Here is a 72089-nt window from a genome sequence, read left to right on the forward strand (position 1 = left end):
CTGGAGCCTGGAGTCAGGAGCTTCTTTGGGTCTCCCATATTGGTACAGGCACATAACCACCATCCTCCCCTACTTTCCCAGGCCAGAATCAGAGAGCTTCATGGGAAGTGGAGCAGCTAGGGCATGAACCGGTGCCTGTATGTGACGTTGGCACTTGCAAGTGGAGGATTAGCTAGCTGAGCCATCATGCCAGTCCCAAGATAATTTTTCTTTAAATAAAAACCAGTTCATGTCAATAAGCATGAATGTAAGCTTCACCATTTCACAGGATGAGTTGGAAACACTTGGTAAGAGTTAAGTGTGTTCTGAAAAACACTTGCTGTTAAAATTCCTCAGGGTTATAAGGAAATGTTTGTAGTGGGTCCTGCAATTACATGCAGGCTACCAAGACAAGCGTATGGTTGAATCAATATACCCAGTGAAGACCCTAGAAGAGTCATAGTGTAGAAGTGTTAGTCCTTTGTTCAGAAAAGTTCTATGATTCCACATGTTAATTCCTGGCAAACAGTAGCCTTTCCTAGACTTGCAGATCAATAGCTCTCTACCTTAATTATCTAGTGAGCTGCTTATTGTAAGTGGAGTCTATTTTGAGCACACTGCCTGGCATTTTATGGACGCTCCACGTTGCTGATTAAATTGTATTTATATTCTCTAATGTCATTTGAATAATCTTCACTATGTTTCCAAAGCTTTGCCCCTATTAACTGGAAACAGGCATGTTTTGCTAATACATACTAATTGAAAGTAACCGTTCCTGTCAGGGGTTGGCATAGCTCTCTTATTAAGCAGTTTTATCTTCAACAGCTATATTACCATTTACTGCGTCCTTGTATCCTGATGAGTCATCAGATCTTACTGCTCTTTGAGTCTTCGTTGATTCTCCAGTAGCACAATGGCGTTTAGTTCCTTTCTGTGTTTTACAACGGTCGCGAGCACAGCAAGGTCCAGTTATCGCCTTGCTGGGTGCAGGATAGCCTTGTTTGAAACCTGCTTTGTTAGTAGGGCTTGGCCTCTGCGTGCGTTTACACAGTATCTCCTTACTGTAGCTCTTGTTTCTGGAGCTCTGGGTGGTGACCAGAAACTAAAGGAAAACAAGGACGGACAAACTCTGGGACTTTGGGCTTCTGGAACCTTAATCTGGCCAGAACCAGTTAAGCCAGAGGGGAGGATGTGTGTGATTGTCAGACAGAGCCAAGAGCCAGGCTCTAGGGCAGCTGTAGCCCGCCCTCCACCAGCGAAAACAATAAGCTTCCTTCACAAGGAAGCTCAGAGGTGTCCGGTGTGCAGACAAGTGTCCTCTCCCTTATGCATCTCAGCAAAATAAACACACGCACCTACCTCAGACAAACTGCTGGGGATAGAAGGGAGCAGGTGTGCGGATGGGGAGCAGGGAGGGGGGTTCAATCTCTCCCAGGGGAGATTGGCTTGACATCACCTGCCCCGCCTGCCTGGCGTCTTCAGCAGACTCTCTCTCCAACCTGCAAAAGCGAGCAGGGGCCACCGAGGATGCAACGCCATTGGGGCCCCACAGCCGGCTCCGGGCTGCATTATTGATGGAGGGCCGGGCGCAGCGCTAGCTGAGCCAGCTCCCGGCGCGGTGAGAACATCTCGGGGGAGGAGGGCAAGAAGCCGGGCCCCTCCCACTCCGCCTCGTCTCGCGTGTCCTGTCCCCGGGACTGGCAGCAGGCGCTGGGCCACTGGCGAGTGTGCGCCAGGATTCCAAACACCGACGGTGAACCTCTCCCGGGAGCAGCCTCGACAAGAATCGCTGCTGACCCGCCTGTGCCATGCTGACTCTCCCTGGTCTTTGGGGGCCTCTGGGGCTCCGGGGTCCCCAGGAGCCGCGGCAACCCCGGCTGCCCTTTCTCCTGTGTCTCCTTCTTGCAGCGCGCCCGAGCTCAGCAGACCCGGAACCTGCAGGTGTGACGGGAACAGGGACCGGCTGGGGAGCGCGCGTGAGGCTTGGGCCCCCACGGGCATCCCTGGCAGGGGCGATGGGGAGAGGCACGGAGATGCAGGCGGGTGCGGGTGGCGACGGTGACCTCCTATTGGCTGTGCTTGGGTTACCTCAGCTGAAAAGAGAACTGGGCGGCTCCGGCTCCTGCGCTCCTTGGGGTGACTGAATAAACTGTCCCACCAAGTCAGAGTAAGGCAGGATCTGATTTTTCCTAGGAAGAACATGATGAGTGCGTGGGTGGATGCGGGAGTCATCCAGCTACTTGGCTTCTGCTACTGTGGCTTGATTTCTGAGCCACATTCCCTAAGGCCAACTCCTTTCACTTGAATTCAGGGTAAGGCTCAAAGAATACCTCTTTTCTTCCTCCAAGCAAGGGAGTTAGTCCTGAGGCCTTGCCTTAGGGTGGAAAGGAATCAGGCAAAGCCCCTACACCTTGCGGGATGCTGTGGATACCCTGTTTTTACCCTGTGGTATTTGCTTGGGGGAAAATGCTTGCCTTTCTCACTTTCTCTTTCTTTGTTTCTTTGTCTTTGTCTGTCTGTCTTTCTTTCTTTCTTTCTTTCTTTCTTTCTTTTCTCTCTCTCTCTCTCCCCCACCCACCCTTCCTCCTTCTCCCTCCCTCCTTTCATCCTTCCTTCATTGTTTAAAATCTGAATCAACAGAGGGATGTGTGTGCAAAACCTTACCAAAGCCAACGGCAAATCTACCATTTCAGCATCACCTTTTTATGTTGACAATATTAGTAGTCATTGATGATAACACCACTCACACCACCTTTCAAAACTGGTAAAACATGAGCCACCAGTTACTAAAATCCAGATGTTATTTTATACATGGGTTTCCACTTTTTATAGGAATTATTTTTGTGAGTTAATGGCATGTAGGTGTTTGCAACATAAAGATGGAACAATAATCAAAGGATAAGATGCGCTCTTGTAATAAAGCCTTTTCCAAGGCCTGGTTAACACTTTGTCCAAAAGTTTGGCATGCTTTAGTTTCTAAAGTTTCTCACCCTGTAGCACCTTTCCATTATTCCACTTCCAAAGAATTGTCCTGAATATCTCTAAGTTTTCTATCCCTGATTCTTTGCTTCATGGTCTTACACTTTTGAGAACCAGTGCATTCTGGATTGGTCCTAGAACTGTGGTTTTCTAACGTGCCTATGTCAGAATCGCCAGAGAGCTTTAACAACTTGGGGATCCCAAGATGTTGTCCTCAGAAACATGTATTTTCCCCGGGTTTCAGCCTAGACATTAGGTAGGTCAGGAATTCCCTCCTGTCTAACTTAAGCAGATTGGAAACCACTACCTTGAAATGATAGGACAAAAGACTGCATGGTTAGGTAGATGTGTGTTCTGTTGGCATCAACGTTAAAATTCAAAATAGATTTTTTTTTTTTTGGAGAAATTAAATAGGAAACAAATGGAAGTGAAATAAACAAAGATGTAAATACCGTAAATGAAAGAGGTCAGTGTGTGTGTGTGTGTGTGTGTGTGTGTGTAAGTCCTGTCTTTGTGCCTTAGCTAGAATTATGGAATGATGTGCCATCTAAAAGGTATGAGTTAGTATTCCAATTTTAAGCCAGGGTTACAAATTGTCAGGCAAGCTGAGCTTAATTTCTTGATTCTGGACTGATTTCCATGAATTATAATTTCCTGTTTGCTGAAGGGTACTGTGAGGCTGACTCAATATTTTCTAGGTAGATGTTTTGAGCTGCTTGAAGATAAGTGTTCCATTAACTTAAGCCTTTGGAGCAAATAGCAATAAAAAAGTGGTTATGTTTTTATCATATGTAGTATGCAACAGCTATACTCCATGCACTGCATTCTTTAATTCTTAGCTCTGTGTGATTTTATTATTCCTGGCTTTCAGATGAGGAAACTGGGATTTAGCTTAAGTAATTGCCCAAGTGCACATATGTAGTTAAGTAGCAGAGCAGGAAATTCAGCAATGACTAATCTGATTCTAAAACCTGTTTTCCTAAACACAAAACATAAATGCAACACTCCATAGTCCGTGTACGGTACCTAGGTGTATCTGAAAATTAAGAACCACCGATGGTGCAATGTGTGAGTTGAAACGTTTGATTTTAGCTGAAAGACACACTGATGCTTGAATCCTGGAGTAAAGTCAGGCCCAGGCACTTATCTGCACTCTTTTAGGACCTTGCAATTAAATAAGAAATATAAAAGGTCTCTGTAAAGGAGGAATATTATGTATTTGGAAATATGTATGCGTCATCATTATTACTATCCCAGGGAACAAATTGCAGCGATGGATCATGTTTATATCTTCTAAAATGTTTGCAGTGAAGTCACGTGAAGTTTTCTCATGTTAACTTGGTTGTCTATCTCCAACCGGGTTTGCATTAGGAGGCTCTAGGGCAGACATGGGAAAATGCTTTCTAAGGTGCAGTTAGATATTTAGAACATCACAGCACTATCAATTTGAAGAAAAGCACCCTGCTTTAGATTTGTTGACTCTTTAGTCCTGCCTGAGGTTGTCTCAACAGCGCCAGAACAAATGATGATATCAACTACAGATGGCCCAAGGGCCAGACATTTCTCACCCCTTTTCTAGGACATAGACACCTAAAATATCTTGTTTGTGGAGGTACAATTCAATCTATAATGCACAATATAAAATTTTACCTGATCTGGTCCCTGCCTGAAGTCATATTTATCCATTCTCATGCCATTTTAGATATAATGATAATTATTGTTGTGGCTGCTTTCATTGTTTTCTTATTTTTTTTAATTCACTTGAGAGGCAGGCACATACACGAGAGAGAGAGAGAGAGAGAGAGAGAGAGGAGAAAAGCAAAAGAAGTGAGAAAAATTGCTCCATCCTTGGTTCACTTTCCAAGTATCCTGACTGGCCTCAATCACAGCTGGGAGCTGGGAACTCAATCCAGACACTTCCCATGTGGGTGGGGGACCCCAGATCCTGGAATCATCACCACCACCTCCAAGTATCTGCACTATCAGTAAGCTGGATTCAGGAGAGAGGTAAGTACTAAACCGAAGTTCTCCCATATGCTCTGTGGATATCTGAACCAGCATCTTAACTACTAGGCTAAATGCCTGCCCATCCATTGCTCCTTTATTTTTTCACATAAGGAAGAGCATTTCTGCCTCATTAACTTGCACATGCTGTCTTCCTTGCCAATTTATACCCTTAAAGGCATCTAAATCCTTTGAAGGCATTTAAACCCTTAAAGGTATTTAATCTTCTTTGAATATTATCTTGAAACCCACCTTAAACGGTGATGTTTCCAAAACATCAAAATTTTGATACTAGATCTATCACCACAACTAAAATAACATTATATAAACATTGGCTGAGATTTGGTTCAACTTAATTTGTTCTTCCTCTTCTTGGTCATCTGTCATTCTCTTCCGTCTCCCCGTTTTCCTCTAATCTTTCCCGAAGTGGTCTTCTAAGCTGTTAGAAGGCAAAGAAACAGGAGGTATTTTCACTTGGACGTGGGTGGTGAAGCTGAATGAACTCAGGGTGTGGGAGGCTGAGCATACAGACTTGGAGTTTGGCCCAGAGCACAGTGGTAGGGCCAAGCAATGGACCCCGTGAAGGGTTGGCCCAGCACAGGATCTCTGAACTGAGACACGTGGCTCAGGCTTCTCTGCTGTGTCCACCAGACCAGTGGTGTTTGGGTCTCAGTAAAGCATAAAGGCAGAGAATGCAGGAGGGACAGGCCAGTGCAGGACCCTCCTTCTCCGTGTGGACAAAATGCAGCAGCAACAGTTGCTAAGTTCTATGAAGGAGATTGTATGGAATCAGTAGATCTTGTAAGGATGACAGAATCCAGACTTTCCGCTACAGAAATAGTAAAATTAAAACATTGGAAAAAGCAAAATGTATCTTGTGATGCTGGAGTGCAATTGGTATTATATGTGTGAATTCGTGAGTTAATTTTTTTCTTTCCCTGTGTCTATATGTATCTATATATCACTATATGGATCGAAATGCATATATGTGTAATGCATGTGCATTTGACATGTAATGCATATTGCATGTGCATCAATGACAATTATTACGTATATGTTGCATGTGTGTGGTTATGAAGATTTATATTAGCATATTAGCTCTGTTCCATCACATGAAGCAGTGATTCCTTAATATCAATGAGAATTCTTGGCACCTATCACTGGGATTTTTCAATTTAATTTTCCCTAGCAGTAAACTGAGATTCCTGGAGAAATGGCTGATTTCATGAATGGGAAGTATCACATCAGCATGAATATCTCCTGTCAGACAGCAGTGAATTGCTTGAAGAATGATGAGTCATGTCAGAAGGATGCAATAGCCAGTGTGAAGGCATTCCCCTGGACACATCTGGGACAAATTGAATCTCAGAATTAACAATATAGTTGTACTGATGGAAAGTCTAATGCAGCTGAAACTAGTACCTAGCTTTAAAGTCACTTTTCACAAAACTGTTAATAATGCAAAGGAAAAAAAGAGCAATTTTTATGGTGGAGAAATGTGGCAGATACCGTTTTAATCAAATTATCAAAGGATGAAAAAAAGGTGTGCCATCAGATAGGATCCATTGAGAAGAGCACAGCATTGACTGTGTGATAGTCTTTCCAAAGGGGGTTGCTTCCAATCTAGTCATATTCTAATAAGACTGTTTTGGAATTTTTGTGTGAAGATCATGAAAATTAGACTGACAGAGCTGTTGCAGAGCAAGGGAGATTGGAGACATGGCAGCTAGTAACAAGGGATGGTGGGCTCGAACTTTTGCTCACATGGAGTATACGGATGATAGTTCCCATGTTAATTTCATGATTTTTAATAATAGTATTGGTATATGTATTTGTGTGATATTGGAGGAATATCCTTCATGAGAAACACATCAGAGTATTTTAAAGGGTCATACGATATGAGTTCACAAAATTTTTACTTTTCTTGAAACCTTTTTTGTTTAAGCATGTTTGAAGAGAACCACAAATAATTAGTTGAACTTTTTCTGAGAAAGCTCAAGTTAACATAGGTGTTAAGCTTCTGTTTTCCAAAGGATTATAATAGTTTACACTTAATAGTTTACATATGTTGAGGATGTTTGTCCTAGATTATAATCTTTTGAGGCTAATTTTGAATAGTTCATATTACGTGTTTAACAATATAAAATGAACCTCAAAAATAAACAATTTGGGATATGCAGCTTAAAACATTTTGCGTAAAATAAACTTTTCTAATAAAGCATTTTCACTATCCAAGCATAGAAAACTCTGAAGAAATGTTAGCATACAACTAATACATATTATCTTTAATGATGGCTCTGTTCCTCTTACTGAAAATTCTATTCTTCTGACATTTTTAAAAGTAATTGAAGTTACTAGTAATTTGTCCCTAATACCCAGATAGAATTTTTATAGGAATATTGAAAGGGAAATTTAACTGATCTTGAAGCCTGAAGTGTTTTTGTGCCTTAACCAATGATCTAGCTAACAACTCTATCTCATTTCCCAGTTTGCATTTCAGCACTGAGTCTAGCATGTAGTTTTCTTCCTAAAAAGTCCTCAAGAATGGCTCATGGCAGGAGGGGTTTGATTAGCAGGTGCTGTGGCAAGAAATACTCATGGCATAAAATATCTTCGGGTAAACTACTTAGTATGGGATCACAGGGCCGTAGAATTATTTCAAGATTATTAAAAGTCATCATGTTGAAGTGGGTGGGCTGAGAAAATGTGTGTTTGGAATCAGGATCTCTTGATCTTGGCCAAAATGACCATTTGGACTGTATAATTCTTTTCTGTATATGCTGGGAGTAGGGTTGGCGTTGTAGAATGTTTAGTAGCATCACTGGTCCTTACATAAGTCATAAATGAACTGTGTACTCTAAAAGGATAGTCTAACTCTGAAATTGCAGCATTTGTGAAAGTGACCCTTCTGGAGAGATGCTTGCCGATGTTAAAAGCTAAAATGAATTACTACTAGATTAGGATAAATTGCAAACCCTGAACTTCATGACTCTGGTCTGTATGAAGAGAGAGAGAAAGAAAGAGAGAGAGAGAGAGAGAGAGATGGACATTCAGGCATAGAAACACATCACACAGAGATAAGATGCTCACATCACGACAGTGGCAGGGACTGGAGTGATGCAGCTGTCAATCAAGCATGCCTGGGACTACTAGATGCTAGGAAGCAGCAGAGGAAGAAAGAGTCTTTCCTGGGGCTTTCAATGGGAGTATGGCCCTACCGCACTTGATTCCACACTTCTACTTTTTAGCACCATAAAATAATAAACATATGCAATTGTTTTTAGTAAATTATTCTTATTTATTTGAAAGGCAGTGTAACAGAGAGAGGAGTGATGAAAAAGAGAGGAAGGGAGAGAATGAGAGAAAGACCTTACAACTGTTGGCTTCACTCCTTAAAGACCCACAACCAGGGCTGGGCCAAATTGAACCTGGAAGCCCAGAACTCCATGTAGGTCTCCCACGTGGTGGCAGGCACCCACATACTTGAGCCGTAATTAGCTGTCTCCCAGAATGCACATGTCCAAGAAACTGGGTCAAAGGTTGAGGCTGAGCTCTAACTCAGGCACTTCAAAGTGGAAAGTGCACTTGTTAACCTCTTTACAAAATGCCTCTCCCAACAATTGTTGGTCTAAGCTGTCAAATCTGTGCCAATTTTTCCTGGCTCCTACTATGCTAAATTTTTATGAAAAGTAATACAACCTACAAAATAAAAATTGTAAGCTTAATCCATTTGTGACAACTAACATATCTCCAGACATTGTCAAATGGTCTCTGTGGGATAAAAATCACCCCCAGCTGAGAACCACCATCTAAATCTAATTCTTATCAAGCAATAGCATAACAGGAGAAACATTTTTTAAAAAAAATCTAGCCTAGGGCCCGGCGGCATGGGCTAGCGGCTGAAGTCCTCGCCTTGAAAGCCCCCCCCGGGATCCCATATGGGCGCCGGTTCTAATCCTGGCAGCTCCACTTCCCATCCAGCTCCCTGCTTGTGGCCTGGGAAAGCAGTCGAGGACGGCCCAATGCTTTGGGACCCTGCACCCGCGTGGGAGACCTGGAAGAGGTTCCTGGTTCTCGGCATCGGATTGGCGCGTACCGGCCCGTTGCGGTTCACTTGGGGAGTGAAACATCGGATGGAAGATCTTCCTCTCTGTCTCTCCTCCTCTCTGTATTTCCGGCTTTCCAATAATAATAAAATTAAAAAAAAATCTAGCCTGTATAAACAATAGGATCCCCACTTAATCTTTTGAGTTTTTACTTTTTACAAGAATTTTGTTTGGTGTTAAATTTTACTAGAAAATTCTCTTAATGACTCTCGCACAAGGGATTTTAAACATCAGAGTTTCCCCACTGTTCACAGTGATTCATTTTGTTGCAAAAACTGTATTTACTCTTACAAAAATAATGTTTATTTATTTTCATTCTGTTTAACATGTAGAGACAGAGGTCTCCTACCCGTTGGTTTACTGCTCAAAAGCTCCCAACTACCAGGGTGAAGCTGAAGCTGGAACTCAGAGTTTCTCATGCGGTGGCAGAAACCCAAGTCCTTTAGTATCAGCTGCTGCCTCACAGCGTACAGGATCACAGAAATATGCAAGAGGGAGTTAGCCAGGACTACGGCCCAGACACTCTGATGTAAGATCATCGGTGTGTGTTCACCTCATGTTATCTAAACACATTAAATCAGCTTCCCATCTAGCTTTTATCTCTCCTGAGTTATGAAAGCTAGCTTATACATGCCCACATCAGGAGAAGGTAGCATTTCTTGACAAAGTTTCTTTCCCTTTGCTTCTATTTGTAACAAACTTAGGAATATAGTATCTAGGCCTCAAAGTATACGTATCCTTATTTGTTTTCCTTCTGTTAATGCAGTTATGGATGGTGGATAGGAATATTGTATTCCTGGAATCCACATAAAAATCTTGAAATGCATTTATGTGCAGTATTTTATTTGATAGTTAGGTTTTCCCCTTTGTCCCAGGAGGAAGAAGAAATAGTAAATTTGGAAGCAATCAATTCATCCAATTTTCCCTAAGCCTCAATCCTTCAAACCCTGATCTACCATGTAATCATTATTAAAAATTAAAATTTATTTTAAAAATAGATAAAGGTATTATTTACTAATATAACAACATAAAGGATTACTATTTGTTTTGTGGGATGTCTTGGTTTTATGTCATCTTGGTTCTATTAGGAAATAGATTCTAGTTTCCAAACTTCTATTTTAAGAATAGCATATATTATCAATGATCAAGATGTAATATTTCTGTAGTCTGTTTGCATGTTGATAATGACATGTCAGAATACTAAAGTGCAGATTAAATAGTCTTAACTATGCATATCATAGCAACTGAAGCAAAAGTGAAAAATATTTAACTATGTTTGAATTAGAAACATTTTTCTAAATAAAACCCAGACACTTGAAAGAGTTTAAAATGGAGGAAAGAGATTTTGTAGGAAATAGGATGTTTGCTCTTCATCTGAGATGTCATTCAACTTTTTTTATTTAAATAAAAACCAATATTAAAAGCTAATGCCATTGCTTGTCTTTCTTACACTCTTTTCTTTCTCTGTTTATTTCAACTAAATGAAGATCAAAATTAAATATGTAAAAATGTGACCTTAATGTTTCAAGTAGAAATGATGACATATGGGCCCAGCGCGGTAGCGCAGAAGCTAAAGTCCTCAACTTGAATGTACCGGGATCCCATATGGGTGCCGGTTCTAATCCCGGCAGCTCCACTTCCCATCCAGCTCCCTGCTTGTGGCCTGGGAAAGCAGTTGAGGATGGCTGAAAGCCTAGGGACCCTGCACCCGCGTGGGAGATCTGGAGGAAGCTCCTGGTTCCTGTCTTCAGATTGGCTCAGCATCGGCCGTTGCTGCTGCTGCTTGGGGAGTGAATCATCGGATGGAAGATCTTCCTCTCTGTCTCTCCTCCTCTCTGTATATCTGGCTTTCCAATAAAAATAAATAAATCTTTAAAAAAAAGAAGAAATGATGACATATCCATTTCGTCTGAAAGTGTTTATAGCATAATGTACACATTTTGGCAATATCTGAGCAGTATCTGAGCAGAGCCTGTTCTGATGTTTTGCATGAAGTCACAGATGAAAATTCGGATGCTCTACAAATCTTTAATGCAATACTCTCATGTCCCAACTCCCCTGTAAAAGGAGGAACAAAAAAATCTTTTAATCTCTGGAATGACTATTAGATGTTACTGGTTTTTTTTGGTACGTTTGCAGCTACCGATAGAAGGATGGCAGGTGGAATACTTCCCACACTGATTAAGAAAGGAATGATTGTGACAGCTTCAGAAATGAATGCCATGGGCTTGGCACTGTCCCTTAATATATATACAGCTTTTCTGATGTTCCTTGTTTTGCCTACGAAGTTAAGTTTTATGGTAGAGTCTTATTGTCAAAGTACCGAGCGAAGTTTATCACATTTTGAAATTCTAAGTAGCAAGCCTGTGGAAGAATTTGGGCTAGGACACAAAATGTCTGTAAATTCCTGCCCTTTTGTTTTATTCTCTCTCTCTCTCTCTCTCTCTCTCTCTCTCTGTGTGTGTGTGATTCAGCCTCATTCTTGCAGGGAAGTACTCAAACCACGTCTGCCTGCTCTCTAGCCAACTTCTTTTATTTTATTTTATTTTTTTAAAGATTTATTCATTTTATTACAGACAGATATACAGAGAGGAGGAGAGACAGAGAGGAAGATCTTCCGTCCGATGATTCACTCCCCAAGTGAGCCGCAACGGGCCGATGCGCGCCGATCCGATGCTGGGAACCTGGAACCTCTTCTGGGTCTCCCACGCGGGTGCAGTGTCCCAATGCATTGGGCCGTCCTCAACTGCTTTCCCAGGCCACAAGCAGGGAGCTGGATGGGAAGTGGAGCTGCCGGGATTAGAACCGGCGCCCATATGGGATCCCGGGGAGTTCAGGGCGAGGACTTTAGCCGCTAGGCCACGGCGCCGGGCCCTAGCCAACTTCTTTTAAACACCAACATTAGTTAAATGAGCCTCCTGCCAGTTCTTCTCCTGCTAGCAACAGTAAGTTTTATATTCTCACTTTTTTGACTAAAAAAATGTCTGAACAAAGAACTAACCTCTGTTACTATTTTAATAGCGTCTATAGACTACCCTGCTTTTCCACTCTGAGCATTTGTATATCTTGTCTCTTAGCGGGACTTTCCAAAGCAGAAATCAGAAACTATTTGTCTTCTTTTTTTACCCTTGGGACTCGTTTAGATGAGATGAGAGAATGATCAGAATTCATGCTTTAAGGGTCCAGGTGCTGCTGGCTTTAAGGCTGTCTGATTGTACTTTCAATACTTCAACTGGCCACACCAGCTTGTATATTCTAGCACTGCCTCTCCACCCCTCTGATTTCTTTGATAGCATGCGGCTCATTTTCTAAGATGTTAGGGTCTGGATCCCAACATGAGAAGATAGTAGGCTATGTCAGAAAAATCTTGGAAGAGAGTGAATGGTTGGAAGTGAAACCTTATTTCATTAATGAAAATCTCAACAGAAGATAAAAGTGATAGGAAATAGAAACTCAGTTGCTAACCGACCTGAACTATAGTCATAGCTGGAAAACAAATGGAGGTGCAGTGTGCTGCCCAACCATGCTGTGTGCCCTGTCCCTGGGCGCTACCATGCTCACTGTTCTGTTTCATCTGCTGGTTCACTCCCCGCATGGCCTCAGTGGCTATAGCTGAGCCAGTGTGAAGCCAGAAGCTTCTTCAGGGTTTCTCACATAGGTGCAGGAGTTCAAGGATTTGAGTCATCCTCTGCTGCTTTCCCAGGCAGTAAGCAGGGAGCTGGATCAGAAGTAAGGCATCTAAGACTCCATCCAGCACTCAAACAGGATGTTGGCATCACTGCTGGAAGCTTAGCTTCTAACACTGTGACACCACTTCAGAAAATGGAACTTCTTCTTTAGTAAATGAAACTAACTGGTGTGAGTCATTGATTTTTTTTTTTTTTTTTGGGCTGGATAAGAAAATGAGAAATTTGGTCATGTTTGCTAGACCAGTGCATTTTTAAATATATATTTGAAAATAAAGCAGAGAGCACCCTGGAATGAGTGTTCTGTTCTGACTAACCAATGGCATTTTTTTTTTTAGCTATTTTAAACTGTCAGGTAGTTAGTTTCAGCAAGAATATGTAATCACATGTTCTCTTTCTTACAGATGCAAATTTTACCAGTCTACCTGTGCGAGAAAAAATGATGGCTAAGTACTCTAATCTTTCCTTGGAAATTCATAACATATCATTGACAGGTAAATCTGCCACATTGCAAATAATGCAATGTCAACCTAACTTGTCCTTTTTCAAACATTCAAGCCATTGCTTTTTGTCTCATAAAGTGCTGATCCCTGTTCACAATCTGGTGGTAAAAACACACGTGTACCTTCTGCAGTGCTCCTGTGGCATGATGGGTGATCACAGACAGGACAGTGTGGTCTGAGTTCAGCTGTTCCTGACCTGCATGGTCTGAGAAAGCCTGTCGGGAACCGGGGCTCCTGAGAAGCGGGAGACTTACTTAGTACTCTGTATATGTTTTCATTAGTTCTTACAGGTATATCCACTTCAGTTACTCTGCACTGAGAGGGTTTGTCCACCTACCAGCAAACCTTTAGCCAGAGAAGCTGAGGGTGCTATCAAATAAGTTCATGATAATACTATGGGAAAACACATAAAGAATTTCAAAATGAAACCTGACTGTGTGTGTGTATTGGCTTTCATAGCTTGAGATTCCAGTGTTTCAAAAGTAATTGTAGAGTTCTTTAAATTCCTGAGACTAGTTAATCTGGTGATATTAAAATGAGAATATGATTGAAACATTTTTAAGCTCCCCATTTTATTTTTAAAATGTCAATAGCTTCTTTTTGTTCTACATGCCCAGGACTTAACTGCTTGAGAGTCTTAGGAGTAAATCCCCCCATTTCTGTTTGCTGTGACTAAACCGTGTACACGTGACTATGCATTTGTACTTCCCAAGCTGAAACCAACATCATGTTTGTACTCAGCTTTTTCAGGGAACATTTTCATGATCTTGCATGGCTCTTGTCAGTTTTCAGATATATTGTCCCTACCCAATATTTCAAGTGTGTCCTGATTTGTAAAAGACAAGCATAAGACATGCTGTTTCCTGTTCTTTCAGTTTTGCTCTGTTGTAGGCTTTGGTTGCCTCTGTTTGGATGGAAGGTTTCTTTAAGAAACATTCATGTGAAATCAAAGTTTCTAGATTCCCAGTCCAGCTTGACAACAGCTGTAGCTGGGCAGACTTCAGGTGTCCAGTACAACGAGGGCCTGGAAACACCAGGCCAGTCCCCACAGCAGGACCTGAGACGGAGTTTTATTTGATTCCAGGCTACTTATTTACTTAACTGGCTTAGCAGGTGTAGCTCCTAGTTACTCCTTTATTGTAACAATGCCATTATAACTAGAGAGAGAGAAAGAAAAAGAGAGAGAGAGAAAGATGGCAGCTAGCCCTATTCCCTCACCACTGCAAGATAGATGATTTAATAATCACACTCTTAATATTTCATAATGCATCTCATCAAAACTTGGATGAGTGCACTTAGTAACAAGCAGAGGACATAGCATAAGTGGGACAGGGAGCCTGAGTCATTGTAATCCTCTCCCATCTCTCTCTCTAGCTGGCATTTAAAAATCCCTGCCTCGGAGCGTTAAATCCCAAGCCACATCTTCAATAGAACACAGAGACATGCCATATTAAAATCAATTCAACTGAAATTTACTGAGAGTCTAGTTGGAAGTAGTGAACAAACCAGTTATCTTTTTGCTCTCCTTCCTTGGAGAGACTATGGATACAAAGGTAAATAAAACAATTTTTTTAAGCCAGGTAGTGTCAAGCACAGGAAGGTAAACAAGTAAAAGTGATGTGTTGGTGGGTGAATGTGGGAGAACAAAGTTAAACAGGATGGCTGTGGGAACCCCAGCTCAGAAGTAGGCGTTTGGCCTGAGATAGCCTGTGAGTGTGCACTAAGATGCACCGGCATGCACAGTTAAATTCTCTGAAAGGAGACTTGGGTAATTACATTTCTACCGGCTTAGCCACTGATGCCAGGAGATCCAGATCTCCAAGACTGATATCAAAGTATAAGCACATATAATACGTAGAAATCTGTCATCAAAGAGATGTGTTAAGTTCTCCACTTACATTCCATGCTTGTAGGCCCTCTTTTTTTTTTCTTTATTTTTGACAATCTTTACATAGTTAATTAGGACACAAAGGTTCAAGGGCTATAGGAAAGTGGGTAAGACTATTACTTCCACATTTTTTTGTGTATCTGGGGTAAAGGAGGAGATAAAAGGAGAAGCACCACCCAGCCTCCCACCCATTCCAGGTCCCCGATGTGAGACATGCTCTGAGGGTCTTGCTCAAAGGGTTTTGATAGTTCAACAATTACGAATTGCTGCCAATCTCGCCATTCCAAGCACGATGAAACCGCTGCAGAATCCACTGATTGGCATAGTCCACCTTAGAGTCTCTGCCCAGTTTTTCACTGCCAGCATATGGCTGGCGTAGTTGATTGATTTGTTCTGTCCACAGTTGTGGTGCCAGGTATCCTCTGCAGGTTCTGATAGACTGCCATATCCTCCATGTGCACTTGGCTATGCTGTTCACTGTTCTCTCTGAGCCTCCAAGGAGGCTCGGCTCTGACACTTGCACTCCGTGGCAGACCATGGAACCTGCACTTCTCTTCATGGTTAGGGTTCTGAGTCCAGCAGTTCGACTGGGGAGGTCCCAAAAGAAACTTTGTCTGAGGTGTTCCCAGACCAGATTCTTGTATGTACTTGCAAGTATAGGGCCCGACACAGACCATCACCCCAATCAGCTGGTGGTTGCAATTGCTGGGTTGGTTCTGTTTTCAGTGCTGTTTTCCACTGGAACCAATGGGTGTTGCAGTCCAGCCTGATTCTGCCCAGCACACACTCGGCCCTCACATAAACCAGTGGAGCTGCAACCTAGTCGGAGCGATCCACAACAACCCCCACCAGACCCGCCCCCTGCCCTGGTTCCCGTGCTTGCCAATATGTACAGCATACTACACCAGTTTGTTTGTGGACCCTCTTGTTTTGTCTTGCTTTACTCTTAACTCTTGGATAAAATTCACGTATTTTTAAATACTTTGTTCTGTGCATATGCTCATGTTGAGGGAAAGAAGATGACAGAATGAAGAAATCACTCTTGAATGCTTCTATACCCTCCTTCTAAACTTCATTCATTGCAGCAACACATTTTTCAGTTTTGTATAACAAAATTATTCTAACCGTGATTTCTTCTGATTTGTTTCTAAAATAGTTCTGTCATATCTGCAATGATATAGAAAGTCATTATAATTATCCACTTCAAAATGTAAATGGTTGGTTGAACAAGATAATCTAACGAATTGACTTTTTTTTCACTTGCTTTTCCTTTATTCCATTGTGTTCAAGTGAGATGTGCAATAAAGTCCAAAACAAATAGGGATAATCTGTCCAGGCACAGAAGCTATGTAAACCGAAGGCAAATTGTGGTGACAATAGCTACTTTTGATTTGTATGTGCAAAAAAGGTAGGGCAAGCTACAAATTTGTAGTCTGTGATTCCAAAGCAATAAGGAAGTAATGGGTGTGGAATGGAATGGGAGCAGGTATTGGATTTTCTGTGACGTAGGTTCTTGTGCCGTACAGGACGATGCTCCCCAGGTAATCTTAAGCAATGCTTTCCAAAGAGACCTAACAGTTCAGAGTTTATTCTGGGGCTGAAATGGTGTATACCCTAGAACTTTTGGACCTATGAAATTATACAAATTCTATTAAAATCTTAGTTTTTATGTGGAAGAATACAATGAAGTTTTCGGCATAAATCTTGATCATTGTATATGGGCCAGTTTTATGGTCTCAAACAGAATCAATTAGTAATCCATTAAGTCAATTAATTCTTGAGTGGACTTGGCCCTGCAGAGTTGAAAACAAAGTTCTGCAAGTGTCAAAAATCTAAGGAAGACAGGAAGGAGCCCTGAGAAGAGTTGGGTTATGATATTTCTTCTGGTACATCCTCTCTATCAGACCTAAGGGCCAAATGTAGAATCATTATTAAGATTGCTGAATGAATGGATAAATGGCAGGCATATAGTAGATGTTCAGAAAGCACTGAATGAACAGATAAATGACTATGGATGCACTACCATTGCTAGACACCTGCTTGTATTATTGGGTCGTCTTAGGTCTATAACTTAGCTCTTAAAGCTCTGAGTGGGATGATATGATTACTTTCATGGAGTGAAAGAGTGTTTGGTTCTTAGGCTTCCATAGTGAATGAAGGAGCTTTGCCACTTGCACAACCTCTGTGAGGTGGAAGGGTACTCTGATTCCGGTTATCTAAAATATAACAAGCACCCATGGGCCACAGTTTGGAATTCACTTTTTTTTTATTAACAATAATAGCAACATAATTATTTGATGACTAAAGCAAGATAATCATTTGCCATTGTTTTCACAGAACTATTTTATAGAGAAGTTGTTAATGTGGTTGTTATATTATTCGTAGTGTCAAAACATTTTATTTTTGGATTATTACTCTGTGTTAAAATTAAATATTATAATGTTAAAAATTGTTAAATATTATAATGTTAAAATATAATGTTGGAATTATAATTATAAAATTAAATATTATAATGTTAAAAATTTAAAGGGAACTGCGTATTATTTTTTATTTGACTTTAAAATTCTCTTAAATCAGTCTGGGAAATAGAGTTGTAATCATTAAATATATTAATACCTTTGTGATAATTGGAACAGAGGAAACACTAACAGACAGGTCCTTTGTTGGGTAAAACTCAACCAGATCTTCTCTAGGATATTTTTTATACAGCTTCTAGAATCTTCCTAATCAGTAAAAAAAAGATCATGATTCTTTACTTCAATATGAAATTGACTTTTGGAAATAGGTTAAATTACAAGAATCAAAGACCAAGTTCTTACAGTGTTTTATAAATTCTGGCTATAAAGTTTAAGATATCCCATCTAGAAAAGTTATTTTATAAATTCCATTCAACTTCATATGAAGAAAAGTGCAGTATTAATGTTAAAAGCAAGACTGGTTCTTCTAGTGTGGCCTTCTTGTTTTGGTAAGGATTCTGGCTCCTTTATATGTATTTCAGGTGTAACAAATTTATTAACTTCTAATGTGAGGTAACAAAAAAGTCAGACTGCTGGGGCTCCATCTTTCCTATCTTGACCTTAATGAGATTTGTCCTATCTTATCAATTGCATGTATATTGCGGTGTGCACAGCTCTCTAAAGTAAAAGTTTCTGCTATATTTGCAAACACTAATTTATATTAAAAATTATAATAGAATTTCTTTATAGAAGAATATAGTTGAATTTTATTTCAAGTGATATTTAAGAAACGGGTGCCTCAGTGGGCCCAGTCAGATCTGTAAATCATTTCTCTGAAGCCTGCCGAAAGACCTACAGACTTAAAACATTAATTACCAAAACACCACAGGATTTAGACAGAGATTATGATTTTAAGAACAGTCTTTTAAAAATATGTTGGGAAACTGAAAAAGTGAGCATAGTTTTAAAAGTGCAGAGGTCATGGCTATTTTTGCAACACTCTAACAGCAACAGATTGCAATTGCATAATATTGAGGAAGTTGGAACATACATTGCATTCACCTTAGTTTGTTGACTAAGAAAAGATTTTGTTAGTGGTTGAACATTTTTCGTACTTTTGAAGCTAAAAGAAGCATTTCATTAACAATGTGGAAGTTTAAATGTGGTAGTCATACTATTCATCTATCATCACACATATATCGCTGTAATCCTACATTATAAATTCGCTTCAATTTCTGCTAGTATTTTTTTTAAATTTAATATCCTGGTTCAGCCATTGGAAAATGAAGAAGTTAATCTTATTTTCATGAAGATTTCATATTTTGAGAGTTTGCATGCACTGGTCATGAGAGTCTGGCTCAATCTCACTTAAATTGGAAATTCAGCTCACTCACGACCTTCATGTGTTATTCTGGTCAAGACAGTCTAAACTTCTATTTGTCTTGCCTCTAATGTAGGTATAGCAACCATGACATTTACGTCAGAGCCACAGAGCGTTTGTTAAAATTAAATGGTATGATAATGATGTAAGTAAATCTTAGCACCAAACATCATATCCTTTGTTATATTCTCCAAAGGGAAAATGGTGAGATGAAGTATGTGGACATTTATAGAGCATTTGATACATTTGGTAAGGTTACTTCAGGAGGTTTGTGGAAAAAATGGGATCAGAAGATCACTCATACAGATGTAAAAATTATTTGAAACGCATGAATGGTTGCTTCTTTTTAATTTATTTTTTCATGGATTTCTCAAAGATCCCTTTCATGTGTATATTTCAAACTGTTGTTCACCAAATTAAGTTTTTGCTTTAATTTTGTTTTTTTCAAAAACTCTTTGAAGTACCTTTCTATTGATAGTGCTTTCTTTATAATAGCATTTTTCGGAGACTCGTGAAATAACGTATTGTCCCATTTTATAAATAAGGAGTCTGCTATCCAGCACAAAGTTAATTCATTTGCAAATGAAAGATATCCATCCAATCAAAGTACTTAAATAATCTTAGTTTTGCTCTTAGAAGGACAGATGTGGTGTCATTTACTTCAAAATGAAAGAAGAGAAACTAGCTAATAGAAGTTTGGAAATCATTTGCCTGGTTCTGGTGAAAGATAATGAAAACTATAATAACAAGGATTGAAGAGAACAGGAAAGTTTGATGGATCTTTCAGAGGAGAATCAACTAAACATACGTGTATGAAAACCCAACACGGGAGTGTCAAATTGAGAAACAGAGACAAGAGAGCAAGATATGAGAGGCATCAAGGTTTTAGGCATGAATAGAAGACTTTGATGTGATCAGGAAAATGTTAAAAGATTTAATACTAAATCAAAGCTGTTCAACAGTATGTACTAGAAGCAAAGGAAAGGGAATTTCAAGGAATTGATGTATAACAACATCTAACATTTTTGAGGCATCAACTAAGACGTGAGCTCTGGAAAGAGAACACTGGGTTAGGTAATGAGGCTGTTTTTAACCTAAGAGTCAGCAAGTGTGGTAGTGTGAAGAGGGTGACACCCCAGAATATGTGCACTGCAGCTGGAGTTCAGGTGAGGACAGAGGATCTAGCCAGATGTTTCTTTAAGGAAACTGACCAGTGAAGTACATTTTTGTGACAGAGATTTGACTGAGACACAGGATTGAATTTTAAGTGTGCCTCAGGAACAAAGGCTCCAGTGAGGAAAAGTCACAGAAACATGAGCTTAGGACCAAATATCATTGGCCCTGAAACATTCTATCCTGCTCCTAATAACTAGGATAATATCTGGCATATAGAAAGTGTTCAACAAATATGCTGAAATGTGTAAATCCCTTGGTTTTTACATGCTCTGTTTGTCCCTAGATAACTTGACTCCTTTTAAGGTCTTTCTGTATCCAGGTTTTGTTATTGTTGTTGTTGTTGTTTCTTTTGTTGAGCATAAAATTCAGTTCAGCAAATTTGCAATTACACAAGCAGTTATTTCAAGTAGGTGCTCACGAAGCACTTCACATGAACTGTACTTCACTGTTTGCAAATAGGGCATCTGGTCATTGCTTAAGGAAGCGTTTTATAAAGTTTTAAACCTGGCTAAAGGTGGCTTAACATTTTACTAATGTTCTAGTTTTTTTTTCATTCTGTATTGTGCTCTGAATTCCATGGCATTATTGGGCATGATAAAATGTTGGGAAATTGGTTTATATGATGTAGTGACCCCTCTCAAATGCAGTATTTCTTCTTACAATCATCTAATACTATTCTGATTTCCATTTCACCACTTTGATTGTTTTATTACTGAAGCTTAATAAATGTTACATCCTTAAATATTAGTTTTATTTTTTTTCCTTTTAATGATATTGTTAGGATTGCTTATTCATTGATCTGAATGACATAAACAGAGGGAGACAAAGAGAAAGAGAGACATAGCCAAAAGGCAGAGGGAAGTTCTTTCATGATCTGGTTCACTCCCGAAATGTCTACGACAGCCAGGGCTGGGCCACTTTGAAGATAAGAGCAAGAATCTCAATCTGTTTTCTACATGGGGGGCAGGGACCCAAGTATGTTGGGGATTAATTAACAAAGGACACAAAACCATGTAGAACTGAATTTTTTATCATGGCCTTAGGGTTGCCATCATCTCACAGGATGACACACTGAAACAAAGAAAGTGAGGGTTTTTACACTTTTACAAAAACATAGTGCAAGTGGTGGGAAAGCACATGTGCAGAGCACAGATGAGCTAAGTTTCCACAAGGTCAGAGTAGCCCGTAACAGTTCCAAGCTCAGGGTAGATAAGTAGCTCTACTGTGGGAAGAAAAGGCTCAGGCAGCATTCCAAGAGACAATAAAACATCATGCAATGGGGTCAAGCCTTCCGTGTCTCCAGGCCCGTGCATGGTTCTTGCACATGTACAGTAGGTCCTCTGCTTTCTGTTTCTTGTGGAATGTCTGCCAATAATCCACATCACCAGTCCTCGGGTGTTTCATGTGCTGACTTGATGTGTAATGTGCCTTTTCCAAGTGCGCACTGGCATGAGGCTTGACTGGAAGTGGAGTGGGGACTGAGGACTTGCAATGAGATACTAAAGTATGGGATGCGGGAATTCCAAGTAGTGACTTAATCCACTGCACCACAATGCTCACCTCCACAGGCATTTCTAAGAAGAAGTATCATATAATTTTCAAATTTCCCAAGTATGGCTCTTTTGTCTCCATTTCTTAATTTTCTATTGAAAAAAGCCCAGATAGTTCTTCTTATAGAGTTTTCACATGTCTGCATCTTGTGCATTGAATGAAATATAGCTTATATTTTTTCTATAATGGACTTAGAATAGGTGGCAAGCATAGGAGTTAAGAGAAGTGGAGTTAGAGGAGGGGAATAGCATAGGGACGGGAGGGGAGGGAATCAAGCATCATGCCAAATAATAATAATAATAATAATAATAATTGCAACAACAATAATAACAATAATAATGAAAAGAGGTAGGATGAAACACTTATGTTCCACATCAGAGTACCTGAGTTCAGTTCCCAGCTTTGCTATTGCTTCTAGCTTCCTACCAATGCAGACTCCGGGAGAGAGTGTCATAGCTCAAGAGGTTGGCCCTTGCTTCTGTTGTGAGAGACCTGACCTGAACTCCTGGCTCTTGACCTTGGGTCAGGCTGAATTAGTTATTTAAGGCTGAATTAAGAAATGGAGGAAGGGGTGCTCTTTGTGTGTCTCCCTACTTCATAAATAAATAAGTAAATAAATGGAAATAGATCTAAAGCTTTGGTTGGTTTCAAGATTTCCCTGCTTTTGACAAGATGACGTCCTAGGTGGTGGGGTATTCTTCCATTTAGTTATGTTTTTGTAGCTTGTTTCAGTGGTTGATGCAAAATGTTCAGGTTGTTGATTAATGAGAGATGCAGCATTGTTTGTAATATTAGGCTCCTATGATTTATTTTTATTTATTTGCTTGAATTATTTTATAAAAAGAAAATTTTCCTTCTCTAGCCAGCAGTACAGTTAGTAAAGAACCATCATGGTACAAGCTTGGTAGTTTTCCATTTTTTTTTCCCAGTAATCAACATTAAGCTTGGCTGTATACACACACACACACACACACACACACACACACACACGCCCTTCAAAGAAAAATGAGATTTTTCCCTGGCTCTGGTAGTGACTATTCTGGCTTCCATCTACATATGAACATTTAGTGTATGTGTCTAGCTGTGCTTGACTTGATTCACTTAACCTGATTTCCTTCAGCTTCAGCCATATGTTGTCGTAACAGTGAAAGGGGGGGAGGTGAAAGAACACAGAGAGAAAATGAAGTGACTTCTCTCTTAGGAGAAGAGATAGGAGATTTAATAGTTCTGCAACACTGTTTAGGTGTCCTGTGGAAACTTCTGGGATGAGTCAGTCTTCCTTAATTGCTCTTGGGGATGGGCATTTAGGACACTTGAGTTCTCTGGGGAAGCTCTGCTTTGAGTTAGAAAAGAGGCTTCATTCCCTCAAATGCCTTCTGTTTAAATGCCTTCTGCACTATTGGCACAGTCTGAATTGCTTCAACATATGCATGCGATTCATCCTGATGTTTGAAACTCAGTTAAAAGCATAACTACAGAGCACGTCTTCAGTTCTCTGACTCTTCTACATTTACCCATCCCTTGTAGGTTCTGAGCAGGAAGGACAACATACGGTATATGGCTCAAATCCACATCACACAATAAATGTTCTTGTAATAACCATCAGCAGAGTTCCTGAAAAGAGAAAATTATCACTCCTCCCTTACCTGCTGCTGTGCATCTTCCGTCACAGTTGTTCTGCTGTTGTTCAGTTGTTACATTCTCAGGGCACGGACACAGGTTCTGCTCTCTGCTAGGTATCTCAGCTACATAGCTTTGAGTAAATCTTGTCACACCCACATGCTTTTATGATGATATGAGCAATAATTCAAAACTTTATTTAGCTGTGGTTATCAATGAGTGTGAAAAGTACAGAGATCTGTGTCGACTGAGGCATGCGCTCTAAAGGTAAAATGAATGTTACGTTAAGGAACTGTGATACTGTAGTATTGTTAATAACTTGAAATATTTTCTAAAATGGATTCCCTGAATGTAACTCCCAGCACATTTTGTTTTCTTTCCTATGGCTAACAGAACATCCCAGTATGCCAGTGGAAAAAAATATCACTTTAGAAAGGTCTTGTAATGTAGAACTCACATGCCAGTTCACAACATCTGGAGATGTGAATTCCATAAATGTGACTTGGAGAAAAGATAATGAACCACTGGTGGATCGTTATCTCATCAATACAACAGGAAACATCTTGTCTACCCAGTACGCGTAAGTACGCCAAAATTCAATCTGCATTGCAGGCCAATGATTCGTGTCATTCTAAGTGTGCGTTTTTCACTTTATACTCACTTGAGTGTTATCCTAATATTCTACTTTGTGTATTTACAGGATCATTTTGATTTGAAAATTTTGATTAATTACTGTAGTTTCACTTTCATTAAGAGGGCTTTTTTGTTGAGAATTAAGCTTATATTAATAACTTGAATTATCTTTAGGTTCACCATTGTTAACAGCAAACAACTGGGAACATATTCTTGTTTCTTTGAAGATGAAAAGATGCAGAGGGGAACATTTAATATTAAAGGTCAGTATTAACAACTTGGGAAATAATAATTTCATCATTATTGTTCTAAACTTCTGAATCTCCCAAGTTTTAAATTATCACTATAATAAAAAATATAATTAAAATTTATAAAAATTTAAAAATTACTATAATTTAAAAAATGCTGCTGGAAGTAAATCATATGCTTTCTGCTGAATCACAAGAGGCAACTTGAAGATGGTTTGTATCCTTCAGTTCTATTCCCTTAGTGAAAAGCACGGAATTTAATGTTGAAAGCTGGAAGCTGATGTTTTTGTAGATTGTATCAGTATCTTGAATTTATTCTGTAGCCATCTAAATTCAGCATTTTCTAAGTTGGTATACGCTCAACCTGTAAGAATAGAGTTTGACATTTTCTGTCAATGGCGCTACAACTTGGGATTCTGGAAATTTGTAATAGTGAAAAATGCACAAAGGTTTTTTTTTTTTTATCATTAAGTTAGGACTTTTAAAAATACAGCCCCATGTCACTTAAGGACAGGGATATGTTATGAAGAAAAAACAGGCACTGTTAGGCAATTTTCTTGTTGCATGAACACAAAGAGGTTACTAACATAAAACCTAGATGGTGTGCCTGCTGCACATTTAGCATCTCTGCCTCTTGGTCCTTGGCTAGCACACTCTACGATGTGCTACTATACTGAATAACGAAGCATCTAAATGAATCCAAACCTAAAAAGATTATAGGAAAAACGTAAAGAATAACAGCAGTGAGCCTGTTCAGAGCCCTCCTCATGGAAGGAGCCGATGTGAAGGAAAGTCATCCTGTGAGTGAGAGGTAAATGAACATTAAGGACATGGCAGTACATCTTTGCAGACTTGACAGACACTGGACACACAAGCAACCTGGAATCTTTGACAAGTACCTCTCTTCAAAATTAGCCTCACCTGGAATGAATCAGCAATCTCACCATCTTCAATCTGGTTTATCTAACTCCAATATTTTTGTTTTCCTATGTCATCCAAATTTTCAGAAAATGAACAGGGTACATTGGAATGCTGGCTCAGTGCCCTTATATGTTGATAAAAATGTCCTACCTTAAACAAGCAGTGATTCAGAACCATTTGTGGTTTCTAGAACAGTTCAAACAAGTTAATATCCCCTGAATACAGTATATCTTACCATTTAATTCCATACTGTAGTTATTAGCCACATAAGACAGAGTTAAGAGGAATGTTTCATGCTATTTTGAGCATTTGTTTAGGGAACAGTCGGGGAAAAAAGGAGAGAGATGAAAGCAAAGCAAAGTTTTGGTTTTGGAGTCTCCACATCTTGACTCAGTCATTGTTAGTCATTAGGGTCTACAGCCTGATCTTCATATTTCATAGCACAGCGGTGAGTTCCTTACCTGAATTTCATAGACTATCCAAGATAACCTTGTAGCTGCTAATCATGTGCTAGAGGCTAACAAATGTGTTTTCCACAAAACACCGCCTTCCTTCTACATTTGATTCTTAGCCTATGGGTGAATTTCAATACTATAATCTTATTTCAACACAGTGTTTCCTGCTGAAGCATGACCTAGTGTTCACAAAGAAACACTCTGAGGTTGAGAAATCTGGAAGCTAACCAGCTTGGAGGAAGAACTGCAGCTCTGACTCACCTAACATGACCTGTTAGGAGTCTGTTCTTCCAAGCAGTGTTTGTTTTACAGTGGCTGTAGAAACATCTGAAGCAGAGCCACACCGTTGTTTCTTGTGCCTCTTTACATGGAATTCAATAAGTGTGGTTTTGCTCTATTGGTGGCTCCCGGGGAACCGTGTAGCTCCCGAAAAGATCGCCCACTGTACCTAAACTCCTACCTGTGCTTAATCTATGGGCCTTTGGTTCCTGTAATCCTAATCTAGGTTGATTTCTCCCTCAACACCTCTGTGTTCTCATGTATCCCACAGTTCAAAAAATCACACCAGATATTCATTATTTTGGAGAGAAGTATGATTAACTATTGATTGGAACGGATAGTACTTTGTCAGGTATCCAAGAGTAACTTAGTCCTTGGCCGATCCAGCACAGCAAAATTTCAGTTTGGGAAATAGATTTTAAAAAGAGACAAAATACATTATGAGGTATTATTGACCAGTCTTGAACAGAAACTTTGTTGCAGAAACCTTTGGAAGGCTTGGCTACATGAATAGCTGGCCTCTTTTTCCTTGGCAAGGTCTTATTGACATTAAACCAGAGCAGACCAGACTACTCCTTCACAAAACAAAGTAGGTTTGGCACTTACAGTTCTGGGGAGAAAGTTACAACCTTACAAGCCAGAGAAAATAACTGTTGATTATGGGACTGAGTTATTTGTGTCCCAATTTTAGGAAGGAGAGTTCAGTAAGTGTCCTGGACTTTGACTAACCAGGATAATCCTCCCTTCAAGGGATAGAAAACAGAAGAATTGAATGCCTGGAAGGGATTTGTGGAGAGGTCAGCAGGGAACTCGGTCCACAAAACCTGCCCATGACCTCTGATATCTAGGGTAGGAGCTAGATTTATCATAAGAATAATAAGACAGAATAAAATGTTCTATGGCTCAGCTTAGTTGAGGCTTCAACATTGTGACGTTTAAACATTTCATTCATTTGTTTTTCAAGAAAATAAAGTTGTTACATTAACATCTTGACAGAAGATTGGCTTATTATTCTTTTGGCTTCTAGAATTACTTACACATTTCATATTTTGGATATTTTCCTCCATTTTGGTGTTAGGTGGATCTATGAATAAATTTAACTATGGAATAAGGAAATCAAACCAAGCTAACAAAACTAGGACAGAACTTCTCAGACATAACTTCTGTGTTACTATTATTATTATTTTGAATTTAAAGATTTGGACCATAGGAGGCCTCTTATTTAAAAGTTTAATATTTTTAATACTAGCTGTGAATGAGCTATTTTCTTTTTTCCTATGTTTTGTAATATGTAAACCTGTTATTCCACTCTTTTTTTTTAGCTCTGTACAACATGTATATCTAGAAGCAAAATTTTCTTGTTAACTTTTAACAATTTTATTTCTTGTGATTGGTACCTTGGCTTGAATTGTAATTTACCCACTTAAGAAAACTCATGCAATAATGATCTCTTTCAGTTGCTTTAGCCAAGCTCTTGAATGTGTGCTTAAAATGGTAGGATTTGGGGCAGGCATTTGGTGTAGCCATGAAGATGTCTCCTGGCATGCCTGTATCTATATCCCAATGACCAGGTTTGAGTCCTGGCTCTTTCCTTAACTCCAGCGTCCTGCTAACATGTATCATGGGAGGTAACAGGTGATGACTGAAGCCGTTGGTCCTTACCACCATGTGGCAGATCTGGACTGAGTTCTCACATCCAGACTTAGCTTGGCCCCATCTGGTCTACTGCGGGCAGCTGGGGAGTGGACTAATCGATTGGAACTCTGTATTTCCGCCTTTCAAATAGATCAAAAATGAGCTAACTGAATTAATAAGTGTTTTTAACCATTAGGGTCTGTTTTACAGATTCAATGAAAAGTTGCATTTGTAATATCAGTGGCATCTCAATGTCCCTGTCATTCCTTTCTTTTCCTGGGCCCTGTCTGCTATGAACACATATTCTAATGTGTGTGTGTCTCGTTTTCTAATGGTTTCCTCCACATTTTTAGATGAAGTACTTGTTCTGAAAGAACTCAGCTTAGAGCTCTTTCCTCATCCTTATGTGTTTTGATACGCTCCCATGATTCTGAGATGTGTTCAGGTGAATTTCCAGTTCTCCAGTTTTTTTGTTTTGTTTTGCTTTGCTTTATGTCTTGTATGCTGCTCAAGGCTAATTAGTCCCAAGACCATTCTTATTCCTGAAGATTATCCATTTTTAAATACTGACTAATGACCACTATATAGGAAGGGCATGAGCATCCCAGATTCTAAGAAAAAAAAAATTAAGAATTCAGTGCTACTGCTTGATCACCAAAAAAAAAAAAAAAAATAAAATAAAAAAAAAAATGCACCAAGCATTGTTCTCTCATTTAATCCTTAACGAAGCACTTTTTCCTTAGAGTTCAGTACCACAGAAGAATAATTCTATGGTAAATATATCTCAGATGCAAACCTTACCTTGTCATGTTCAGAGAAGAAACACTGTCATTGTGTTGACACCTTCTAACAGTCCTGATTTGACTTCTGAAATTAGCTACATCTCCTCTAATGTCCTCAACATAATGGTGGCCAGAAGAAAGTATGGGGCACTCTTAAATTTCTCTAAAAACAACTCTGTATCTTTTAGTATTACTTCCTTAGTTTCTTTGGCTGCCATGGCTAAAGTAGGAATATATTAACCCTGCCACATGTACTCATTGTGCCACATTCCTCTGGGAATCCTAGTAGTTCCTCCCGAGGTGTCCAGGGACAATTTGTAGGGTGATTATATACCTAGTTAAGTAATTCATCGCTCTGACTATTGTAAAACTGTAGAGATTCAATCAAAACACGTCATCTTGGTTTTGGGAACCATGGTTTGTTACACGTTACCTTTCTTTATGATTTTTGGAGCATTTAAACCTTTCTGGGTGATATACTTTCTTCCGTGCCACTTCTTATTAGGAGCAGTATTCCACTCATGTGCTGGTGGCCAGCTGCAGAGGAGGGTCATATGTCTAATTATATTGCTGACAGTTGAGGCCCATTTTAAACAACTAGGGCATTAAACTTTCACTCATGTAACCATAATTGCCTAAGGATAAAACCCATAGAGAGAAACCTGTTTTTCAACTCTGGTTTTACCATTTGTCTGATGCTCATACAAGCCCGAATTTCTGTTCCAGCTGTTGCCCCCCTCTTCCTCTTTTTCATCTTTCTAATTCTTACTTACGCAACTCCCTGGTTGTCTTTGGAGAGCTAATGACAGCAGTGCTTAGAAAACATGCTTCATCTGTAAGCTTAACTCCAGCAATTAAATTTGATCTTCCCATTCCCTTCTTTGATGCTCTCAAATATAAAGCTTACAAATTGAATAATAGGGAATATTAAGTAACATCTTTAACATTTATCATGATGATCTAAAGTATTAAGATTTCAAAACTTCATTCATTCTTTCCCATGCTGCCATACTAAACAAATGAAAGTTTAAAAAAAAAAAAAAGCAAACCCAAAGCAACAAAATCCACAACCCCCAAACCTGTTATAATTGGTATATGAAAAAAATGAAATCAACAAAATTTTGTAGTTCAGATTGCATAATAACTGTTATCCAAGAGCAAAACTCTGAAGACAATAATTTTTCTGTGGTAGCAATAGATATGAAGAAAGAATTGGATCAAAACTTGAAATTCTTTCTAATCTAAAATATTCACCAGTATCAGGCCCGGCAGCGTGGCCTAGCGGCTAAAGTCCTCGCCTTGAACGCCCCGGGATCCCATATGGGTGCCGGTTCTAATCCCGGCAACTCCACTTCCCATCCAGCTCCCTGCTTGTGGCCTGGGAAAGCAGTTGAGGACGGCCCAATGCATTGGGATCCTGCATCCCTGTGAGAGACCCGGAAGAGGTTCCTGGTTCCCGGCTTTGGATCGGCGCGCACCGGCCGTTGCGGCTCACTTGGGGAGTGAATCATCGGATGGAAGATCTTCCTCTCTGTCTCTCCTCCTCTCTGTATATCTGACTTTGTAATAAAATAAATAAATCTTTAAAAAAATGAAATAAAAAAATATTCACCAGTTTCATAATACTTCTAATCTTTATGTGCAATCATAAAAAAGTTCTTTCTTTTTTTATATAGAAGCCAATTATATGGGGTTATATAACCAGTACGATTAATGTTACTACAAACTGCCCCCTATTAGAAGCTAGATTTATTTTATATATGACTGAAAAGAAATACTGAAAATGATGCATAGGTTACAAAATGTCTTTTAAGGTATGCCATGTGCCCATTCCCTCTATATTTCAATTCTGTTAGTAAAATATATGTTTCTCTGAAATTTTCTTAGTCCCTGAACTTCATAGAAAAAACAAGCCGTTGATTACTTATGTGGGGGATTCTGCCGTCTTGACGTGTAAATGTGAAGGTTGCTTTCCTTTAAACTGGAGTTGGCACAGTAGTAATGGAAGTATTCAGGTAAGGACATGTTTCTTTGATTTGATAACATCAATAGAGTTTCTATTCCATAAATAAAAAGTTTCTAACAGACTCAACATTCCTAGGGATGTTATCTTTTAATATGTGTTCATCAAGGAAGAACTGCAAAAAATGGAGCTTCACTTAATGATTTCAGTATGTTACCTTCCACATCTGAAGGGACTCTTTCTGTTTTGTTACCTGGTATTTTGTTTTTTAGATTAATACTTGTAAAGGCAGTTACAATTTATTTTAGATAGAACAGCTCAGAAATAAACTCATAAAAGCATTTGTTTCCAGATTTTGTCTCCTGAAATAACTTTGATGTAATGTGATTTAATGGCACAATTTGAAAAAATAGTGAAAAAATTGGTACCATGTATATAAGTTTTAGGTTTTAATAGTAAATGTCATTGATTTTTTGAAAGCCTTCCAAGCCCCCATGAGAGGTCAGATACAGCATTTTTTTAGGTGAAGTTTACATAGTTGATCAGGGCAGGTGTGATCATTGTTTTTAAACTTTCGATTTCTTGTTCCGATTTCTGGGGAAAGGGGGAAAACAAGGGAAGAAGCCATACCCAGCCTCCCAACCCTCCCATCACCTGAGAAATGTCTATTCAAAGAGTTGATGATAGGAAGACAAGAATACATATTCAAATCATTCCTGGCTTCCTGTCACATAGCTTCTCATGGTTGGAAAACTGGAACGCTGTTCTTTATGGCACCCTTCTCTTGCCTTGGTGCTAAGGAAGACTTGTGATGATTAAGGTCTGTTAAAAGCAAGCCCTAATTCTAGAAAGAACATATGATTTTACAAGGAGACATTAAATTCCTGCTTTAACAATGTTAGTGCTATCTAGACAATTGAAAGTCAATAAAAGAAAAACTTGAAAGGGTCAATGAATGCTTTACACCAACATTGGTCAGTATATATTCTTCAGTGTAATAGCTCCAAAGCAATAGCTATAGACTTCAATCTTGATCACTTTTGTTTGTCTTCTCTTGGATGATTGGGAATGACATTCATTGTTCTTATGTATAAACATTTTTGCAAAATTATGCAAATTCATAAAAAATGTCAACTGATATTTGAAGAACATAACCTAGTTTACCTTTGCCTGTGTGATATTAGATAAGAGCCTAAATCTATATAATTTCACATATACCTGAATATCTTTCCATTGGCTGTACCTGTCATTGCCCTCTTACATTGGGTCATGTTAGACTGTGAGAAAAATGCAAGGAAGAGCTTCTAAGGTTAAACATTAGATCAAATGCTTTTTCAAAATTTAGATCCATTATTTATATCAAAATCTGGTACTTCTTACAAATGTAATAGTTGCACTTATATTTATCTGGCTCAGAGAGCATGCATTTGGAACAGACATCCCAGCAGTGTGATGCATAAGGAGCCAGGTTGGTGTAATGTCTGTGGTAAATAACAAGTTCACAGACAATTCTTCAGAAAACCTCTGAGACAATTTGTATGTAGATTAGCATTTATCAAAAAGGACAGTTGAGTGGTAGAGCAGCAAAGGCATCAAATGATATGAAAATGAAATTTAATTTAAATAGATCAAATGAAACAGTTCCCAATGGCTTTGAACATCTGGGGAAAACCCAGCCAATCTCAGAGCCAGCTTGCCTGGAAGAGCACCCAGACATGCAGCAGTACAGGCTCCAGAAGAACCGATCCTACTGAGGGTTTCCATCATTGCTTCTATGTTCAGCTCCAAAGGCTTAGAATTTCACAGTGAGTGCCAGCCTGGCAACTCCTGTTATCACTGACTGATCTTCCTTAAACAGCCATGATCAGGAATACTAGCTCCAGGGCCAGTGCCTGTGTCTGTCCTGGAGGGGGAAGTGTTCTGAAGAGTAGTCGGGATTGGAATGTGAAACTCGAAGACCTGGAATTTTTCTGCTTTTACTCCTCATATTTGCCTATGATGGACTGCTTACTTGTTTATAGTTTCCACATTTTTTTAAAGACAATTTATTTATTTGAAAGAGAGAGTGACAAAGGGAAAGTGACCTGGGGAGAGGGGTCTTCCATCTGTTGGTTCTTATAGCTGCGATATCCAACACAGGATCAGGTCAAATTCAGGATCCTGGAGCTCCACTCCGTTCTCCCACATAGATAACAGGGGCCCATGTAATTGGGCTATCTTTTTCTGCTGTCTCAGATACAGTGGCAGAAAGCTGAATCAGAAGCAGAGACTCTGGGAGTTGAACTAGCACACTAATATGAGACGCTATCATCACAGGCAATGACTTAACCCACTGTACAACAAAGCCAATCCTATCACAAATGTTAACATGGTTTTTTCATAGTAAGAAATGTTCTTGGCATCCTTAGAACTTTTTGCTTAAAATTATTTCACATGATATGTAAACTTTTACGCCATATGATATCAATGGAGCGTCCCATCTTCTTGTACTAGGTTCCTGTTGATGTTCAAATGAATGATAAGTATGTGATCAATGGAACATATGCTAATGAAACAAGACTCAAGATAATGCATCTTTCAGAGGAAGATGGGGGATCCTACTGGTGCCAGGCACTGTTCCAATTAGGCGAGAGTGAAGAACACATTGAACTTGTCGTGCTGAGCTTTTGGGTGCCTCTCAAGCCATTCCTTGCAATAGTTGCCGAGGTTGTTCTTTTAGTGGCCATTATTCTGCTTTGTGAACTGTACACACAGAAGAAAAAGAAGCGACCAGGTAGGATCTCTGTTCTAAAATGACATTATCACGAATAATCACAGGTATCCTTTACTCTCTTATATAGGGTGACACGACATTCCACTAATTTTAGAGTCACCTTTTCTTATTTGGAGCAGTATTTATATTAACAACGGTGGTGACACCATATCCGTCATCTTCCTGTTTCAACTTTTTAAAAAAATTTTTTAGTATTAATATTCTTTTTCTTTTGATGTTTCTTGTGACTATGCACCAACTAACTAGATGATATTTGTGTTAGTATTTGTATGTTTGAAAAAAGAATGTGATAAAAATATAAAAGTATCAAGGACAAGCAATTATTTTTCATTTAGATAATGCCCTTAAATTTTTTTTTTTTATCATTCTGGATTTCCTGAAAACTAGGTGGTGTCCTTTTGATTTCCAACCTTTGTAGCCTTTACCCAGTGAATGATGAGGAGGGAAAGCTGACGGTATCCTTTGCATCTTGTATTCTTCCCTGTTTTTGTGCTGTATGTTTTTGCTATTGTAAGTAATGGCAGATTGTAATCAGCCATAGTTTCAGAAATCCCAAAACACTAAACTCTGGTTGACCAGAAATGCAGTTGAAGCCAGAGGGTAGATGAAGGGGAGGTGTTGTAGTGAGTGTAGTTGTAGGATGCAGCACCTGTCTCCCCCCTTTTGAAGGGGAAACATAGTACAGTGTATTCGTAGGTAAGAGGAAAGGTTGAGTTGCACATGCATGTCCCATAAAAAAAAAAATCAAGTTAATCGTAATTGTCAATTTCTTCTTACAGAGAGGGGGAGAGAATTCGAACAAATTGAACAGTTGTAAGTATTACATTTGATTGATTAATTTGACTTGAGTACAATCACCACCAGTGTGAAATTGAATGAAGAATTGTTGTGGAGAGAAAAAAGCAGGAGTATGAGATGTAGTTGTTATTATCTGTGCCACTCTTCTGATAGTGAAGAGTGGCAGCCAGCATCCAGGGGTCTGCGTGAGAACCCCACCTCCACTGCTTACCATGTTCCCTCCGTGTGCTTCTGCTTTCTTGTTTACAAAAGTTTGTTTAATAATACTGTTTGCCACATAAAGCTGTTGAACTGAACAAATACTGCACATGAAAAACACTTAGCCTAGGTGTTTAGTAAGCCATGTTTGCTTAAAACAGTGATCCTTTACCTTGGCTCTCTTTTCAGTCACTTAAGAGGATCATTAAAAACTGCAGGTACACAGGCCTTGCTGCGTTTCCTCATTCAGCGCCTCTGAAATTGGGGCTTGCTAATCTGCATCTCTCATAAACATCTCCCGGTGGTTCTAATGCTGTCCTGTTGAGAAGTACTGGCCTAGGATTCCCTTTTTTATTATTTTTCAGGAAACACAAACTGTGCCATGTCTTTTCTCACCACTCCCTTATTTACATGAGAGGAGTGGGAATAAAGTCACAAACATGTAATTCGATGTGGTGCAGATCGAAGTGGCTGATTCTCTGAGCCTGAGAGCTGAGTGTGAAAGTCAGTGGGCAAAGCGCCCAAGTGTGAGGAACAAGAGCCAAGTACAGAAACCAAGAAATGAAGTCTGCTGAAGGAAGCTGAAAGAAACCTGAGAAAAGGGAGGCCTTGGCAACCATTAGCAACACAAAACAGCACTTGACCTTTAGCCCTGTAAGGCAACAGGTACCATGAGGTGCTGATGTTGAAATCACAAACTGGAAGGGGCACAGCTGGCACTGGAATATTCGTGGACACAGTTTCAATTGGTATGTTTGAGCAAGTCACACATTGGAGAGAAAATTCATCAACAAAATGTGAGTCTCCAAATTAAGGACACAAAATAATTAAATGAAAGTATCCATATAGTAAGAGGTGGCAAAGTGTCGTGTTAAAATCACAGGGTATGGAGTCCAGTGCAATAGCCTAGTGGCTAATGTCCTTGCTTGCATGCATCAGGATCCCATATGGGCTCTGGTTTGTATTCCGGCTGTTCCACTTCCCATCTAGCTCCCTGCTTTTGTGGCCTGGGTAAGCAGTGGAGGATGGCCCAAAGTCATGGGATCCTGCATCCGCATGGGAGACCTGGAAGAGGGTCCTGGCTCCTGGCTTCATATCAACTCAGCTCTGGCTGCTGTGGCTACATGGGCAATGAACCAGTGGATGGAAGTTCTTTTTGAAACTCCTTCACTCTGTAAAGCTGACTTTCCAATAAAAATAAATAAATCTTTAAAAAAAATCACAGTCTGGTAGCTAGAAAAGATTGCTCTTTTCCTGGGCATTCAGCCCTCTGGAGAGCTTGGGCATCTTGTTAATGTTCACTTGGGATTTTATTCTTTTTAAAATATCAAAGATGAATTTTATTTTTCTGAAACTTAGGATAATGTATGTATTACTTTATATCTTTTTAAAAAGCTTTTATTTATTTGAAAGAGAGAGAAGGAGAGAGAGCAAGAGCTCCTCTATTCATTGCTCATTCCCCAGGTACTACAGAGTGTGGGACTCGGCCAGATGGAAACCAGGAGTCATGAGCTTCACAGGGGCTTCTTATGTGGGTGCAGGGACCCAAGTACTCAAGCCGTCTTCCACTGCTTTGCCAGGCATATTGGCAAGGAGCTGGATTGGCCATGGAGGGGATGAGACTTGAACTGACACCCATGTGAAATGCCACATTGCAGGTGACAGCTCAACCCACTATGCCACCATCCCGGCCACTGTTTTGTCTATTCTGTCCTTGCTGTAGAGATCATTGAAATATTTTTGACTTTCTCAACATAGGGTTATAGCAGTATCTTTGGACTTAATATGAATATCAAAGACATTTGAACTCACAAAATATTCCAATATTAGTATCGTTTTAGATTTTTTTTATGATACGGTTCCATAGGCACAGGAATCCGCCCTGCTCCACCCATCAATTTCCTCCATATTTTTACAATAGTATTGTCCTTCAGCAATAGCTACAAATCCATCATTCTGCTATTTAAGTGTATCATGATATTATAGGTATAGACAATATCTTATTATCACGATATATTTAGCAATTTCATTGGGAGTTCTCCTTTTACTCAGGAGTAGAGAAGCATGCTACAGTGTGTCTTCACTTCCCAGTGTGCCAGTCTCCATTATACAGTTCACCTATGAGATTTTATGCATATACATGTTTGCCTATAAATCTATGTATCTTTGCATGAAGAGTGCCTTATATCAGAGAGGACATTTCATACCTGTCTTTTGGGGATTGGTTTAGTTCTCCGAGCATAATGCTCTCTAGTTGGGGTCACTGTGTTGCAAATGGCAGAATTTCTTTTCTTTTTTTAAGTTGAGATCTATGGTATACTGACTTAATTTGGGGGGGCAGGTGACATTTTAATATGTAATATGTCAAATATATTTCTATATGTATCATAGATACATAGATATATGTATCTATTAGATATCTGCAAGTCGTTTATATTTCTTGGTAAAAATTATTTCTTAAAAGTACCAAAGGTATAATGTCAATACAAGCCAGTTACTACGAGTCGTTCAATGAAACCTCTCCAATTATCTGATTCATTGCTATTTAAACCTTACAATCTCATATACCAGCACTTGGGCTTTTTGTCAAAATTGTTGGGGTTGTTGGTTTTATTATCCAGGGTAATAGCTTAATCAGTGAGCTTGTGTATAAGACCTTGACGGGCATTTATTCTGCGTCCTGGTGATCGGGGACAGGTGTTCCTAAGAACTCGAAGCCTGCATTTGTGGTCTTGCTGTAATGCACACGGAGTAGATACAGAGCAAATTTTAACCTCTAATTCAACATAACAGGCACCTCAGCTGGTAACACCAGTGGCATGCAAGTTGGCTGAGCACTTAATTGACTTCTAGTTACGTGTTTCGAAGCAATACATTGTTATGTATCATATTCATAAATTCAAGCTCCATTTGTGCTTGGGGAAAAGCAAATTTTTTTCTTTGGCTAAGATGAACAAGCCTTTTACACAGTCATTGGGGCACTAACTCCGTGCCAAGCCATGGCCTTAAAAAAATAAAAATTAAGATTATGAGCGAAATATTTTTAGCAAGGAAAAGTTCTGTCTGCACTGATGTTGTATAGTTTTAACATTTTAGCCGTGATAGAAATGGTGCACTGACTTAATTTTAGGCATTGTAAACGGGTAGTGATTTTCCCCTTTTGTTTTCTGTACAGGAAACCAGACGATAGCAATGGAGTAGAGAACAATGCTCCCAGGCACAGAAAAAACGTAAGTTACTTGCGGATGATACTGCAAATAATAGGTAAAACTCAATATATGTTCATTGTTAATCCACTTGCTTGTTCTTAAGTTTCATTAAAGACTTAGTCATTTACTATTTGCTTGGATATACTTGTTCATAGTATTATGGGAAAAATACACAGTTACGCGAAAATATGTAACATCCTTTTTTACCAGAAAACAGATAGTCACCAGTCTAAAAGGGAATATAGTATAGTTATCTGTGATATTTTTTCCATTTTGCTACTTTTAACTAATTTCTTGTTTTTGTTTGTTTGTTTTGTTTTCAAAGATTTATTTGTTTGAAAGGCAGAAATACATGGAAGGGGAGAAAGAGAGATCCTGCACCCACTGGTTTACTCCCTGAGTAGCTGACACTATCAGGGCTGCACCAGGCTGAAGTCAGGAGCTTAGAACTCCACCTGGAAGTCCCGCATGGGTAGCAAGGGCCCAAGCCACTCAGGCTGTCTGAAGTACACAACCAACTTTCCCAGGTCTCTGGATTGCAGTCACAAGATAGGTGGCTTTTTCAGCTTCTAGAGTTGCATAGACCAGGACGAGCATTGTGATATGGTGTGTTCATCTCTCCTGAGTGCTGGTTCAAGTCCCAGCTGCTCCATTTCCCACATAGTTTCTCGTTAATGTCCCTGGGAAAGCCGGGAAAGACGGCCCAAGGGTAACTAATTTCTTTTAAACTTTTCCATGTGGTCTTTCTCTCTTCCTTCCTTCCTCTCCCTCCCTCTCTCTCTTTTCTTTCTTTTTTCTTTGTTTCTTTCTCTTTCTTTCCTTCCTTTCTTCATTCCTTCCATTACTTCTTTCTTTTTTTATTGTTCTCAAGTTTATTGGATTATTCTGTTATTTTATTCTCTTGGATTTCCATACTTTTCATGCTGTGAACTAATCCAAAGCGACTTTATTTTTAGACTAGTTCTCAACTAATTATCTTATTTCACCACTATTAGGGTAGTAGAAGCTCTTTGATTTGGCAGTAGATTGAATCCCCTTCCAAATTTTTGCTTTGCTAGAGTGATAATGTTATTATGAATAAGCATGCCATACTAATTATGATTCATTATGTTTCATTTAATTCAGGAAGCTGTGGGTCAATGAATGGGACACATCATGCCAAGAATCATGAGAAGATGTTCAGTGTGTTTGTGTTTTACCTTGTAGCCTGTTTAAAGTATCTGAGTTTTGATTTATAAAAGGATGAAAAGTGTATGCAACACATACAACAGATCATAAGTTAAATATGGCATCTTTCAACTGAAGGTCGATTTCCATTCTATAACTGTTTCACATTAGAGCAAAGTCAAATAATCCTACAAACTGTTATCTAGCATAATTAATTTCATCATAGTCATTAAGAGACACACAAAACAGACACCAGCAAAATCAGCTCATTGTTCCTAGAACAAATGTCACTCTAGGCCTATTTGTAACCAAAGAATTAAAGAGAAATCTTTTGCCATTTGTCTTAATTTTGTTTTTCAATCATGCCTACTATTTATAGATGTATTTGTAACAGGTTCTTATGTATAGCTTATTTGGTAATATTGAAAAAAATGTGGCTTCCCTATGGAATGAATACTTTCTGCTGTTGCTTAAGATAGCTCGGCTTCAGTCTCTCCAGGAAAGATCTTTTTCTCCATAAACATTGACCATGTCAAGAAAGGAAAATCCACACACTTGCCCAAAGCTCTGTCACTGCAAAAGTAAAGCATCAATCTTTATTCACTTGTCTTCACTGCTTTCCCACACCAAGCTAAACTGATTCTTAGTTTTCAAGTGGAGATTTTATTTTTTTAAAGCCGTATGGTTTGGACTTCTTAACATACACGTGGTATTAAGATTTTAGGGCATATAGGTGCCATGTTGTTGTAATGCTTATAGTGCTATATTGATGATTTGTGGTTCGTTGTTTTTTCATATCTTTGATTTGATATTTGGTTTCCTGGTATGCAAAGTTGTTTAAATGACTAAAAACAGATTGTTGGTGCTTTGCAATAATAATTCCTTTGAAATCCAGAAATGCTAAAGTTTGTCATTTATGTTGCTCTGAATGTCTTAGACTTTCATTAAAAAATAGTATACTTGATATCTGTTGCATACATCACTGAAATATTTAATCAACTTTTCACGACCAAATCAAATTAAATCTTAATATATATGAACTCTGAATGTAATGTTAAAAACCGCTCTTCAGGATCCTGGGTTAGGCTGGAGATCACAATATGACATTTGCTGGGTGTCCTTGGTTCTGGCAGGTCCTCATGGTAACCTCTTTAAAGAGCAATCAGAAAGTAAGATGGAGGAACTTGGAGTGGTAGTGAAACCTCCAGTCTTGCTATAAGATTAAAACTGGAGGAAAAGAATTCGGTGATTGGGGAAAAAAGTTTTCATGTAAATGTATTATGTGTGGACTATGAAAATTGTAATAAAATTCTCTTAGTAAAATTATGTGACCTCTTACCTGATATTTACTATGATACATACACATATGTGTGTTCTTTTGAAAAATAGTCATAGGTGGTGACTTGGAACTCCTCATTATTCTGTTGCTATAAAACATGCAGCATTTTGTTGTAAATTTTGTTGATTACACATCTAATTCTTTTTAAAAAATTTATTTTATTTACTTGGAAGACAGAGTAACAAAAACAGGGAAATAGAAAGACAAAGAATCTTCCATCCCCTGGTTTACTCCCTAATTGATTGTAATGATCTAGGACTAAACCAGGTCAAAGCCAGAGCACTGGGATTGAATCTGTTCCCTTCCCCTCCCCTCCCCTCCCCTCCCCTCCCCTCCCCTCCCCTCCCCTCCCCTCCCCTCCCCTCCCCTCCCCTTCCCTCCTCTCCCCTTTCCTTCCCTTCTCTTCCCATCTCTTTTCTTAGTTTTTGAGGTAACAATGTTTCAAATATATGTTACAATAAAAAGGCTTAGCACACTTCAGTTTATTCTGTATATTTAGAGCTTTAAGTTTATTTTCCTTTTACTCATGTTTGTTAGTTTGATAAAATTAGTCTGAATGATATCTACATGATGGTAGACATCCAAGAATCTTAATTAATATAAACAAGTTACAATCAGTGAAAAATTAGTCAAACCTACTCTTTGATCAATATATAAAGCCATAAACAATATGCACCTATTTTGTGGTACGCATCCTTCCATTTTGCTGCTATTAGTTTGTTAGACTAGCACAGCTTTAAAGCAAGAAAAACAATGATCCCCAAAGGTAAAATCATCTAAAACATTTATGTAGTAAATTGAATTTTAAGTGGCACTGTTTGCTATTTACATTTTTTTTCCAGCGAAAACAAATCATGTCTGTAACTTTTAGCAGAAGAAAGAGTGGGAAAGTTGACTTTTGAGTATTAGGAGTCTCCCTGGTGAACTTCTGAAAAATTATTTGCCCACTGTTAGATTAAAAATGGAATGCCTTCCTTAAATAACCTCATGGAGATGGTGAATGGAATAAATAGAGGCTACCCAGTGTGAATCAAGTGCAGCGTCTAAGCCTCAGGAAACCGAACTAGGCAAATTACTCCAAGTTTATGTATTACACCCCTTGGATAACCCTGTGTATCTTTCCAGTCAGTGGGTTTTCAGCATACTAAATAAACTTAATGATGTTCCCTGTGTAGTAAATCTTATGAAAAAATGTCATATGATTCCCAGACACTATCCTATTCAGTTAACACTAAAAGGTGATCTTTTCTCTTTGCAATCTTCATTTCCCCTCAGGATCTGGCAACTTGGGCTCAAATTTATTACTCAGTTGTAGTATTTTCTCTGCCTTCATTAGCTGATATTTACTGATCAGCATCCCTCTTCTGTTTGACCTTAACGCCCCATGACTGTGTCCCACTGCCTTCTCACTGCATTCCCACCCTTTACAAAAGCTAATGGCTTGATATAACTACCTCAGACTCTCACAACTTGTCAATCTGTGTTTTGTGTTGTTGACTGACTGCTGTTCTAAACACAAACCTCATGATCTAACATAGCTAAGCAGATCGCATGCCAAGTCTCTGCGAGTTCACCTTTGCCTTTCTTAATATTGCAATCGGCAACTAGCTAATCTCTCCAAAGTGTCTTGAACTAGCCTTTGCACGCAGGGGGTTGGCTCAGTACGCCTTTGCTAGCATTTCTGCCGCTTTGACTTATTCATGGTTAGCTTTAATCTCATGTCATGACTTGAGGGCTTTCTAATACTCAGTGTGGCATGTACCATTTTATGCACCTAAGTGACTTTCTGTGTATTTGTGTGTGCCCAGTGGCTAAACACATTTGTTGATCTTTTCCTTGAATTCTGCCTATTATTCCCATGTCCTGTGTCTCACCACAGTGAGGAAGTATTAGCAATGTCATGAGTTGTGTGAACAAATGCATAAGTAAAACTCAGATTTCACAAAGGTGTACTGATTTTTAGAGACAGTCTACACTGTTGTAAGTCAGAATACGGAAAGTATTTTAACAGAAGAAAAACAAGCTTTCATAACTTCAATGTTTGCTTACTTTGTTTTAAAAAGCACGTAGTTATGGAGGAAAAGGTTCAGTTACATTTTGTTTATGTATTAAAATCTCGTGAGCAAAGGAAGCTCATTTTTCTGAACTATTGTACAGAACATATTGCTTTCAACTTATTTAAGTACTTATTGTTTTCCATGTTTCTTGGATAATAAAAATACAAACCTTATTTTCTATCTTGTTATTTTAAATAATTCTTTGACCACAACTATAAGGAGTTGTAGTTAATTGTATTCTTTTGCATGGTACCTCAAGCATTCAATGCACATGTTTATTCCACTCGCCCTTTAGAATTTTATGATACCTTACAATATCTTAGAATACAACTCAACATTTAATCTCTTTTTTCTAAAAGATTTATTCATTTTTTTATTACAGCCAGATATACACAGAGGAGGAGAGACAGAGAGGAAGATCTTCCGTCCCATGATTCACTCCCCAAGTGAGCCGCAACGGGCCGATGCGCACCGATCCGAAGCCAGGAACCTGGAACCTCTTCTGGGTCTCCCACATGGGTGCAGGGTCCCAATGTATTGGGCCGTCCTCGACTGCTTTCCCAGGCCACAAGCAGGGAGCTGGATGGGAAGTGGAGCTGCCGGGATTAGAACCGGCGCCCATATGGGATCCCGGAGCTTTCAAGGAGAGGACTTTAGCCGCTAGGCCACGCCGCTGGGCCCAACATTTAATCTTAAATCTTTTTTTTTAAGGTTCATTGTTTGTTTTTGATTACCAAAAGCATAGTTCTCATGGAATTCTCAGTTAAGAAAAAACAGTTCTGTTTGCTTTCTCCCTACGTCAATTTTGAGGCAATTAGGGAGGTTTCTACAAAATGATTTACTATCTATGATATTTCTCAGCAGAAAAATGAATCTTCTCTATTTGAACCATGCCTGGGAGACATTAGACTTACTCCCAGTTGGCACTGTTCATCTTTTGGTGGGAGTAAGTTCAAGCATGTTTTATTTTCAGTATTAACAGTATAGTGATGCGATAATGGCATGCTCCGCATAATTATTTATTGAAAGGAAAGTAGAGGAACGACTCAGTTGTTTGTATAATATTAGACTGTACATATTTATTCTTTGATTTTGATTAATCTGCCATTAATTTATCCTATTCAGATTCACAGTAAAGGAAAATGAAACTATAGGTATTTCTTTCATGTGAGCTTTAGGAATACATTTGCACTGTGTCTAGAAGGACCACTTGTAGGCCCTGTTTGCCAAGTTCTTCAATAAAGATGCATCATTGTATCATTATAATAATTTACATTGGTTGGGTGCCTAACATAGGGCAATACCCATGCAAATTTCTTTGAAATATTTTTTGTCCTTCTCATTTAATCTGTACATCATGGCTATGCTATGCTATACATATTACAGCTATGCTCTAAGAATATTTTTTTGATGAGGAAATATTTTAATAAGGAAATATGTAGGGAGATTAAATAAACTGTCTGAAATCACCCTGCCTGTAAATGCTTTGAACTCGGATTGAAATCCAAGGACTTTGCCTCAAGAATCAAGCCTTACCTTCCAACTGAGCTGTTCTGTTCTTCCAGATACGCTCTTCATAAAAAGTGAAGCTATTACCCATCATCTGTTTTTTTTTTTTTTACAGAAACGTCTTAATTTTCGCTTCTAATTATACTTATTAGTAGTGAGGATGACCATAACATTTACCAGCCAGACATTAAGAATGAAAGGAGGTGCTGCTTATAGTTTGCTCGGGCAAGCAGAAACCGGTCATACATTTAGCCCTGAGGGAAGAACTAAGGGCTTTATGAATATTTGACTCAACACAGCAGGAACTTCTGCTGTGAGTATGAAAAATGTACAGAAATTAACTTTCAGGGAAATAGCTGTTTTTAGGTATTGCAGGGAATTTGCTTCTTTTTTTTTTTTAAGTAAATCCTATATGACTCACTCGAGCAGAATGCCAGTAATGAGACAAGGTACTCAGCTTCACGTTTTATTACCTTCTAAACATGTCTAATAAGATTAAGTATTATTGGCACTCAAAAACATGATTCACAAGCTACAGGAGAACCTAGCCAAGAAAGTCATGTTGTGGCTTGCTTCTGGAATGCACGGAACGAGCTGGAGTTTTGTATCTTCTAATACTAATGCCTGTGTGACAGTCAAAAAGAAATGCCCCGTTATGTATGTGCATTAACTTTTTCTTATGACTCACCAATAAATTCTAAAATTGTTTTTAACCTCATGCTTAATCTGAACCATTTTATTTACTCCTAATCCCCAAAGGAAGGAAACACATGTTTAGGACATTGGTTAAAATCCACATGTTATTTTGGTATGTATCTATATTTAGAAGTCTGTTAATAAAAGTTGATTTTCCTGTGTAATTTCAGATTTATCTCAGAATAATTTTTTTCTGAAGTTTATCCAATACAAAATGAAAGCTAGATTTACTATGTAATCAGCTGCATTGCTACTTAAAGCTACAAAAAGAATAGCACAAAATGTAATTATATTAACTGTTTGGTATCTGACATAAATTTGAACATAAAATTTCTAGTTAGCAACATTAACAACCATGAAATTGTTATGGCACAGTTGTTAAAAATTGTAATATTTTCCTTTTGTTTAGCATGCGTATCTAAATTTTTATCAAAATGTGGTACCTTACTTACTGTATTGTGTAAATACTACAGAAAATGTCTCCATAAGAATGTCTTAAAAATGTTTTCTGTTGCATATAATGCACATATATATAGTGTGTAATTAAATTCAATAAAGTATGCTTTGTAATTAAAATTTTCTTTTTTCCCCCTCCTGCATATGAGGGAAGGAGGTAGACAAATGGGAAAGCCATACCAACCCTCCCAATTGCCACAGTAACCGGGAATGGGAAAAGCTGCCCAGTATCAACCCAGGGTCCCTGATGTGGAGCACTCTCCAAGGGTTTTGCTTAAGTGGTTTTGTGTTCCTAAATGCTGTCGATGTCACCAACCCAAGGATGAGGAAATCTTTCCAAGGCCCATTGACTAACTTTGTTCACCTTGCAGTTTCCATTTGCCCAGATATTTGCTATCAGTGCTTGGCTGTGGTCGTTATCCGATTTGTTCTGCCCTAGTACAAGATGTCCCTCTATGATACCAGGTGTCCTCTGCTATGGTATCCGACATCCTCTGCCAGGTCCAGTGGGCTTACATAACCTCCAAGTGCATCTGGGCATGTCATCCACTGCTCTGTCTTTCCCACTAAGAAGGCCCGGTTCTGACACATGCACTTCATAGTGAGACCATACATCCTGAGATTCTCCCCATGGTTGGAGTTCTGAGTCCAGTGGTTCAATTGGGGAGATCCCCAAAGAAACCTCATCTGAAGGAACCCAGACCTGACTCTTGTGTGTACTTGCCAGTATGGGATCTGGCTCAGTCCATTACCCATATCAGCCTATGTACATGCTAGTAGTTGCAGATTCTGGGTCATTTCTGTCTCCAACCCGATCTCTTACACAAACTAAAGGATGCTGCAGCCCAGACCAACCCAGATCACTACACACTTGGTCCTCACATATACCAGCGAGAACTACAGCCTAGTTGGAGTGACCCCCAATGATTCCCACTAGGCCTGCCACCAACCCTGGTTCTTGTGCTTGCCAGTATATGCAGCAGAATGGTCCAGTCTGTCCCACATTCCATTCAGCTCTTGTATGCATCAATGGACATTAGAGCCTATTCAACCCAACTGACCCCATTATCCAGCCCAAACTCATGCCACTGTGTGCTATTGCCTGTCTAACCAGGCCCTAACCCACCCCTGATTCTCATGCTCAACAGTGGGAGCTGCTGCCCATCAGAGCGGTTTCCACAGTTTCATTATTGAGCTCACTCCCATTCCCAGTTATTGTACTCTCCAGGTGGTTCTGCAGTCCAGCTTGATAGAATTTGCTCCCAATCTCACCACTTGCCAGTTGATGCTGTGACACAGCCCAACCAGCCTTTACTTACCCTGGCTCATGCATGCACAGATGGCTGCAATCAATTAGCCCAGCCTGGCTCCTCTCCTAATCCAGTTCACATGCAAGTCAACGTGTGTTGTAGCCCTGCTATGCCTGCTCTGCCCCAAGGCCAACTTCTCACGCTTGCCTGTAGGTGCAGTGGCCCAATAGGGGAGCCCAGCAACCCCTCTACCAAGCTTACACTCTTTTCTCCAGGTCTCACATGTACTGCTGGGTGATACGGCCCAGTTTGACATGGCTCACCTCACCTTGGCATTTTTTGGTGGCTGCTGTAACCTGGCCTGTCCCCGTCTGCACCTGATTCCAACTCATGCTGTTGGGTGCTGTAGTCTCGTCCAGCCCAACCAGCCCCAGTTCCAGCCCTAATTTGAATTGGCTGGTGCTGAGGCCTGAACCTGCCTGTCCTGGTTCTCAGATCTGCCGGTGAGTGTTATGAACTGGCCCAGCCTGGCCTATTTCATGAACATTTTAAGTACTCTTGTACATGCAATAAAAAATATAGAACTATACATGCAAATTATACCAGTGTGTTTCCTTCTCATGATATTGTGCTATAATTAAATAAGAGGCAACTATTTTGGAAAGTTAAATTAAAGGTAAATGAAAGCCCTCTGTCTTTGCAACTTCATATGAATGTATAATATTTTTAAACAAAATATTTGGAAAGTGAATAAATTGAATATTTTTGACATTAAATGAGTAATATTAGAAAAGAACAAGATAGAAAAAGAATATTTATACTTCTTATTGTTGATTTAGAAATTTAGTTTCAATAAAGGACCAGTTAAAATAATTGAATAAAAGAAGCAAATATGGGTCTGGTTACATTCTCATCTGCCCCAATTATGTTGTACTAGATAGATAGCCCTTGCCAAAAAGCAGTGTATGGCTCATATTATATAAGTAACAATGCGTGTTTTGAAACCCTTCTACATCAGTGAATGATTGGCAAATATTTTATAATCTAAACTTTAAAATCTTCATTCTGTTATTATAAGCTACATAAGAGAGGGCGATTATGTATAAAACTCTTAATATACCTAACCATAGTTAAATAAACAACTTAATGCTGAAGAAAAAGATTGCTTTATTTTGGAAATAAATCCATTATCAAAATTTAATGAAAAATTTGCACATTTATAAAATGTATACTTGCACGTGAGACACTGGAAAAATACTCATTCACCTCCCTTCCTTTCAGAACTATGTTTACACACACACACACACACACACACACACACACACACCCCTTTGAATAGATGTCCTGTTGCCATTGTAATAGTTATCCTGTGGAGCAGGTGATAGGAGTGATCAATCAGGGCTCACAATGACTTGGAGTGGAAGAAGACAGTCCGTGGCCTTAAACTGCCCTCAACAGTGTGATAAGCACCTGCCAGATGACACTATGAGCCAGGCACTTCATTGTTATATAAACCCATAAAATTCTATGTAATTTTTCTTCTTGTTTTAAAAACTCCTGTGTTTATCAGGTTAAACAGCTTTTTCTCTATGTTATGTTTTGAAGATTCCTGAGTTGGATCAAACAAAAAGCTTCCACCTAGATGTAAAATACAGCCATGCAAAACACAATAAACTAAGCATATTGATCTAAAGGCAAATAAAAGTTTGTTTGTATATATATATATATATATATATACACACAAATCACTACATACATATGTGTGTATATATATGTATATATGTGTGTATATATGTGTGTGTATATATATATATATATATATATATATATATATATATATATATATATATATATATATATGTAGTGATAGGAGCCCAACAGTTTTGCCTTGTTAACAAGCTTATAAATGCACAATACATGATTGTGAAGTCTGGACACACCGCTATATAGCAGTACTTTAGGGTTTATATTACAAAACAGAGCTTTATACACTGAATAGCAATTTCTTATTTTGCCCTTCCTCCAGCCCCATGGCAACCACCAATCTATTTGCCATTTTATGGGATCAATTATATTAGACACCCCATCTAAGTGGCATTATATAGTATTTGTTTTTCGTTACTATCTCACTTAGCACAATGTTCTTTGGGTTCACTGATATTCTAAACATATGCCAGGGTTTACTTCTTTTTAAGAGATGAATATTACTCACAGTGTGTGTGTGTGTGTGTGTGTGTGTGTGTGTGTATATATATTATGCTTAATTTACTCATTCATTTTTTGATGGAAATTTAGTTTCAAATTTTGCTTTTGTCAGTAGTGGTGAAATTCATATTGGTTTGAGAATATGATTTGAGTTATTTTTTTAAGAAACAAAAAACTTTATAGTATCTAATGTATATTCAAGACTTTGTGTCAGAGATTAGGACTATTTGCATAACATCCGGCTCACACCCTTTTTATTTCCACTGGAAAAACCAAATTGTAAATGAAACATACAAATTAGCAAAACAAAACAAACAAAAAAAAACAGTCTCAAGAATTAAGCAATAAAAGGGACAACCCATGACAACTCAAAACAATATCCTTATGATGCTATTTTTACCATTTATTCCTCTCATATCAAATTTAATATTCTATTTCTCATCAGAGAGCTGTTACACTCTGCCATGTTCCCTCTTGGTGCAAGATGGCAGGATTAAAATATAAATCACTGCAGAGAATGCTATATTTAGAGCCAATTTTCTAATAAAAAATAATAGCCATGTTAATTTCAGCTTCAGAATGATGGGTTTTGTATGGCAATATAATGATGTAGACTACACAAGTGTCAACTACCATCATAAATATGCTTCAAATGGGGGACATGCTTGACATTTAGATTAGGCCGTCTTCTGTCACATTTCTCTTTTTCTGGCATAAAACTGGCAATCTTTTAAATAAATATTAGCCCCTAGCAGTCTTCAAAGCAGGTTCAACCAGATGAGGATTTTAAATAACTTCATTAATTGCTTACCTACGTTTTCCCTAAGTTCCTAAGGGCTCTTTCCATGCTAGTGACTCTAATGAGTTACCAAGTGCTTCATGACTTCAACCTCTTTCTATGCAAAACACCATTTCCAGTTGGAAATGGTTGCAGATGGTTTTGCCAGAAAGTTAGTACCCTCTCTAGATTTTAAAGAGGGAAAATTCCTTTTCCAGTGTAGGTGAAGAATATTTGACTCTCCTTTTTAAACGTTAGAATTCTAGAAAAAAAGTGTTGAAGGTGTTAAAAAAAATTCAGTTTGGACAACAAGTGACCAAATAAATGGATTCTTTCTTGAGTGATGAAAGATAGTTACCTAAATTATCTGTGAATGATGCATGGCGAGGGTTTTATTACCTGCTGGCTACTCCTTGCTTTCCTGCGAGCTTTTGTACTTGCTATCTTGCCAGGTTGGTATTTCTTTCCTTCTAAGTTATCCACAGAAAATGCATATGTTTTTCAAATTAATCTATTTACTTATACATTTGATAACTATTTTTCAAAAAATAAACGCTTTTTAGAAATCTACTGTTTTCCGAAGCTATACTTCTGCTTTTCTCCAGTTGAATGATAGTTAAATATCAAATAGTCTTTGCTGATAATGAGATGCATTTTACCATGGTAGCACATATGTGTAATTTTTTGCAGTACTGCAAAGCTAATAAGAACTGTCATTCCTGGAAAGGCCTGCTGGAAACCTTCTAATTTCTGTTGTCTGAACTTGCTGCTCTGTAGGAATGGGGTACATCTGTCATTTGAGATCTTGCTTTGGCTTCTGCCTGTGTGAAATCACTCATTTTTAGCTAAATAGGAAGTGACGTCTAGAAGCATGTGGTCAGCATTATGATCTGCATGTTTGGATACTGAACACTCCCAAAGGCTTGGTCCCCAAGGTGACACTGCAGGATGGGGTCTACCTTCTGTGGAAGGTAGCTGCCATGAGAAGACTTGCTATAGGAGACTGAGTGTGGGCCCCATCTCACCCTACTTTCTGGGTATTCTATTATCTGTTATAATTATATATATGTATATAACTGTAATACTTATATAATTATACTTATATAATTACATATTACATTTTATATTAAAGATAATAATATAAACACATATGTTAAAATATATTAAAAGCTATTAAAGACTAAAATACTTATACCTAAATATATAATATATAATGAATTTATATATAAATAAATATATGTATGTGTGTATACACACACATATATATAAACCTTCATATATATGTATCTATATCTATATATCTAGATATAGATACAGATATATATGAACAGAAATTCAGTTTAGGTCTTCTACAGGAACAGGAGAGGCTCATCCACTCCAGCCATCATCCACTGCTTTCCTAGGTCCATTAATAGGAAGCTGGATTGAAAGCTGAGAAGCCAGAATTTGAATTAGCACCCTGATATAAGATTTGGGCATCCCCACTAGCTGTTTAAAACACAGTGCCACAATACCCATGCCTACTGTGAAGTACCCTTGTTTGGCATCACTTTTTCTTTTGACACTTTTAAGAGATCATCTCAGTCTCTTTTGCCCACACTTTCTATTGAGAAGCTTCCTGGTGTAAGACACTTTTCATTGTTGTTTTGAAAATTGAGCACTTTAATTATACCACACGCTATTGTAGATATCTTTGGTTTATCCTGTTTGAAATATTTTTGATTTCATGGGTCTGGTTGTTCATTTCTCCTATGAGATTTAGGCACCTTTTCTCGCTCCCATTTATCCAAATAAACCTTCTTATTTTTAAAATATTCACTCTAGGATTTCTAAAGCACTCCAGAAAGGTCCTGTAAGGTCAGTAAGTTTTTGCTTACTCTTTTATACTTTTTTACTTCCACTTCTCTGAGTAGCAAAGAATTTATTTTGGTTCTTTTTGTTTGTTTTAAGGTTTAGTTTATTTATTTGAAAGGCAGAATTACAGACTCATGAGAGAGAGTGAGAGAGAGAGAGAGAGAGAGAAAGAGAGAGAGAGAGAGAGAGAAAGAGAGCTCTTCACTCCCCAGATTGCTGCAACAGCCAACAGCCAAGCTTGAGGCAAACAGATGCCTGGAGCTTCACCTGTCTCTCATGTGGGTGCCTTGGGCATCTTCTGCAGCTTTCCCTGGTGTATTAGCATGGAGCTGCATTGGAAGCAGAACAGCTGGGACTCAAACTGGTGTCCACATGGGACTCTGGCATTGCAGGTAGTGGCTTAGTCTGTTACGCCTCAACACTAGCTTCTTGATTCTGTATTATTTCCATCTCTTTGTTGATGCTCTATATTTATTTACATACTTTTTTCCTGATTTGTGTAGTATGCCTACCTGTGTTCTAGTATAACTCATGCCAACCTTGAAGGTGATTATTTTGCAGTTTGTAAGGCAATCTACAGATCTTTAGGGGCAGCTCCTAGGGATATTTTGTTTGATTGTTTTTAAGATTTATTTATTTTTATTGGGAGGTTGGATATACAGAGAGGAGGAGAGACACAGAAGAAGATCTTCCATCCACTGATTCACTCCCCAAGCGGCCGCAATGGGTAGAGCTGTGCCAATCTGAGGCCAGGAGCCAGGAGCTTCTTCTGAGTCTTCCAAGGCTTTGGGCCATCCTTCACTGCCTTCCCAGGTGGGAGCTGGATGGGCAGTGGGGTTGCCATAATTAGAACTGGAGCTCATATGGGATTCCAGTGCGTGCAAAGGGAGGACTTAACCACTAGGCTATAGCGCCGGGCCCATAGAGATATGTTTTCTCACTTTTAGTGTATTATAGCTTGATGTCTGCACATTTGACGAAACAGCTCCCTTTTCAGGGTTCTCCACAGACTGGTTGGACTGGGAAGGGCCTCATCCTGTGGCCTGGCTGGACATTTCATACCTTTTCTTTTTATTTTTTTCCAAAATGTTTCAAGTCTTTAGTCATGTTTTTATTTTTGATTTTCTCAGAAGCCTAACTCCTTTTGCTTTCTCTTCTGTTTGAGCCTGTCATTTCCTTTAGGGTTCAATGTTAGGGAGAACTAAAACTGACACTGTGAGATGTTTATTGAAGGGCTGGAGCACTGGGGCACTTCTGCATTGTTCTTCCCTCCTGAGGGAACAGACGCAGTTTTGCAACATTTCCCAGTCTCCGATATATGCCAGCTACAGAGAGGGACTCAATCCTTTTGCCTTGTTTCTGGTTGATCTAGGCTCCTGGATGATGCTGGCTCCTCCACACTCGTTGTGAGATAGCACGGACGTCAGCCTCCTGCAGCGGAGCACACAGTTAGGCCGGGAGGCTAGATTCGGATATGTACTGTGTTTTTCCACCCAGCAGAAGTCTCGGGCCAAGGAAGTCTCTCTTGATTCTGACTGTGCAGGTTTGGGGAAAAGGTTGACGCGGATAAAAGAAAATGGGTCATTCGATCTATTTTCCTGTGACCGTTCTTGAGTTCTCGTAACCATATTTTGATGCGTGTATCATTGTAGCTCGGTGTTTCTCTGGACAAGTTGGGACTTCCTAGTGTTCCATGTTGCTCTTAACATTCTTCCATTGCTTGCATTTTTAGCATCATGAAAATGCTTTAGCAGATAACAGAAACTATACAAATCGATTTTCATTTGAGAAACTAAAGAATAAAAATAACTGTCAACATGAAACTTAAATTTCTACTATTAGAATAGAATTTTCTTGCAAGTTTCTACAGTATTATTCTGAGCTTAGCAATTCAGAATGAAACAGAAATTTGAATTCATGATCCAAACACTTGATTCTTTTTTTTTTTTTTTGTAGCTAATAAGGTCATGGAGAATAATTTCTAAAGCCATGCCTCTCCGAGCAGAGGAAATGAATATGTTAGAGGCGATCTTCTTACCATATGAAGAGAGGGTATTGGCTCTACACAGGCACAGTTCAGAAATGTGGCAGCCTAAGTTGCATGTTATGGAAATAATACTCCAACTATATTTTGGGCGGAGAGTCTAGTATGAAAATGGGGAAAAAGGTGACCTTTGGAGACTTTTTGACTCTCCTGAGGAGGTGTTCCTTTTCCCTTATGATCTACACCATTTCAGGATCACAGGTGATTGCAAGCCTGAATGGCAACCTCAGAGAACAGCCGGTGCTTTCAGTATCTTGAAATAGACATGAGTCACATAACACTGTTGAGCTGCTCAGGGCATTAGCCAGTGATAACGGAAACACATATTGTCTAATTTTTGCCTCTTGAGCTGACTGTAAACCCTATCAAATTCATCTTTCATTCCTCTGTATTTAAATCAATTTGTCAGAGTGCTAATTCTCTTGTATTTATGACTCAACCTTTGAACAGACAGACTAAATGGGATCCCATTAATGTAACTGAATGTTTCACAAACACTATCAGTACTGAGAGGTTTGAGTTTGGGCTGGAAGCTTCTCAGTCTAAATGATAGTTATCAAAGATAGACATTGTATCCTCCAGCACTCGGCTGACCGAAGAAAGAGAAATGACTAATAAATGAACTATGACACATCGAAATGTTGTGAAATCATGACAGCTATGGTAAAATGTGTTACCTCCGTGACTTTTGAACTGCGAAGATCATAAGTTAGAACGGACAGTCTCATCTTCTATTAGCTCTTCTTTTTCACCAGGGATACCGGAATGCATTGGAGTTTAGTTACACAGGACAAAAGTGCTGCCAGAGAGAGAATTCAGCATCAACAAGCACTTGGCCTTGGCTTCAGAAATCTCAAGAACCTACATTTGGGGAAGGGAGCTAAAGCATTTAGGGAGATTGTACTGGTCATGATTGGGCTGATTGAAAGGACCTTAATATTCTATGTTTGTTCCTCAGGATCTTGTCCACCACAAATCCTAGTTTTCTGATTTGGAACTGATAGGATTTGTCCAAAGATGGAGAGGAAATTCTTGAATTTCAATTGTGTAGAGTGTGTTCTTTTCCTTGGATTTCTTCTTTGACAATGCTCAAGTGTGTCTTATTCATTTAATAATGACTGATATTTTCCTTGATCTTTTTTTTTTTTTGGTTTGGTTTTTGTTAGTATGAGGTCCTCAGTTGGCATTATTATGATGAGTAGTTTCACTCAGATTACGGAAATTACCATAAACGCTGAGATTTGTTTCTGCGTTCCACTAACGCTTCTTGAGGGCTTGCTCTTGCAGCAGTGTGCCGACACACGATCACAGGATGAAGGAAGTCCTTGTCCTGAAAGGGCTACCACCCTACAGCCAAGTCACAATATGAATAGCAGTTTTTGGTGCACATTAAGAAATAGTTTGTTTTCCATTGAATAGCCTCAAATAAAAGTAGAAGCAAACATACACAAGAGATCTTAATCTATATAGCATTCATTTAAAAATTTATTTTATTTATTTTGTTATTTTGTGATACAGTTCCATAAAGAAAGCCTCCCCACAGGTTAAAGCTGACTTGAAACTTGAATGTTTTCTCCAATTCTTAGTTTTAGCATATATAGAATTTGTTCAGAATCCTAGCTCTTTTTGGAAAGGACAGTTATTTTTACTTGAAAGGCAGATCTTACAGAGAGAAGGACAGACAGAGAGAACATTCAAGTGTCAGACTCCTGAGAGCCAGCGAAGTGGCATAGCAGACTAATCTGCCTGCTATTACTGGTATCCTATATGGGCATTGGGTCATATTGTGGTGCTCCACTTCCAGTCCAGCTCCCTGCTTATGGCTTGTAAAAGCAGCAGAAAATGGCCCAAGTCCTGGGGCCCCTGCACTCATGTGGGAGACTGAGAAAAAGTCCAACTTAGCATTAGCTGAGCTCTGGCCATTGTGGCCATCTGGGAAGTGAACCAGCGGATGGAAGAACTCTCTGTGTTTGCATCTCTCTCTCCATAAAACTGGTCTTTCAAATAAAAATTAATAAATCTTTAAAAAAAAGCATTAACTCTTCTGGTTTGCCCTTCAACGTTCTTATTCTATAGCAATGCAATTTAGACATGTTGTCTAGGTAAACTGACACACTTTTAGGTTCAGCCCTTGGCCAAGATCAGATCAACACCATGAATTTCAGGAGGAACCTCTTCTTTCTGGTCACTTCATAAGATGTAGCATAATCCTTTTCCCTTAATTCCTCATGATATACAGCACAGTTATTAAGACCTTGCTGAAGAATTGACCCTACTGGAAGGAAAACTTAGCATAGAAAATAATTTGCAATCCTTATGTGGTTGCAGCCTTACATTGTGAAATCTTTACCAGGTCTGCCCCTGCTACACATTCAGGTTGTCTCCACCAGTAGGAAAACAATTTACATTTCATTCAAAGTTTAAACCAGTCTCCAAATTATTTAGAGAGGATGAATTGTGTCTTGTTCTTGACTTTAAGGTGCATTTCCTGAGACTCATTTTCCTCATTAGGTTTGACACCTCGCCAGTATCATTAGCTATGGCCTTACACGTTGAAGAGAAATCTTCCCTCTGTTGTTAAAAACACTCATATAAAAACAATCCCATGGTAGTGTTAAGTCACTATACTTCCAAAGTTCTTAACTGTGCATGCCAGATAATATTTTCTAGAATAAAAACCAATCCAGTTTATCAGAATAAAGTACAACAAAGTCTTTGCATTTCATTTTTACTCTTTCCATAAAATGAAAAATATATACAGTAAGGCAAATTTAGGCTCTCATATAATAAAAATAAGTAACATATAAATCAGTAATATAATAATTCATCAAGTGGCACTTTGAAGAGCCTCAGGAGACCCTGAATAAACTCACCATCCAAAGTAGGATGAGCTTTTCATGCTAGCAATCTGGGATATATGGGGTATATTCTCCAAGTTATAAGAATATGTGTGAGTAGGTGTATGTATAACCAATTTTTATAGATTTATATGTCTCTCTCTATATTTCAATCTGTATAGAAAATTATTTTTAGTCAAAGAGACAGCAGTAAGCAAAAGAAAATGTCCGACCGTATGGGGTTTGCCTTCTGCAGAACAGATAAACTGCAAGAAAACGAAAGCGTGTAATGTATCCATCAGCTTTTTATTACCAAGGAAGATTATATAGGTTAAGAAAGACTCATTTGTGTCTTGAGATATAATGATTAGGGAAATTTCTGAAGAAGATCCAGTTAGAGAGCAGACTAATATTGTGTAAGTACTTTAAGAAAGAACAGTGCAATCCGAGGGAGGGGAAAGACACGGATCCCAAGGTGTAAAGAAGTCTGTTGCAGTAGTCCACCCTTACCTGAGGCTCTGCTTTCCATGATTTTAACTACTTGTGGTTGAGTATGGGCCAAAAACACCAAGCAGAAATGAGTAACGTATATGTTTCATTCTGAGTAGCATGGTGAGATCTCACAGTAACCAAACTCCTTTGCACAATGGATGTGAAACACCCCTTCATCTACCTAGTCTATAATCTTCACCTACTCACCAGTCATTAGTGACTATCCTGGTTAGTGGATCACCTGTCTTGGTATCACAATGCTCACATCCTGACAACCCTTGGTTTATTTAATAAAGACCACAAATTGCATGGCAATTTTATTGCAGTATAGTTTGTAATTATTTAGTATCATCTATTGTGGTTCTCTTAATGTGCCCAATTTATACATTAAACTTAAAAACATACTTACTCATTTACTAGTTATTTATTTGAAAGGCGTGTGTGTCTGTATGTGTGTGTATGGAGAGAGAAAGAGAGAGAGAGAGAGAGATATCATTCACCAATATTCACTAATTCACTCCCCAGATGCCTACCTTATCTAGTGATGGGTCATGATGAAGCCAGGAGCCTAGACCTCTTTCCAGGTGTCACATGGACTGGTAGAGACCTAACTACTTGAGGCAACACCTGCTGCAGCCCAGCATGTGCACAGCAGGAAGCTAGACATAGAAGCAGAACTGGCACTCAGGCAGTTACAGCATGCAGGCATACCAAGTGACATCCTAACGGCTAAGTCATAAACATTATGATAGTTATACATACATGGGTAGAAACTTCGTGCTTATTACAGTTTTCAGCACTGTCTGTGATTTTAGGCATCTACTGGGAATCTTGAAATATATCCTTTGAAGATAAAGACTGACTACCTCATAGGTACAATGGAATGAATGAGTAAGAGGACTAAGAAGCAAAAAAGTTAAGGACTGAATCATGTATACGTAGCATGAAAAGGACTTTCAAGTGTATTCTCAATTTTATGAAAATTTATAGATTATGAAAGATTAGTTCTCTATCATGCAAAGACATCAAAATACAGACATAGTTATTCAGCTTAATAAATTTATCAGAGATCTAGGTTCCTCTATCATGCTGTGTAATTATCCACAGAATAAAAGGCAAGCATCTGGCACTGTGGCTTAAATCAGCACTTGGAATGCCTGCTCAAGTTCCAGAATTGCTGGCTCAAGTTTCATGTCAGAGTGTCTGACTCAAGTTCCAATCCAGTTTTCAGATAGTGTGCATCTAGTGAGGCAGCAGAGGATATTTCAAGCACCTGCTTCCCTTCCACGCGTGTTAGAGATCGCCATGGAGTTAAAGGCCCCAGCTTCTTGCTGACCTTGTCCTTGGTATGGCGGATAATTGGAGAATAAAACAGCATGTAATTCTGTCTCTTTTTCTCTCCTTCCCTCCATCTCTGTGTCTCTCTTCCCCTGCCCTTAAAAAACATGAAAATTAATCTCAGAGCCTGTGGAACTGCATTATAAAATAATAGTTAAAAGGTATTCACTTTAAAAAGGAAAATAAGTATTTTAAACAACCATCCTCAGAGTGTGACTTCTCATTTAGAGACCAAAATGGTTTAAGGAACTCCATAGTCATCAACTCAGATTTTTCAGCCACCAGATGACAACAGGAGCAAAATGAAGTGCTTCTATGTGTAAAGTTATGTAAGAGAAAGTACTCGTGGCAACCTGCTTACATGGCCCTGATTAGAACCCATAAGAAATTATGGATATTTCTTTATTTGAGGAAAAATTAAAAGGCAGTTTTCATGTTTTGTTACCAACAAATACATCAAGGGTTCAATTTCCAAAGATTAGTCATAAGCTGGCATTGATAGAAAATACATAGTCTCTAAGGTGAGACGCCAACAGGTGGTGCTGAGCATGAACACAGCATGACTGGTTGTTGGCATTCAGTGGCTCCGTTGACTGCAGTGTCAAGAACCAAAAATGCAAACCTGAAACAGGGGTGACAGTTAACAGTTTAGTTAGTAACAGTACTCTAACTTCTAATAAGATCATCTTAGTTTGACAGATTTGTAGTTATAAGGTTTAAATACCTGAGGTTGAAATAGCAATTGTTCATGTTGCTTCTTTAAGCTTTTACTTGCTTGTTGATCCACGTAATTTTTGCTTAAAAAATCGCACTCACTTGACAATACATTTTTTTCAACTTTTAGTCCAATGAGATTTTCATTAAATGCTTGCAATAAAATAAATGAATGCATGTTTGGGACATTAGCAGTGTATAGAGAAATTTTTGAAATCAATTATTATTTTTTTTTTTTTGCAAAACACAATTCATCACAAGATGGTTTCCTGTCAATCTCTCCCCAGACTATATGTCCTAGATTTTGAAATAGAATTTCCAATTAATATAAATATTTCCAAACATAAGAAAAAACTACAGTTGGGAAAAAAAGTGAGGAATGGAGAACATAAGAAAGAAAGAAATAGAAAAGAAAAGAAAAGAAAGAAGGAAGGAAAGAAGGAAGGAAGGAAGGAAGAAGGTGACATTTCTCTTTACAGAGAAAAATGAATAAAGGTAACAAGGAAATAGTCTTAGAAATCTACTTTAAGGTTTTGACTATTTTCTTGTGATTTGTCCTATTGAATGTCCATACCAAAAAGTTTTACTTTCATGAATTTCCATGGAAGCCCATCACTAAAATGACCTGGCATTTATTTCTTAGAGGAAGAATCTTTGCTGTTTTGGATACAAGGCTTGATGGTATTGCAGTCAGACTTCCAGCCAGCCTGGAACGGTTTCCTGTGTTTGTCAGTAAACAAAGCTCTGACTTGAATTAGTCTGTGCCCTACTCAGAGCAACCCAAAGCATGTCACTTCAACTCATGGCCTGAAGGATACCTGAATCATCAATGATTAAAAGATGCCTGACTCAGCCTTTAAGAACACAGGATTCTGAGCAGTTGTGCATTTGAGGCCCACGCCAAGGCAGCATTCATGCATCCCAATTCTTGCTTTGTGAGGGTGCTGCTCCATGCCAGGAGACAGGTAAGACTCCGCAGAAGCACCAATCCCTTGGCAGTTATTTTTCTTAAATCTCGTTTTATAGCTGAAAACAATGGCATGTCTGAGGCTGTACAAAGATGAAGTGAAGAGGGTAAAAGACCAACGATGCACATTGCATCTGATACAAAGCCATTCTATACATGAAGTCATCAAGACTTGGGGTTAGCGGAGAAAATGTATTGTTGCTAAATGGCTTGGCATGGATGTAAAAACAACTCAGTAGAAAAAAGGATGAAATGTTCAGCACACAATGATGGAGCAGTTGAGCATCTGGAGACAAAAATACAAAGTTCCATAAAATCTCATATCTTCTACAAATGTGAGTGTCATTGCAAACGTAAATGTAAAATGTAACACACAAAAAAATTTAAGAAACATAGGAAAAAAGCTTTTGAGATCTTTGAGATGTAGAACCAAGTGCAAACGTTCAGAGTTGATGTCCAAAGTATGCTTTACAGAAATAAAAAAAAAAAGTCAATACAGCAGCCCTCATCAAAGCTATAAACTTTCACACCACAAGAAAGGTTTGCCATACAAAACATTTTCTCCATCCTTTGAAGATGGTAAAATCACAAGATAGTTTGTCAGAAAAATATTGCAAACCACACACCAGATAAAGAACTAGCCTTTAGAATATATAAAAGAGAGTTTCAAACTTGACTGTAAAAATATACTTCAGAGAATTGGCAAAAACTTGAACAGACATTTACCTGGAGAGAATATGCAGAGGATAATTACATGAAAAGTTGTTCAGCATCTTTTTTTTTTGTTTTGTTGTTGGAGAAGCACAAATTCATAAGTGAGCAAGTGTTACATACACATGGGTATTAAAGAAGTGTAGTACCAAATGCTGACACGGTGACAGAGAAATTGGATCGTATGGATTCTAGTGGTACCAGTAGCCTGGACAGGTATGTGCAGCTTTTAATCAAATTAAACATGGGACTATTACAGGATGTAACCAATTCTTAGGCCTGTATCACAGGGAAAAGAACTTATGTCCACACAAAATCTATTACATAAGTGTTTTAAAAGCAGTTTTCTTTATAACACCTAAAAAACAGATACAATCAGGAAACTCCAGAGGAATGGCTAAGCAAAACATCTATAGCATGAAATGCTCTTCAGCAGTGTAAAGTGTTGATAATGATATATATATATATATATATAAGATTTGTGTGAATCCCACAATATTCCCCTGAGAGAAAGAAGAACCAATATCAGAAGGTTCAAGCAGTATGAATTCATTTACACAGCCTTCTCCAAGTGACAACAGAAATTGAGCACAGATTCATTTGTTGTGAGGGGAGGGAGAAGAAAGCTAGCTTGCAATGATTAGAAAAAGATAGCACAGGGATCTATAATAAAACTCCTAGTATTTTGACTATTAATGTAGTAAAAAAAAGTCTATATAATTGAATTGTGTAGAATTCACACACACATTGCATTACTCATGATTTTTCAAATAGAACCAATAGTTATGCATATGTGTATGTATATATATATATGTGCATAGGATAGATAATAATGTTTAAGATGATATTTATTCTGCAAATTGGCTCATGTGATTGTGGAAATAGATATTTCGTGATGTACCATTTACAGGCAAAAGAAGAAGAAAAGCATGTCCTGTGGTTCGGACTGCTCTTGACGGACTGTGAACCAGAAAAACTAACGCGTTGATGCCGAGTCTGAGACCGCAGGTTCAAGAGTCAGAACTCTGGGCTACTGGTGTAAATACAAGGGTTGTAATGTTTGAGAGTGGGAGGGGAGACAAATGTATTAACTCAAGAGTGTGAATTCACACTGTTATTTTGTTATATTTGGGTCCTTAATATGTTAGATAACGTCTGCCCACATTGATGAAGGTAGGTTTTCTTTAACCAGTTGATGATTTAAGTGCCAATCTCTTGTAGAAATATCCTCACGGACATCCAATAAAATTTTGTGTTGCTAACTGATATTCCGCAGCCATTTATATTGACACACATGATTAATCATTACACACATACATGCATATACACACAGATAAACACATGGAACTGGTGAAGTACAGATAAATTTTGTAGGTTCTATTAATGTTAATTTCCTGGCTGTGACAATACATAGCTATGTAAACTTTGAAGTTGGAGAACATTTAATAAAGGATATATCAGATGGCTATATGCTTATGGATCTGCAATTTTGTATCAACTAGAGTTTTAAAATGTATTTCAGAATCCATAGGATACATTCGAAAAAAGAGTCAATGAAATTTTATAGTTTTGAATGCTTATATTCATTAACAATGAATATTAATATAATCATCAGCCAAAAGAACTAAAGGAAACATCAAAAAATAAAGCAAAACCAGAAAGACAATACATACAGAGGTTTTGTGTTGTTCTTTGAAAAAACAAAGTCAGCAAAACAAACTGCTAACAGAACTTGAAAAAAGCACCAATACTGTAATATTCCAGGGCACATAGTGAAAAATAACATTGAAAGGAAATAAAGTTAAAACATGTGGAAACAATTTGCTCATAATCACTGCAAACAAAACATGAAAACTTACATGAAGAGATAGATATTCTTTCTCAAGAACATAGTAGGTTACAAAGAAGAAATTGAAAAAAATCTTAAGGAAATATCACAAATGAATAAAATCATGTCAGATATTCTCATAAGAGAATTCTGCCCAACCCCTAAAATGAGGTGTTACCAGGGCTGCATGAATTGTTTCAGAATGTAGAAAATTAAGAGAAACTCCTTAATCTCTCAAATAAGAAATACATCAAGGAAACATGAGTCTGATGACTTTAATACGATAACAGACCAATAACACCAATGAATGTTATTACAAAAATACTAAATATTATTGAACCAAACACATTAACAAAATCATGCATTAGCGCAAAATGAGACATATTTCAGGAGTTAACGTTCAATTTAAAATTTTTTTAAATAAAAATACTTAGCAATCCTACTTTTAGAAATTGATTCTAAAGATTCAGTTGCCTCCATACAAAAAAGTAATTCTTAAGTTTACTAGTAGCAATTGCAACATTGTCTATTATTAGGAAGTTATTAGTAACAACTGAAAAATACTCTAAGATATGTACCCATAATGAAGAACCATGGAGCTCTGTGACTTCCATAATCTATGATTAACTTTTAAAAAGATTAATGATAGTTAACATTCCTTTTAAAGACAATGAAGAAATTACACAGTCAGATATGTGTTGAACTTCACAAAAATAGAAGCCCAAAGAGAGATTCCAGAATTGAGGTTACTCACAGTGATGGAGGGGATGGTGATGAAATTGAAAGGTGCGAGCAAGTCATCAGGGTAGAGGAGAAGTGATGTTTCTCTGAGTCTTTTTCTTTTGGTAAACATTTGATGTTTGAATCATGTTCTCATTTCGCCCTTAAAGATGAATAAATAAACAAAATCAACAAATATTGGAAAACACAAAACGCAATACACATTGAAAATAGTCAAATGCTTTTCAAATGAAAACTATAGCACTCTGAAGGGGAGAAGGAAAATAGCATGAGACCTTAGACTATAGTCTTTTAGCAACAAATATTGAAACTAAAAATTATAACCAAATCAATTTTGATCTCTAATTAATAGCTAACAATTTTGAAACTATTTCAGGTTTTAGATTGATTCTAGAATTGAGCCAATAAGTGCATATGTTGACAATGATCGGATTTAGATATCTGTGTCTGAGGAGTGACAATGAATAGTTTGTAACATCTTGATCTCTGTTTAACAGTGAGAGTTACAGAGAGAAATCTTTCATCTGCTGGTTCAGTCCCCAAATGGCCGTAACTGCTGTGGCTGGGTCAGGCTGAAGTCAGAGCCAGAAACTTTTTTCAGATCTCCCACATAGATGTCAGGGACCCCCGGTCTTGGAATGCCTTCAGATATTTTCCCAGTAGCATTACCAGCAAACTGGATTGAAATTGTAGTAACCAGGCTTGAATTAGCTCTCATGAGGGACACTGGGGGGAGAGGGCACAGGTGACAGCTTTGCTACAATGTCACAACACCAGCCCTGGAATATTTCCCTGAAGATACTTTAGACTGACTGTGTCCATCTTTCAGAGATCCACAGGAATTATGCCTCATCTGTTGTTGCATGTATAATTCAGAGACAGTGTAACATAAACTTTATAGAACTACTCGATTCTTACTTTTAAAAAAAGTGCATGAGAAATGGCATTAGATGTGGATGTGCCTGTTAGATGACAGGCATGCACAATGTTTATATACTGACTGGCTGTGTAGTTTTCATATCTGCAGGGTTGAAGAGCGGCAGCAGAGGTTACAGGGCTCCCACAATGGACAATATTCCCTGCATCTATCTATCTATCTATCTATCTATCTATCTATCTATCTATCTATTATTGAGATGTGAAGACACAATGCAATATGCATCCCCTACTTCCAAACCATAGATGGACTCCAAATAAACTGTGGGAACTATCTAGAAAATGGAATGCTGGATTGTCTGACATTGTCTGTACCAGCCACGTCAGGGCACACTTAAAAAACAGATGGGTGGAATCATGAATGCTTATGGAGGACTATACTACTGCAATAATATAAGGAAGATCAGTCAGTGGGTGGGAATTTGGGGGAAGGAAGAAGAATTGCAGATCCTATGGAATTGCACCATAAAATTCAAAATAAGTTTTTTTAAAAAGAAATATTCCCTGCCTTGCCCTTTACCTGATATCTGCCCCAAACTAATAATTATAAATTGAGTTATTATAAAATATGCAGGAAAATAAAAGGATTATGGCATTTAAATCAAATAAGTAAACCTTATCATATCCTCTGTAACTCATAACAATAAGAATAAACCCACTCAATTATCATTTTATTGAATGGCAAAGTCAAACCAGATTTTTATCATTTCTTTGAAGGAATATTGGTATTAGTGGATATTTCTTTTAAAGAAAATTATGTTTAACTGTTTTGAAATGTTTTACACAAACTCTTTCTGGAAGATCTTTTTTTCCTTTTGGAGATCTATCATTATCTATCTATCTATCTATCTATCTATCTATCTAAAAGGTAAAGTGTCAGAGAGAGAGGAGAAAGAACACTCCATTCTCCATTTTACTTCCTGATGCCTTCAACCTCCAGGGCTGAGCAACACCAAAACCGGTGGTGTGTCAGGGACCCAATTACCTGAGCCCTCACCTGTTGTCTTAAAGGAAGCTGGAAGGGAGGAAGAACAGTCTGGAACAGGACTGGAACTGGCATTCTGTTACAGGACAAAGCATTACAAAACGAAACATCACCCGTCCACAATGTCCCCTTTCCCCCACCCAGAAAATCTTGGCTCTTATATAAAGACTTTAAGAAGTGTGGATATTTGACATGCTTGTTCAGATGCAACTTGAGACCCCCACACCCCACATCAGAGATTGTGTACCAGGTCTGCTTCTTATTCCAGATTCCTGCTAACATACCCAGGGGAGCAACAGGTGATGATTCAACAGATGAGTAGCTAATAGCAGATCCAAACGGTGCTCCCGGCTTTGACCTGGCCCAACCGGAGGTTGTATCAGTGTTTGGGGGAGTGTACCTACAAATGGAAGACCTGTATTTCTCTATGTATATTTTTATTTCCCTTTTAAATGAATACAAATAATTTTTTTAAATTGTATTGATGTTACTTACATGAAAGTCATTATTGAAGAGATATCGTACTCTGTTACATGATCGGCATTGTTCTTCTCAGAAGTGTCAGTAATGCTTCATTATATACAAATTAGACTGGCAAAATTTACAAAACTGTGTTGAGTTCAAGAGTTCAATAACTGTAAGTTAAGCAGCTTTAAAGAAGGAGGTATTTCAGCTGATCATTCAGCAACACAGTTATATGATTATTGAATTAATCAGTAATAACTCCTGTGAATTTCCTTCTTAAAATTAGATATCTCAAATGCCAGAGAAAGCAAATTGATGCCTTGCTGATGTTATTTTTATAGTTGCTTACATTTGTTTGTTAGAATCAAATGGCCAGGGATTTGAAACTTACTTAAATGAACTCCATGTGTTTTCCTATTTGTCCCTATTGTTAGGTAATAATCCTATTGGGTATTTTAGATTTCTCCCAGGAATATCACGTTTACTTTAAGTGCAGGTTAATAATAAGAAGGCAAAGCAATGGAAAGAATCAGGGTTGGGTACAGGATTAGAAGCATAGATATGTTCTTAAGGAACCTCTCAGACAGATTTCTAGCTGTAGATCTGAGAGTAAATCAATCTTTATATTTTTTAGATGGAATTATATTTTTTAAGATTTGTCTTTATTTTTATTGGGAAGTAAGACATACAAAGGAGAGAGAGAGGAAGATCTTCCATCCACTGATTCACTCCTCAAGAGGCCACAACAGCTGGAGCTGAGCCAATCCAAAGCCAGGAACCTGGAACCTCTTCCAGGTCTCCCACATAGGTGCAGGGTTGCAAGGCTTTGGGCTGTCCTCAGCTGCTTTCCCAGGCCACAAGCAGTGACCTGGAAGTGGGGCTGCTAGGATTAGAACTGGCACCCATATGGGATCCCAGCACGTGCAAGGTGAGGACTTTAAGCTGCTAGGCTACCACGCCGGGTCCAAGAAAATCAATCTTAAAAATTAAAGAATTTTGTGGTTTTGATTCAATTAATTGTATTAATGTGTGCGGCTGCTAATTGTAGTAGGTACTCACATCTGGAAAATATTGTAAAATCATGCTGCAACAATTTAAAGTTTGGCTTCCTCTCTGTTTGCAAAGTTGATGTATAAGCATTGTCTTAACTAAAGCTATTGAGAATCACTTATGTTAGTGCTGTTCCTTACTTATAAAATTCTGTGGTTTTTGGAGTGCAACTGGCCTCATTTACAGTGGGCACCTTTATTTTTCTACATAAATGCCTTCTGATATTTGATAGATCCAGAGTCAAGAGTTGATTGAAAGTGGATGGAAAACTTATTATTTCCACCGTCAAGAGAATAGCAAGAAAAGGCTCATTTAAAACAACAACAACCCAACTTAAAATATCTGAGTGTTGGTTGATTAGGCAGGTTTTCATGTAGATAAAGAAAATGCTTAAGTGGAATATCGTGTTCAGATATCAGTTCCTGAGTGAGGAACACCATGCACCATTTAAATTCTTAAGCAAAGATTCTAAACAACTTACCAATTTTTGTTAAGATTACTGGATCTGTCAGGAAGTTTTGCAAAAACCAAGCTGGCAGAGTATAGGGTCTGTGATACAGAATACGTACACAACACATTGTGTAGATTGTTTATTACTCACCTGAAGGCAACAAGAATCAACTGAAACCAAGAACACCTAGTCAGTTAGTCCCTGAAGGCTGAGGAAGGCTGAGCATTGCAGAACTCTTGCAGGCACATGCCTCACTTTGCACCTCGGTGGAGAGACCTTAGAAGCACTCCCTCAGGGTTTTATACCCTGGAGACCTTGGATTGCTTAGCTCAAGCATTGGAAGACATCCTATTCTGAGAGGTACAAGGACAAAATGTGAGCTATTTCAACAACTGCCCCTCAATCTTAGAATGTTGTGTTCTTGGTGCATTCTGTATTTTGATAACTGTGAGCAAGAAGGGAAAGGGCTGAGCCTGACAAGGTCATTCAGGGGCTTGTCCTCCTGTTGTGCCATGTTCGCTCCTAACCTTTTGTTATCATTTTAACCCCTCAATGATTTGGAACACTGCTTTTCTCCTGACCCTCTTCTGTGGAATTAAAACATAAAGCTTATCTATTCTCTGTGTTCTTAAAAATTCAGAATTTGTTGTCAGATTCTCCTTTGATTTTTTTTTTTTTTGGTGAATGATCGTCACTTTTGAAGACATTTTATTTATTTTGATTGCACAAAAATGAGAAGGTGCATCAGATAGAAATCTGCATACTTTTTTAAAAAGACATTTATTTTTGTTGGAAAGGGAAATTTACAGAGAGAGGACAGACAGAGACAAAGATCCTCCATCTACTGCTTCACTCCCCCTAAATGGACACAATGGCTAGGGCTAAGCTTATCTGAAGCCAGAAGCCAGGAACTGTTTTCAGATCTCCCATATGGGTGCAGGGTCCCAGGGACTTGAATCATCTTCCACCACCTTCCCAGGTTATAACCAGGGAACTCGACGGGAAATGGAGCAGCTGGGTCTTTCATTGACACCCACATAAAATGAAATCACTAGAACTGGAAGGAGGTAGATGATTAGCCTGCTAATCCACTGTACCAGCCACACTCTTTCAACACTAGAGCATACTTAATTCTGTAATAATTTAATGTCTGTAGACTAGATAATCTGATTTGAAAGAACAATGCAAAAGACACAGGGGGAATCCTGAACTTCTCATGAGTAGAAGTATATATATCTAAAATAAAGGAGTAGTGTAAATGAAGCTAATATTGAGAGTGGACAAACGTGATTCAAAAGAATCTAAATGAAATATGATTTTGACACTAGAGATACATTGTTTATGAATTATTGGAGTTGATGACAAAAAAGAGGCATTCCAGGTAAATAGGCTTTGGGTGGCATCTTCCCTGGAAATGTGATCAACACTAGGAAATGAACTGTTAGCTAACTGGAACTGAATGTGGCGGACAGTTGTTCCTTTATTCCCTGTCATTTTCGTCCCTTTGCTATTGGCCAGAATATTTTGTTCATCCTTAGCTATGAACATTAGGTGAAATTAACTTTATTCAAATTACTCATGTCTGAATTTGTACCACCTCTACTTTGAGTGATTTAGTCAGTATTGGGCAAGTAACCACACTAGAGTTAGGGATGCCAAGAGATGTTTTTAAACATGGGAAATAGGAAATCTCTCTCACTCACTCTCTCTTTCTCCTTCTATATGTTGAGATATACAGCTTTGATATCCATCCACATCATAAGAAAATAGCCTATGTATTACAGAAGCAACTAGGTAGAGGATTAAGCTAGAATCTGAAAAGACATGAGAAAGAAAAAAAACCCATAATGATGCAGTGTGAGCTAGATAAGCTTTGCCTGAGGAAGCCTCCCAGCTTCTCTCTCTCTCTCTCTCTCTCTCTCTCTCTGTCTCTCTTTTAATGACTCAGGATTGGCAGACAATCTCAGATAAAATCATTCTAATGTATGACCTATCTAATGTTAAATTCGTAATTTTACTGCTACATGGAAAGCAACAGGTGAAAACAGAAGTTATGTCTCCATTCTAACTGAATTTCTATCAGTAGGACGTTCTTTGAATATTCCTCCTGTGAGCCCTGTTGTTTTCTGACTTCATCATTGTGTAGACCCACTTCTGCTTTGCGTTGGGAATCTGCTTACATCTCTTCTCAAATAAGTGTCATTTCCAGTACAGGAAACAAGATGATTGTGTCTCAGCCTTTCTTATGTTTACATCAGTGACTCACGCAAATGAGTAGCCAAGATATCATTTGCCATAACAACATGAATCTGCAGCATACATAGCTTTAATGGAGGATTTGATTGCATGAATTATTTGATTATTTGCTATTTTTTAATGCTGAAAAGAATATTTACCTCAATCTTTGAAGTATAAGAATATTTCCTTTTTTTGTAAAGAGAAGCTTTGATGTACAGTTATTTATTTATCTTAATTTTTTAAAGATTGAAAATAGTACTTGAAATGACTGAAGCATTCATGAAACTAAAGATGATAAAGGTGATAAAAAACCAAGTCATCATTAGCAGATAATAATACCCACAGAGAAAAATATTGAATTACTAGCTGGATTATTCTTGCAGCTATGGTATGTTGAACATAGCATATACAAACTGGTAGAAAATGTTCTTGTTTGGGGTTGTAATTAGTATTTGCATTGGGGGATAATGTTTCCTCAAGTGATATTTGAGGTTTTAATGGTTAGCATTTGCTACAGTAGGTAGCATCCTATATCACAGTAGTTGAGTTTGATAGAGGTTTCTGGTTCGTCTTTATTATTGTTTTTACAAAGTTTATTTAAAATGCAAAGAAATCACAGACATACCAGGGCCATGTTCAGGAGGGTGGTAGGCCAGCACGGAAAGTGGGAAAGAGAGAAATGTTTCTATCTCCCATCAGGTGTCTGCAGGACGAGAGCTGGAACTCCTCCCGTTGCCAGGTGTCTAATGAGCCTGAAGAGGGGAGGGGTCCTGGATGAAGGAATACATCCTGTGGAAGGGGTCATTTGATGACAGATAGTCGATAATATTACATAGTGTGGGGCACCTAAAACTAGCTACTTACCTACCTGTCCCGTTTCGTTGCCCCATCAGATATTTCCAACACTTGATCTTAAGGGTTGCTGAAGGATACAGATTCATCACATTTTCTGTAGCTACTGACTACTGATTAGGGATGTAGGGCTTGTCTATCCCAGGTTTGAATTCCCTATCATATTAATGGGTCAAAATAAAGAAATAGCTTAATTGACTATTTATTTTAAAGATTTATTTATTTTTATTGCAAAGTCAGATTTACAGAGAGGAAGATCTTCCATACGATGATTCACTCCCCAAGTGACCACAACGGCTAGAGTTGAGCCAATCTGAGGCCAGGAGCCCAGAGCTTCTTCCAGGTTTCCCATGCAGGTACAGGGTTCCAAGGCTTTGGGCTGTCCTCATCTGCTTTCCCAGGCCAAAGGCAGGGAGCTGGATGGGAAGCAGGGCCACTGGGAGTAGAACCAGCACCCATATGGAATTCCAGCACTCAAGGCAAGAATTTCAACTGCTAGGCTACCAAGCCGGACCCCCTAATTGACTATTAATGTGTGAATGAGACACAAGTTGCACATGTGCATGTATTCCTTTATGTGTGTATGTGTTACACACCACACGCACACACACACACGAGAGTTATTCAACCTTTGAAAAGAATGACCTCTTGTAATCTCTAACAATATGGATGAGCCTAGAGGACACCATGCTAAATGAAATAAGCTTGTATGCAGAAAGAAAAATAGAGATGATACAATTAGACATGGAATTAAAAGAATACTAACAGAAGCAGAGAATCGAATGTTGATTGTCAAGGGTGAAGGGTTGGGGTAAATGGGATGATATTGGCCAAAGTACATAAAGTTTCACTTTTGTCAAGTGAATACATTCTAGAGATCTGATCTAAAACATGAGACTGGTAGTTAAAAATGCTGTACTGTCGGCTGAGATTTGCTAAGGAGAAAGACTGTATTCCTACCACGTAGAGTAAGAGGTAACTAACTATGGGAAATGGTGGGATGTTAATACATTTCACTATAGCAATTATTTAATTGTGTATATACATATATATATATATAATGCATCATGTTTTCTGACTCAAAATATGTGATTTTTAAGGTTTTATTTATTTATTTTATTTGAAAGCAGAGTTACAAAGATGGAGACTTCTTACCTATTGTTTCTCTCCCCAAATGGCTGAGGCCCATGCTCTTGAGAAACGTTCTGTTTTTCTCCAGGAGCATTAGCTGGGGGTTAGATCAGAAGTGAAACAGCCAGGACTTAAACTGTGAGCATTGTTGGCAGTGGCTTAGCCAATGTATCGTAACACCAACACCCTTCTAAGAATGTTGACACAACAGTGAACTGGTAATGTTGTTATATCATTTTACATGAAGCAAATTAGAAGGTTACATGTATCCAAGGTTAGCTTATATATCATCACACGACAATTTAAAATAATTAAATAATATGAACGTTTAAGTCTGTTAAAACTTCTGTAATGATATATTAATTCATTGTAAAGGTCAAAAAACACAAAATCATTACAATATATGAAAAATTATAATAAAACTGCTGAGATGACTACAAAGCTACTGATTACAAGGTAAACATTGAGACCAAATTCTTATCTTTTTTATACTGAAATTAAAATTTAAATTTCCAGTTGCAATTGTGCAACTTCGCAAACAGCCAGCAGATGTCAGACATACACTAGCTTACACAATAATCCACTGGTCCCTGGGAAGCAGTTAAGCATTTGTGACTTTTTTGAACAATATTTATTAAAGAAAATTGAGCAAGAGGGAAAAAAAAAACACAGTACTATCCCAGAAATTGGAAGAATAATTAAAAACATATGTTTAGGTAAGAACTACTTACCTAATGATTACAAATGGCAAATTCTGAAAAGCAATTGAGGTTAATGTAGCCAAAGTGAAACAATTTGTACTATTTCGAGTTTAGAAATTAAGGCAAGAACTATTCATAATCTATGAAAAATTTTTATATTTTAACTGTGAAATCATTGTTTTGCAGTTTAAAAATGTGAAAGCATCATTAACCGGAAAATATCAGTGTGTAACTTTCATATTTCAAGTATGCATGTATCCGTGAATCTACATAAATGAAGTAAGAAATATGTTAAATAGAATCCTATTGTTAACAATCACTATTTACTGATGGCAGTGTTGCTTCTGCATTCACTTTTCTGCACCTTTTTGTTTTCTCAAATTCCAATATTAATTATATAATTCTTCATTACTTACATAAATACTAACAATTAACGTTTCTCTGCATTATTTCTGCTCCATGTGAACACACGGCTCATTCAGTTGATGCGCTCTGGTAGCATTACCTCTCCATCACAGGACGGAGATCTAACAGAAATGTAGTTTTGACAAGCCAAATGTTGGAACTGGATTTGTACACTCCCTTCTGCTCTCTACAATCTCGTATTTAGTAGGTTTTTCACCTTTGAGCATAGTGACTCATTTTTTTTTCGTGATGTCATTTGCTTTTGTTTTACTTTTTATGTAATGTATCAAGCTCTTCAGTGGTAAATGTGTTGATTTGAATCCTTGTAACAGCCTCAGACAATAGCTGCTATTTTTATTACATTTGGAAACTAGAGCACAGAACAGCTAAGTGACAGAAGATGAGATTTGAAATTCAGCAATTAGATGTAAGTTCTTTGCTAAACCCAAAATGTATATGGCATTCAAGTGTGTGATGGCACTTGAAAGGGGTGAACATATAGAGAAGTTGATGGATAGAAGTCTCAGACTGCAAAAGTTAAGTGTAAAAGAAACGTCACATTTTGTTTTGCTGTATTTAGCACTCCTTTTCTTGTAGCAGGTTTTGTTTTGTTTTGTTTGTTTCCCTTCTGCTTCCTTTGTCCGTGGGCCTTCGATCCTTGTCTTTCTG

At 38.3% G+C, this 72089-nt stretch overlaps 1 protein-coding gene across 2 annotated transcripts; it reads left to right on the plus strand.

Moving 5' to 3' along the window:
• Positions 1-1475: 1475 nt before the first annotated feature.
• On the plus strand, positions 1476-39521 carry EMB (embigin). 2 transcript variants are annotated; one of them, XM_058680130.1, is made up of 9 exons: positions 1476-1920; positions 13159-13248; positions 23723-23909; positions 24137-24225; positions 30170-30297; positions 32739-33018; positions 33798-33831; positions 37190-37244; positions 38349-38432. In XM_058680130.1, exons 1-9 carry the CDS (start codon positions 1788-1790, stop codon positions 38364-38366), a joined length of 1014 nt encoding a protein of 337 aa, XP_058536113.1. In that variant the 5' UTR covers positions 1476-1787; the 3' UTR covers positions 38367-38432. The 2 variants fall into 2 exon arrangements, with proteins under 2 accessions (XP_058536113.1, XP_058536114.1); XM_058680131.1 differs by lacking the exon at positions 37190-37244 and having other exon boundaries at positions 38349-39521.
• The last annotated feature ends 32568 nt before the right edge of the window (positions 39522-72089 follow it).

This window comes from Ochotona princeps, chromosome 23 (genome assembly GCF_030435755.1).
Source record: "Ochotona princeps isolate mOchPri1 chromosome 23, mOchPri1.hap1, whole genome shotgun sequence".
In the NCBI taxonomy this organism is placed as follows: domain Eukaryota; kingdom Metazoa; phylum Chordata; class Mammalia; order Lagomorpha; family Ochotonidae; genus Ochotona; species Ochotona princeps.

Excerpts from the sequence above, each read along its gene's own strand:
- EMB (XM_058680130.1), top strand. The coding sequence starts at position 1,788 with ATGCTGACTCTCCCTGGTCTTTGGGGGCCTCTGGGGCTCCGGGGTCCC. Across the intron at positions 13,249-23,722 it reads TCATAACATATCATTGACAG|AACATCCCAGTATGCCAGTG; the intron begins GTAAATCTGCCA and ends TATGGCTAACAG. Across the intron at positions 30,298-32,738 it reads GTAGTAATGGAAGTATTCAG|GTTCCTGTTGATGTTCAAAT; the intron begins GTAAGGACATGT and ends TTCTTGTACTAG.